General features: G+C 44.8%; 1 protein-coding gene and 1 pseudogene across 3 annotated transcripts; both read right to left on the bottom strand.

Annotated features, from left to right (window-relative positions):
- Positions 1 to 2099: 2099 nt before the first annotated feature.
- LOC124005034 (multiple epidermal growth factor-like domains protein 8) lies at positions 2100 to 34088 on the bottom strand. Of its 3 annotated transcripts, XM_046313887.1 has the most exons (43): positions 33592 to 34088; positions 32259 to 32510; positions 31907 to 32070; positions 31463 to 31672; positions 30913 to 31093; positions 30399 to 30487; positions 29225 to 29438; positions 25591 to 25774; positions 25178 to 25323; positions 24841 to 24951; positions 24592 to 24752; positions 24087 to 24188; positions 23795 to 23942; positions 22984 to 23147; positions 21754 to 21957; positions 21426 to 21626; positions 21024 to 21269; positions 20791 to 20909; positions 20540 to 20671; positions 20176 to 20373; positions 19698 to 19937; positions 19347 to 19531; positions 16949 to 17162; positions 16460 to 16703; positions 16210 to 16342; positions 15831 to 16081; positions 15557 to 15667; positions 14322 to 14440; positions 13887 to 14124; positions 13538 to 13709; positions 13096 to 13259; positions 12482 to 12617; positions 12155 to 12386; positions 11848 to 11974; positions 11549 to 11765; positions 11209 to 11423; positions 10867 to 11062; positions 10514 to 10682; positions 9102 to 9294; positions 8724 to 8894; positions 8247 to 8377; positions 4951 to 5083; positions 2100 to 4758 (listed from the first exon to the last, which is right to left on the bottom strand). In XM_046313887.1, the coding sequence occupies exons 2-43, from the start codon at positions 32431 to 32433 to the stop codon at positions 3262 to 3264; spliced, it is 8637 nt and encodes a 2878-aa protein (XP_046169843.1). In that variant the 5' UTR covers positions 32434 to 32510; positions 33592 to 34088; the 3' UTR covers positions 2100 to 3261. The 3 variants fall into 3 exon arrangements, with proteins under 3 accessions (XP_046169843.1, XP_046169841.1, XP_046169842.1); XM_046313885.1 differs by lacking the exons at positions 24841 to 24951; positions 25178 to 25323; positions 25591 to 25774; ... (5 more) ...; positions 32259 to 32510; positions 33592 to 34088 and having other exon boundaries at positions 21426 to 21629; positions 24592 to 24743; XM_046313886.1 differs by lacking the exons at positions 24841 to 24951; positions 25178 to 25323; positions 25591 to 25774; ... (5 more) ...; positions 32259 to 32510; positions 33592 to 34088 and having other exon boundaries at positions 21426 to 21629; positions 24604 to 24743.
- A 4139-nt stretch (positions 34089 to 38227) lies between these two features.
- On the bottom strand, positions 38228 to 43481 carry LOC124006049 (annotated as a pseudogene).
- Positions 43482 to 57355: the final 13874 nt, after the last annotated feature.

The following is a 57355-nucleotide window of genomic DNA, read 5'->3' as shown; positions in this document are numbered from 1 at the left end:
TAAACGCAAAAGTGTTGGTTCTATGTTTCATGAGCTAAAATAATAGATACAATTTTCCATATGTACAAAAAGATTCTCAAAAAAAGGTTGCACAAATTTGTTTTTACATCCCGGTTAGTGAGCATTTCTCCATTGCCAAGATAACCCATCCACCTGACAGGTGTAGCACATCAGGAAGCTGATTAAACAGCATGAATATATTTACATTTTAGTCATTTAGCAGACACTCTTATCCCATAGTTTATTTCTCCGTGGGAATTGAGCCCACAACCCTGGTGTTGAAAGCACCCTGCTCAACCAACTGAGACACACGGACCATACACATCATTACACAGTTGCACCTTGAGCTGGGGACAATAAAAGGCCACTAAAAGGTGTGTCATACAACAATGCCACAGGTGTCTCAAGTTGAGGGAGCCTGCAATTGGCATGCTGACTGCAGGAATGTTCATTTAATCTGCCTCAAACATCCAACCAGTCTCACAACCGCAGACCGTGTGTAACCACACCAGCTGCAGGATTGTCTGAAGCAAGCTACTGGACAGCTGACGAAACTATGGGTTTGTGCAACCAAAGAAATTCTGCAGAAATTGCCAGAAACCGTCTCAGGGAAGTGCATCTGCTTGCTTGTCGTCCTCATCAGGGTCTCGACCTGACCGCATTTGGGCATCGTAACAGACTTCTGTGGGCAAATGCTCACCTTCGATGGCTACTGGCACGCTGGAGAAGTGTGCTTGTGTCAATATGCCCCATGGTGGCGGTGGGGTTATGGTATGGACAGGCATAAACTACAGACAACGAACAGAATTGCATTTTATCAATGGCAATTTGAATGCACAAGGATACCGTGACGAAATCCTGAGGCCCATTGTCGTGCCATTCATCCGCCACCTTCACCTGATGTTTCCGAACAGCCCCACGACGTAAGGATCGGTACACAATTCCTTGAAGCTGAAAATGTCCCAGTTCTTCCATAGCCTGCATATGCACTAGATATTTCACCAATTGAGCATGTTTGGAATGCGCTGGATCGTTGTGTACGACAGGGTGTTCCAGTTCCCGCCAAGATCCAGCAACTTCGCACAGACATTGAAGAGGAGTGGGACAACATTCCACAATCAACAGCCTGATCACCTCTATATGATGTCACACTGCATGATGCAAATGGTGGTCACACCAAATACAGACTGGTTTTCTGATCTACGCCCTTACCTTTTTCTTTTGTATGTATATGTGAACAGACAATTCTGTATTCCCAGTCATGTGAAATTCATAGATTAGGGCCCAATTAATTTATTTCAAATGACTGATTTCCTTAACTCAGTAAAATATTTGAAAATGTGGTATTTTCTTAATGCACACAGCTTTGCATAGTTGTTTAATTGCAGAATTGTTAAATTTCTTAATTTCCTGAACTAGTGTTATCACTTACACACTAACGTTTTAGTCTTAATATGCCGCTTACAATTTTTACAAATCTTCGACAAATAATTATTTGAAAATACATTTTCGGCGATTATTAATTTCGCAAATAGGAGTTTCTTACTGGAGATAAAAACAAGTCAATACTGAATCATTTAAACGTACCAAATCAAACATTAAACTAAGTAAAACAATTCATTTTAACCACTTAAACTAATTTAGACCTGACATGTGGACGCTCTGGCCGAAGAGTAGGGTTGATCCGAGCCTTCTGAACTCACAACGGCAGTCAAACACCCAAGCTAACTGCCTAAAGTTAGCTAGCTTGCTAGTTATTTCCAGACATAAATGAGAGAACACCGCACTCTGACCATTTTACTTGACCTAGCAGAGCTGGTTAGGCGGTTTTCAGGTTATCCAGAGCGTTGGCGACTGTAACTGTGCTGCTGGAAAGCGTTCGTAAATGCATCAGTTATTCTGCACTCTGGCACACACACGCCTATAGTCTTGTTGATAGATCGAATTCCCGATCTGAACAAGGCACTGTTCCTAGGCCGTCATTGCAAATACGAATTTGTTCTTAACTGACTTGCCTAGTTAAATAATAAAAGAGAATATAACTAGTCTCTCAACTGTCGCCTCCCTTCCACTAAAAATAAAACATGCACAAGAAGAGGTGTGTCTTGCACTTTTAATATTGGCACCTACTCACCAGGGCAGTGTTCCCTTAAAAAAAAACAAGAGCAAATTAAAAATGTTTAAAAAAAAGAAGTGTTGAACACGTAAACAAATACAAGACAAGCACAATGTAACCAGTCTAATAATGCTTGTGACCGGACTCAAGCGTAGCTGAAGATAGTGTTACAATTTGCCTTAATTAGGTGCAATGCTACCAAAACAAGAAAGCTGTTATTTTTTATAACAACCAAGTTAAATCCTTCATTTGAAACAAAATCCATTTAAACAGATATGAAATGGTGTCAAAAGTGTTGCTTTGCTTAATATGTTCTCCATAAGCCTCACAATAGGAAACAATACACAACAGGATTGTTAGTTGTAGGCCTGGGAGTTCAAAGGCAGAAGAACCGGAGGCAGATGAGCAGAGAAACAAATAAAACAACCGATAAAGAACTATGTAACAGGTCCTGTGAATGAACATGCACAAATATATACTTAGGGTTATGAGTTAATATCAGACATGTAGCTTAAAAGCCTGCCATATATTAAGTTACAATGAATATTACTCATCATTACTACCATGATATAAAAAACATTGACAACAAGCATCACTTTTGAATTTTTCCTATTATGTCAATTCAATGTTGCACATCCTAGTAGACTGCGCCTTCTGTCTCTTGTTTTTAATGGTAATGGTTTTTAATGGTGTTTGATTGTCACCTTTTGGGGTATAAAGCACATGTTGGTTCCAACGCCAGTAGTTATCATCCCTACATTTATTGGTCATTCCAAAAAACGACAAAAGTCTCTTATTGTCGACTGCACTCATACCTCGATAGCGGACGCAGTCAGGATGCAACTGAATGGTTGAGCTGATATAACTGTGCAGTTGTAGTGCATTTTAGAGATAGCTGGCTTGGTCACGTGAAGCGTTTGAAATATAGCGATAAATAACGGAATAAAAGACAATCAATATTGAAACAGTGTAAATACAGTTCTGATCCTATCAACTTCAACAGGCTCTTATATCATTTTCTCCCGTATGGCCTTTTTCACATTACTCCCCATCTCTCTTCTAACCTCTTTAACATGTTACTACCACCCCACCACATACCCCTCTCTCTCTTACCCACTTTCTTTTTTCCTTTCTCCCCCTCTTCTCTACATAGCCATGGTGGTGAGGTGCTGATGCCCTAGCAGGCCTTTGCGCCCCCCTCCCACCCCGGGGTGTCCCCCTCCATTGCCGTGACCACAGTACTCCTGGAGATTCTGCCGTAGTGTGACCAGTGCGGACCCTAGGCAGGCGCGGTTAGGGGCTAGGATGCCCCCCGGCAGCTGGATGAGGACGGTGGCCACCCCGGCCATGCCGTCGTCCGTGGGCTCCAGGGTGATGGGCCCCACCTTGAAGGTGGAGTAGGAGAAGCCCATGAGCTGGGACAAGAAGGGGTCGGAGCGGCAGAAGTGCTGGTAGCCACTGTGGGAGGACGGGTGGTGGTGGTGCGAGGCCGTGGTGTTGGCGGTGGTGGGGACATAGTGGTGGGTGTTGAGGTAATGCAGGGGCAGGTGTTGCCCACTGTTGCCCCCTCCACCCAGGGTAAGGTGGTGGTGGACGGTGGGGCCGGAGCCTGGCTCGTGTTTGTAGGAGATGGCTCCAGCTCGCCCCCTCTGGCCAACTACAATGCCCCCCAGCTTGCCTGTACGTGCATGGGCCAGGGACACGGCATTGCCCCCCACCCCTCCGCCCCCTGTGGAGGGCAGGAAGATGAGCTGGGGCTCCTCTGGCTCCAAATAAACAGTGAGCTTGGCAAAGGGCCTGGACGCCATCTTGGTCATTTCCTGGATATGACGCCTCTGCTCTCGGCGGAAGTCCATGAACTGCTTGATCTTCCAGAGGAGGACGCAGACAGAGAGGAAGAGGAAGAAGCAGGAGAAGAAAACAGAGAAGAAGACGAACAGGTCGATGTGAGCCTGGTCTTGGCGGAGGAAGAGCAGGCCCTGGGACTCGCCCCGTCTCTCCTCGGCGCCTACCCCGCGCAGGGCGATGTAGAAGCGGCTGGACTTCAGGGAGTGGACCTCATGGGGGAAGGTGATGACCACACGGTCACGGACACCTCGAACAATCAGTACCGTCTGGGGCTTCCACACCGTGATGTAGGAGATGAGCCCCTCAGTCTTGGCCTCCCGTACCTCCCTGTCCGCCCCCTGGGGCTTGGCGTGGAGCTGCAGGGGGGTGTTGGGGAGCATGGGCCCAGCCAGGCTGGATGAGGAGTTGGCATAGACCTTCAAAGGTGATGGAGGCGTCTCCTTATCCCCCCCGCCCGCCCCACCTCGGGCCGCCGACTCATCCTCGATCTTGATGGAGTGGATGCCTGTGTGGCGGTCCACTTCTACGATGAAGGTGTCGTGGGAGTTGGACACGTACACCTCCACCTCCCCGAAGGTCACGTCGATGGTGACCCGGATGTCAACGTTGGTGAACTTTGGCTGGGCAGCGAAGAAGACTGTGCGTCCCTTGGGGAGATTGCGGATGGTGGGGTCGTGGAAGCAGTTTGTCTGAGAGGTGGGGTCGAAGCAGCACTCATTGTCCACATTGAACTGACGGTAGCACTGGCGCCCGTTTACCGGTGTGCCGTTGAAGGAGTCTTTGCACTTGGCGCACTGCATGGAGGATTACAGAGAGGGAGAAGAAACAAGAAATACAAGTGCATGTAAATACTGTGCTTATTGTCTGTATATGGATGTGATCTTTACAACCAGGAATATCAAGGTATCCTTCTTCAGAACTCCCCCTGCTGTATCAGTATACCTGCTTGTAAACTGTGTCTAGTGTCTGCACCATCCTATCCATACCTGTGTTCTGTAGCAGTCCTTCCTGTCGCTCTGCGGGCTGCTGAGGCAGGAAGAGGTCTCTGTGTTGTTCTGACATGGGCAGCCTGTGCCGTCATGTTCATTACACGTGTCCGCATGGCCATTACACTGACACCTGCAGGTGGGAGGAACAAAGAGCATTTCAGTTTTCTGTGGGATTCAGCCCTCCAAAGTGCTTTTTACAGAATCACACCTTCATCAAGAACACTCTTCTGAAGTGCAGTTTGGAAATGGGCGTCGGAAGGAAAATGGCGCCGGAAGAAATGGCAGCAGTTTTACGGGCGCCCAATCAATTGTGCAATTAAGTGTTTCTTTGTGTGTTATGTGTAACTTATTTTGTACATAATGTTTCTGCCACAGTATCTTACGACAAAGACAGGACATACTCCGAACACCTGACAAGGCCAACATCCCAGTTATTGGCAAGAGGAAGAGACGCAGGTACAGAGGACACAGAGCGGGGTGCCTCGTAAGGAAAGCGAGTGGGAAAGCTGCCGTTACCATCAATATTACTCGCCAACGTGCAATCATTGGACAAAAAATTATACGAGGTACGATCACGAATATCCTACCAACGGGACATCAAAAACTATAATATCTTATAGCGGGATATATGCAGCACAGGCAAGATAGAACAGCACACGGGGGGGGTGGGGGGTGCACAAAATCTAAGGAAGTCTTTAGATTTTGCTCCACTGAAGTAGAGTATCTTATGATAAATTGCAGACCACACTATTTGCCAAGAGAGTTTTCAGCTCTACTTTTCGTGGCTGTTTTATTTACCACCACAGACAGATGCTGGCACTAAGACCGCACTCAATGAGCTGTATAAGGAAATAAGCAAAACGGAAACCGCTCACCCAGAGGCGGCGCTCCTAGTGGCCAGCGACTTTAATGCAGGGAAACTTAAATCAGTTCCACCTAATTTCTATCAACATGTTAAATGTGCAACCAGAGAAGAAAAAAAATTCTAGATCACCTGCACTCCACACACAGAGAAGCGTACAAAGCTCTCCATCGCCCTCCATTTGGTAAATCCGACCACAACTCTATCCTCTTGATTGCTGCTTACAAGCAAAAATTAAAAGCAGGAAGCACCACTGACTGTCTATAAAAAAGTGGTCAGATGAAGCAGATGCTAAACTACAGGACTGTTTTGCTATCACAGACTGGAACATGTTCCGGAATTCTTCCAATGGCATTGAGGAGTACACCACAGTCACTGGCTTTATCAATAAGTGCATCAAGGACGTCGTTTCCACAGTGACTGTACGTACATACCCCAACCAGAAGTCATGGATAACAGGCAACATTCGCACTGAGCTAAAGGGTAGAGCTGCCGCTTTCAAGGAGCGGGACTCTAACCCTGAAATCCTGCTATGTCCTCCGACGAACCATCAAACAGGCAAAGCGTCAATACAGGGCTAAGATTGAATCGTACTACACCGGCTCTGACGCTTGTCTTGTGTGGCAGGGCAGGCAAACTATGACAGACTACAAAGGGAAGCACAGCCACGAGCTGCCCAGTGACACGAGCCTACCAGATGAGCTAAATCACTTCTATGTTTGCATTGAGGCAAGCAACACTGAGGCATGCATGACAGCATCAGCTGTTCCGGACGAATGTGTGATCACGCTCTCCGTAGCCGACGTGAGTAAGACCTTTAAACAGGTCAACATACACAAGGCTGCGGGGCCAGACGGATTACCAGGACGTGTGCTCCGGGCATGTGTTGACCAACTGGCAGGTGTCTTCACTGACATTTTCAATATGTCCCTGATTGAGTCTGTAATAACAACATGTTTCAAGCAGACCACCATAGTCCTTGTGCCGAAGAGCACTAAGGTAAAATGCCTAAATGACTACAGACCCGTAGCACTCAAGTCCATAGCATGAAGTGCTTTGAAAGGCTGGAAATGGCTCACATCAACACCATTATCCCAGAAACCCTAGACCCACTCCAATTTCCATACTGCCCAAACAGATGATGCAATCTTTATTTCACTCTACACTGCCTTTTCCAACCTGGACAAAAGGAACAACTATGTGGGAATGCTATTCATTGACTATAGCTCAGCATTCAACACCATAGTGCCCTCAAAGCTCATCACCAAGCTAAGGATCCTGGGACTAAATACCTCCCTCTGCAACTGGATCCTAGACTTCCTGACAGGCCGCCCCCAGGTGGTGAGGGTAGGTAGCAACATATCTGCCATGCTGATCCTCAACACTGGAGCCCCCCAGGGGTGCGTGCTCAGTCCCCTCCTGTACTCCCTGTTCACCCACGACTGTGTGGCCAGGCACGACTCCAACACCATCATTACGTTTGCAGACAACACAACAGCGGTAGGCCTGATCACCGACAAGAGACAGCCTATGAGATCCCTATGAGACAGCCCACTGTACATACTACCTCAATCAGCCCGACTAACCGGTGCCTGTATATAGCCTTGCTGCTACTATAGCTTTGCTACTGTTATTTTTCACTCTTTTTTTTACTGTTGTTTTTATTTCTTCACTTATCGATTGTCCACCTAACACCTTTTTTTTACTTAGAAATTGCATTGTTGTTTAGAGCCTGTAAGTAAGCATTTCACTGTAATACCTGTTGTATTCGGTGCATATGACAAATAAACAGATTTGATTCGGATGGGTGTGAACACCAAAATATGGCTCCATGTCCCTTTCATCCATTAAGCAGTGGTGTAAAGTACTGAAGTACTAAAGTATTTTTTTGTGGTATCTGTATTTTTCTTTACTATTTATATTTATGACAACTTTTACATTCCTAAAAACTTTTACACCTTACATTTTCCCCGACACTCAAAAGTACTCATTACATTTTGAATGCTTAGCAGTACACAAAAATTGTCAAATTTCACACACTAAACAGACAACATCTCTGGTCATCCCTACTGCCTCTGATCGGACAGACTCACTAAACACAAATACTTTTTTAAATGATGTCAGTGTTGAGTGTGAACCTGGCTATCCGTAAATCAAAGAAAAAAAAAAATTGTGCCACCTGGTTTGCTTAATATAAGAAATGTTAACTTATTCATACTTTTGATAATCAAGTATATTTTAGCAACTACATTTACTGTTGATACTTAAGTATAGTAGTATTTTACTGGGCGACTTTCACTTTTACTTGAGTCATTTTCTATTAAAATATCTATACTTTTACTCAAGTATGAGATTTTAGTACTTTTCCCACCACTAATTGCAAGTGAATTAGATGTGGCTAGAGGTTAATTTGAAAGGAATCACTACTCACTTGTCACAGTTCCCCTGCAATAGGAAGTAGCCGCTGAGGCAGCTCTCACACTTGTCCCCCACACTGTTGTTCTGGCAGCTCACACAAACCGCTGAGTCCTCTGTAGGACCCTCCGACACCCACTGAACAATCTGATAAAGGAGAGGGAGTTCAACAAGAAAATTGCAGTTAAATGACATCCAAGGTGGTATACCCGTACCTACACAGTGAGTTTCTAGCTTGCACATAAATCTCTTTAATTACTTGTTATTTTTATTTCTTATCCGTATTTTTTTAAAACTGCATTGTTGGTTAGGGGCTCGTAAGTAAGCATTTCACTGTAAGGTCCAGACCTGTTTTATTCGGCACATGTGACTAATAAAATTTGATATGACCACAAAAGATGTTGTTGATCAGATCCAAAGTAATCCATTAATAAACTCAAAGCAAGTTGGAAAGAACATATAAATGAAGTAAAACAGACAGTGAGTCACTTACTCTGTCTGGGTCCAGAGGGTGGTCTTGGGGGTGGTCTAACGCCCTCTTGTGTTCGTCCCGGGACAGACACACTGCGCTGTTACCCCTGCAGAACTCCCGACAGGGGCGGCACGTCCCCCCGCCCACCGCCAACCCGACATACAGGGGCTTACACTTCTCACAGTGATCACCCTGGAACAGGAGAGAGAGAGCCACAAACATCCGTATATGATACACTGAATGAACTGAGAATCTGACCTGTGATCAGCACCAGTGTGTCACGAGTGTTTTGGCACTCAAGATACACACGGGGCTGTGACATGCATAATCTTACAGTTGATGTGCTGAAATACTGGGTGTGTGTGTATATATGTGCGTGTGTGTGTCAACCCCACTCACCATAGTGTTGTTTTTACACTCCAGACACTTGTCAGGCTCAGACACTCCTTTACAGTTGCTGTGTTTGTTACAACGACACTGAGACGAGCAGTTGTCCCCCACAAAGCCAAAGTGACACTGACACACTCCCGGGGACACACAGGTCCCGTTGACACAGCCCTGAGTACAGACCGGCTCACACTGGCCTGACACACTGCAGAGAAGGAGTAGAGAGAAAGAGGAGAAACTTAAACAGATACTATGTATGTATGTATGTATGTATGTATGTATGTATGTATGTATGTATGTATGTATGTATGTATGTATGTATGTATGTATGTATGTATGTATGTATGTATGTATGTATGTATGTATGTATGTATGTATGTATGTATGTATGTATGTATGTATGTATGTATGTACTGAATTTGTAGCTCTGTTTGTTTCCAAGTTTTAATGTCACATGCACAAGTACAGTGAAATGCCTTTCTTGCAAACTCAAAACCCAACAATGCAATAATCAATGTATTACTAGAAAAAAAATCACGAGAAATAAGAAATATGAAATACAAAGTAAGCAATAAGGATACTATATACAATAAATATTTAGAAAGTCTGTTCCAATACCATATTTACATGTGCAGGTATACTGGAGTGATGGAGGTAGATATGTATAGGGATAAGGTGACTGACTAGGCAAAAGGATATAAGATAAACAGAGTAGCAGCAGCTTGTATGTGAGTGAGTGGGAGGGTGTGTAGAGTCAGTATAAATGTATGTGCATTTTATGTGTGAGTTAGCAGATGATGTGTGTGTGTGTGTGTGTGTGTTGGAGTGACAGTGTGAGTGTGTAGGGCCCTGTGAGTGTGCTTCGAGACAGTGCAAATATTGAAATAGAAGGTCAATAAAGATACAAGACAAACTCAGTCTGTGTAGCTATTCTGTTAGCTAATTATCAGGCTTATTGTTTGGGGATAGAAGCTGTTTAAGAGCCTGTTGGTGTCAGACTTGATGCATCGGTACCACTTGCTGTGCGGAAGCAGAGAGAATAATCTATGGTTGGAGTCTAACAATTTTTCGTGCCTTCCCTCCACACCTCCTGATAAAGATGTCCTGGATGGCAGGGAGCTCGGTCCCAGTGATGTACTGGGCTGTCCGCACAATCCTTTGTAGCGCCATACGATCGAGGTCGGTGCTATTGCCAAACCAAGCAGTGATGCAGCCAGTCAAGATGCTCTTAATGATACAGCTGTAGAACCTTCTCAGGATACTATGTATGTATACCAACTGAATATGTAGCTTTGTTTGCAGGACAGGTGGAGTGATAGTACTGATGATTGTGATGATGATGAGGTTGTGTGTGTATAGCTGTGGAGGTATCCAAGTGCTGCTACTTCTGCCGTTAATGATGATTGTGATGTGTGGCTTCCTACCGGCTGAGAACGTAGCCCTGCTTGCAGGTGCAGTGGTATCCCTGGGTCAGGTCATGGCAGTCCTGGGTGATGTTACAGTGGTGGTGGCCGTTGGCACACTCATCCTCCTCTGGGCAGTGGAGGAAGGACCAGCTGCGGTTTCCCTGGGGACACACTCCCTCACTCACACCTGACACACACACGGGGGAAAGTGAGGAGAAGAGGTAACTTTAAATAGTTGGTTATCGGGAGTAGAGAATATAACACTAAATGTCGGACAATAAAGTTGTATTCTATAAAGCACGGGATGAGGATCTATTATTCTATCCTATAAAAGGATATTCTCAAGATCTACTTCATTCTGTTCCCCTCACCGTCGAGGCCTCCCTGCTGGCAGAGTCCAGCCCCGTTGCCCCCCTGGGCAGCACACCAGCCACACTGGGGCCAGGCGATGCATTGAGAGCACTGGGTGAGCTGAGCGCACTGGGGGGAGCAAGAGTCCCCACCAGACAGCAGACGACCACACTGACCCGCCTCACAGCGCAGAGGCACGAAGGACGGACTCACACACTGGAGGAGAGGGGGAAGGGAAGAGAGGGCAGAAATATAGTCTTGTTCATTTTTTAAAGCTACAATGCAGAAATATATTCTTTGCAAAACATTGACACAGATATGGCCCTACCCCACCACCCACACACAGTCTGTCTCCGTCTTACCTGCTGCAGTGCCATGCTCCACACACAGTGCTGCCAGCCCCCGTCTGAGCCCCGGGAGCCCAGGCAGAGGTTGCAGGTGCTGAGATGGTGGCAGGGGGGCGGGCAGGGCAGAGGAGGGGAGGACTCCACCTGCATGGGGGACACGTTGAGCAAGGCGTAGCTGAAGCACGTCCAGTCGTAGGTGGGGTTCACACTCAGGATGCGCCTGGTCTCGCCTGGAGGAACCGCAACACAACTTGTAAGAGAGTAGTTCTCAGTTATTCCAGCGACAACTTAGTCTAGTGGTCTACCCATAGACTCCTGACCCTAGCAATAGAAGGTGAATGGAGGTGTCTCTCACCGGTGCGTTTGAACTGGCGTGTCCACATGCACTTCCCTGAGGCGGTGCACTTGGGGCAGTCGGAGGCCTCACAGCTGGTCTCAGTACAGTTGCTGGACAGGAAGATCTCTCTCTGGTTGATCCTGCAGTCGTGTTCTGAGGTGCAGCTGACTGTACTGCTGATGCATGCTCCCTCTGGACAGTTGGTGCACCACTTACACTGCAGAGCAGACTGGGACTGACAGAGAGGGGAGGTTAGTGTGTGTGTGTGTGTGTACTGTTTGAGCTGATGTTTGTGTGCATTTGCGTGTGTGTATTACCTGTGAGGGGCTAGAGAAGGTCCTGGGGTGGCGTGCCAGACACTCGCTGCAGGTCTTCAGTCTGCGACACTGGTCTGGTAGACGAGGGGTGGGGGAGCAGGGAGACTGACCAATTGAACAGCCCAGTCTGAGAGACAGGGACAACACACCATAAAGAGGGAGAGAAGGGATAGTTTGTCACTAATTCTGAGATAGGGAAAGAATAAACATGATTACACAACAAGTGACAACACCAAGAAACACCTCCAAAATAAAAGACAGTCACAACTTGGAAACAACATAATTCCCATGATAACCATAGCTTTACCTCTCAGCAGTATCAGAGGCGGCGCAGGTACCCCTGCACCAGACACAGCTGCCTGTGGTGGTGTTGCAGGCCTCGGGCGTGGGCAGCAAGGCACAGGGGTCAGAGGGAATGGTCAGGGTGAGAAGACGCCCCAGGGTGACCCCGTTGAACCCCCCAGAGAGGAACAGCCGCCCACCCCAGCCCACCATGGCCAGAGACACTGAACGGTTAACCGGCTCGCCCACCGCCGAGTCTGAACGAGAGGAAGGATAATCTCCACATCATCATCAAACTGAGCATATACGCAGTGTTTTGGCTAGCCACATGTAGTGTCAGTCACACAGTTACCTGGCTGTATCCAGGTGTTACAGTTGATCTGGTACAGAGACACTGTGTTGCTGTAGTCCTCCACTCCTGTCCTCCCTCCCACAATCACCATGGTGTCTTTTATCAGGGCTGCAGCATGGAAGAAACGGGACAGGGGCTGGGGAGAGAGAGGGAGAAAGTGAGAGAGGGAGAAAGAGAAAGTGAGAGAGGGAGAAAGAGAAAGTGAGAGAGGGAGAAAGAGAAAGTGAGAGAGGGAGAGAGAGAAAGTGAGAGTGAGAGAGGGAGAAAGTGAGAGAGGGAGAAAGAGAAAGTGAGAGAGGGAGAAAGAGAAAGTGAGAGAGGGAGAAAGTGAGAGAGAGGGAGAAGAGGAGAGAAAGTGAGAGAGAGGAGAAGGGAGAGAAAGTGAGAGAGGGAGAAAGAGAAAGTGAGAGAGGGAGAAAGAGAAAGTGAGAGAGGGAGAAAGTGAGAGAGGGAGAAAGTGAGAGAGGGAGAAAGAAAAAAAGAATGTGTTAAGATATAATGACGATGTCATCAATTAAGACCAGCCTGGGAACATGTAAAAGCTGTTTAAATACCGGTTAGTTAGTTGTGAAAGAAGCATGTTCTCGTGGTAAAGCTGCCGTGGTAGTACCTACCTTATTCCCCTGTGAGGGGACCAGTAGGGACCAGGTGAGGTTGGCATAGTAGAGACTGTAGAGCTCTCCTGAGGGCTCCACTGTCTCCACGTGGAAGCGGTAGCCTCCGAACACGTACACGGCGTCTGTCTGCTTGTGGTACACAGCCGAGTGGCCATACAGACCTGAAGAGAGGACAGGACACACAGGAGTCAGTCAAGAGACAACACGGGAGGATTAAGGGTTAATCAACAGACTGGTAAATTTATGCAACATCATAAGGGACAGCAGTTTACAGTTCATGGTGTCAGAAATAACTCTTTGCTCCAACCATAATGGATGCACCTCAATCTTTATATTCTATGCCTACTTAGTGGGAGAGGTTCCACGAAAGCTGAGTAGGGACTTTCCAGATTGGCAGGTACTAAGTGAGTTAATGAGTGCAGGTGGAGGTCCTTCTGACCTGTAGGAGGTGTGCCGGTATGGGGGGCGACGGTCCAGTTGCCAGAGTGGATGTTGAACTCCAGCACGTGATGGTTGAAGCCGTTCTCTGGAGAGTAACCTCCGATGAGCAGCATAGAGGAGTCCCGACGCACCGTTAGAGTATGACCTGCCACCGGTGGCAGCACTGAGCTCTGTGGGGGAAGAGGACACAGACTAATTGGTTACATAGAAGTCTATAGTAAATTGAATCGTGCGGTGTAGGCTGACAGTTAACTACCAATATTTTATGTTTAGTGTTTTTTTGTTCTTATATTTTCCCAAGTAAGGCAAGATGGTGGATAACTAAAACTAAACAAACCAACTCTGACCTTGTGCTGTCTCCACACCAGACTGCTGAGGTTGAGGCTCCACGTGTCCATGGCGACGCCCTTCTGCGTGACACCGCCCACCACCAGCATGAGGTTGTGAGTGGCTCCCTGGGCGTCAGAGAGAGGCTCATGACTGGCCAGGAGGGCAGAGGCGTGGTGGTAGCGGGGGCTGGGGATGGAGCCTTCTTCCACTGAACTGGTCAGCATCTGAGTCCAGCGCCGCTCCAACACAGAGTACCTGAACCCACCAATCAACACAAAGAAATGACATGAACCCACCAATCAACACAGAGAGGGAAGAAAGACAGAGAAACTAACTGATATGAGTTACTTGTCATTTCAAACAATTACAACAACAAAAAAATTGCTGTTTCATAAAAGGCATCTTTAAATGAACGATAATAAAAACACAGCCATTAAAGTCATCCCCCCCACCTGTAGACGTTTCCCAGGATGCCCTCTGAGAGAGAGAGGCCTCCATACATCCAGAGGTTCCCCTGGGGCCCAGACACTAGAGAATGGCCCATCCGGTGGAGAAACCTGTGGGCCTGGTTCTGTGGAGGGAGGGGGAAGTTTAACCTCTTGAGTGTCGGGGGCAGTATTTTGATGTTTGGATGAAAAACATACTCAAATGAAACTGCCTATTTCTCAGGCCCAGAATCTAGAATATGCAAATAATTGTCAGATTAGGATAGAAAACTCTAAAGTTTCCAAAACTGTCAAAATATTGTCTGTGAGTATAACAGAAATGATATTGCAGACGAAAACCTGAGGAAACTCCACCTAGGAAGTGCTGTTTTTCCTGAAATCGCTCTGATCCATTGCATGCCTTCCCTCCATTTAAATGGAAGTCAGCCAGATTCATTTTCCTATGGCTTCCACATGGTGTGAACAGTCTTTAGACATAGTTTCAGGCTTTTATTCAGAAAAATTAGCAAAAAAGATCACATCGCGTCATTGGATGGCTGGGTACCAGCAGAGTTTTGCATGCGTGAGCAGCTTGGAGCAGACATTTTCTCTCTCACTCCTATAGAAAGAGCTACGGTCCGGTTGAAATATGATCGATTATTTATTGTAAAAACAACCTGAGGATTGATTATAAAAAACGTTTGAAATGTTTCTACGAACTTTACAGATACTATTTGGAATTTTCAAATTTTTGCCCCGTCGTGACCGCTCGAGCCTGTGGATTTCTGAACGTAACACGCCAACCAAATGGAGGTATTTCGGATTTTAAAATAATCTTTATGGAACAAAAATAACATGTGTAACTGGAAGTCTCGTGAGTGCAAACACCCGAAAAACAAAGGTAAGCGATTCATTTGATTGCTTTTCTGACTTTCGTGACCAATCTACTTTGGTGCTAGCTGTTTGTAATGTTTTTTCTGCTGAGAGAGATGTCCTAACATAAACGCTTGGATAGCTTTCGCCGAAAAGCTTTTTTGAAATCTGACACGCCAGGTGGATTAACAACAAGCTAAGCTGTGTTTTGCTATATTGCACTTGTGATTTCATGAAAATTTAATATTTTTAGTCATTTAATTTGACGCCATGCAATTCAGAGGATGTTGACGAAAATGATCCCGCTAACAGGATGGGTGCGCCAAGAAGTTAACACTGTGACACTCTGTGGTGGGAGTGTTTTTATATATGTGTGTCCTGGTTCTTACCGCTGTGAGCTGTGTGTCCAGTAGGGTTTCCCAAACTAGGCTGCTGGAGTCCAGAGGGGTGGAGCAGTCAGAGCCGCCCCAACCGTCTGCACATACACACACTCCCAGAGACTAAAACGTACACATAGAGAAAGAAGGTTAACATTAGAGACACAAGAGACTGCAATATATAGGAACAGGATAAACAAAGAGGAAAACATCAAAACACCAACAAAACAACAATGAGCATTCAAACTGTCTTGCAGTAACAGTGCTAGTGTTTAGTCCCTCTCACCAAGTTACAGGAGCCTCGGCCCTCTGCTAGCCCACAGCCCTCAGGACAGAGGGGCCTGTCGCAGTACGGTCCCCCATACCCCTGAGTACACTTGCACAGCCCCTCGCTGCACTGTGCCCCTCCCTGGCATACGGGTGACCCATCCTCCCCCGCCTCAGAAACCTGGCGACAACGCCGCACCCAGAAGGAGGCGTTGAAACCCTGAGGTCGGTCGGACGAGACGTTGGCCTCAAAGTACACAGAGATCACACCTGGGAGAGAAAAACAGAGGGATCAGAGAGGGAATCTTTCAATACTACTCATGATATTTACAGTCAGAAAATAAGTAGGAGAAAAACTTTATTTTAAAACTTTTTTAAAAACGACTAGAAGTTTTAACCTGAAGTGGCCTCCACTGTAATTGGCTGAGTCCGGGTCGTCCCACAGAACGCGCCAATCAGGTTGTGGTCCGAGTGCACCACCCCGTTGCTCAAGAAACGAGGCAGGCCATCAAACACGTAAACGTAGGAGCTCTGTGTGCGAGAGACAGAAAATACATCTCAGGCCATGGGAATGCTGGTGGCTCTGTTCACTACAGCACAATAAACATCAGTCTGTGTTGTAGGAGTTAGTGTGTACTTAGTACTCACAGTGCACTGTGTGTAGGAGTCTGGGTGCAGGGTGAGAGCCACAGGAGGGCACAGCTTGCCCGGCACACAGGGGACCAGGTTCTCAGAGACAGACAGGACCCACAGACAGTGGGAGAGTCCCCCCTTCCCCCCGACGCCCCCTCGCCACCCCAGGGAGGACGAGATGGGGAGTTCAGAGAGGGGTGACTGGTGGGACAGGATCACAGAGCGCCCCTGACACTGACGGAAACAGGTGCCATTATTCCTGAGGAAGAGAGAGTTGTATAAGTGATATGCATTAAGTGAGAGAAATTCAAACATTCAAATGTATAGTGAAGCAGGTTCTTAATTACAGAGCACATAGCAACTAGTTGCTGATGCACAGTACACATACTGTTCTATAAAACAGATCAATTACAGAATGCCTATTATTTTCCCCTTGTAATGCTGCAAAACGAATTTCCTCACTGGGGATAATAAATCCATCCATCCATTGTCTGTCCCCCTCACCTGGGGTCTCCGTAATATCCAGGCAAGCAGGATTCACAGTGTGGTCCCTGGGTGTGGTGTGTGCAGTAGCATTGGCCTGTCTGATTGTGGCAGAAGCCCAGGAGGGGGCCTCCATGGCCGTTACACTGGCAGGGCACACAGCCCCCGCCCCCGGCCAGCGCAGAACCAAAACTCCCTGGTCGACAGTGCTCACACTGGAGACCCATTGTCCAATCTGAGGAGAAGGGAGAACGGAGAGCACATTAACTAATTAGAGAAAGTTATAACTTTTGAAATTAATAAACTACAGTCGTGGCCAAAAGTTTTGAGAATGTGAAAATTTAAATGTGTCAAAGTATGCTGCTTCAGTTTGTATGATGGCAATTGGCATATACCTCAGAATGTTATGAAGAGTGATCAGAGGAATTGTAATTAACTGCAAAGTCCCTCTTTGCCATGCAAATGAACTGAATCCCCCAAAAACATTTCCACTGCATTTCAGCCCTGCCACAAAAGGACCAGCTGACATCATGTCAGTGATTCTCTTGTTAACACAGGTGTGAGTGTTGACGAGGACAAGGCTGGAGATCACTCTGTCATGCTGATTGAGTTCGAATAACAGACTGGAAGCTTCAAAAGGAGGGTGGTACTTGGAATCATTGTTCTTCCTCTGCCAACCATGGTTACCTGCAAGGAAACACGTGCTGTCATCATTGCTTTGCACAAAAAGGGCTTCACAGGCAAGGATATTGCTGCCAGTAAGATTGCACCTAAATCAACCATTTATCAGATCACCAAGAACTTCAAGGAGAGCGGTTCAATTGTTGTGACGAAGGCTTCAGGGCGCCCAAGAAAGTCCAGCAAGCGCCAGGACCGTCTCCTAAAGTTGATTCAGCTGGGCACCACCAGTACAGAGCTTGCTCAGGAACGGCAGCAGGCAGAAGACTTTTGGAGCCACTTCTCTTCAGGAAAAACATCAGGGACAGACTTATATTCTGCAAAGGTATAGGGATTGGACTGCTGAGGGCTGGGGTGAAGTCATTTTCTCTGATGAATCCCCTTTCTTATCGTTTGGGGCATCCAGAAAAAAAGCTTGTCCGGAGAAGACAAGGTGAGCGCTACCATCAGTCCTGTGTCATGCCAACAGTAAAGCATCCTGAGACAATTCATGTGTGGGGTTGCTTCTCAGCCAAGGGAGTGGGCTCACTCACAATTTTGCCTAAAAACACAGCCATGAATAAAGAATGGTACCAAAACATCCTCCGAGAGCAATTTCACCCAACCATCCAAGAACAGTGTGGAGATGAACAATTTCCTTTTTCCAGCATGATGGAGCACCTTGCCATAGGGCAAAATGATAACCATGTGGCTCGGGGAACAAAACATTGATATTTTGGGTCCATGGCCACGAAACCCCCCAGACCTTATTCCCATTGAGAACTTGTGGTCAATCCTCAAGGGGCGGATGGACAAACAAAAACCCACAAATTCTGACAAACTCTAAGCATTGATTATGCAAGAATGGGCTGCCATCAGTCAGGATGTGGCCCAGAAGTTAATTGACAGCATGCCAGGGCGGATTGTAGAGGTCTTGGAAAAGAAGAGTCAACACTGCAAATATTGACTCTGCAACAACTTCATGTAATTGTCAATAAAAGCCTTTGACACTTATGAAATGCTTGTAATTATACTTCAGTATTTCATAGTAACATCTGATCAAAATATCTAAAGACACTGAAGCGGCAAACTTTGTGGAAATTAATATTTGTGTCATTCTCTGTTATGAATTTGATGTATAATGACTAAATGATGTATACATTTAAAGTAATGATAGGACTATATCTAAACAAATTCTACCCTGTCTCTGTATAATGATGAAGAATGTTTGTTCATAAAAAACGAGGGACTGTTAGCAGGCAAGGAACTGTGGCAGACAACTTGTGACCACCGTGAAACTTATAACAGGGAAGGAAGTCTCCCCACCTAGGGAGGGGAGAAACCTTGGGCTTGCAGTAGATTGTGTAACATGATTCCAAGCAGGAAGTGATAAGCTATGTATGCGTAGGAGAAGACTTGTAAACTATATTGTCATTGTCTGAGAGGAGGGACATTTATGACGAAAAGGGAGATATATAAACCAATGTACATGATGATTGGTAGAGCTCTCGTAAATAAACGTAAATAAACGTTGCTGACTATTGTAGACTGGCCTCTGTCTGTTTCATTTCAACAAGAATCTTACAAATTCTTGGTAGCAGACCGAGTAGTTTAATTGAAATTCAGTTTATGAATATTGAGAACATAATTCTCTTAACATTCTCAAAACGTTTGGCCACAACTGTATATTTTGTTTTTCTGGTCATCTTGGGGTGTTGCTGTAATTTTTCCTTTTTTGGGCTGATATTTAAGTTTGTCTCACCCTGGCAGTGGTCACAGATGCCTGGGGCGGTGATACAGGTGCTGTGGAAGTTACAGCCACAGTCCACGTCACACTCCACCCCGCTCAGCACCAGTGTGGCTGGGTCAGATGTCCAGCCCAGGGAACACTCACACTCGAACCGCGGGCTGCCGCTGCACTGGCCCTCACGACACTCATTATAACAACTGGAGCAGAAAGAGAGAGGTCGGCTTTAGGAGAATAGAGTTATCCAGAGAACGAGACATAAAAGCTAGTGGAAGGGAAAAGGGCTTGTCATGATAAGGGAGGATGAGAGGGAGGGAAAAAGAAAGAGCGACAGGGAGTGAAATGGGGAGAGAGAGAGAGGCTCACGTCTGGTTGCAGTGCAGGGTGCCGTCCCCGGTGTAGCCCCTCTCACAGTGGCACTCAAAGGAGGTGGGGGTGTTGACACAGGTGGCGAAGGGATGGCAGCTGTGGAGGCCCAGCCTGCATTCCTCCACATCGGGACAGCTGGGGTAGGACCAGACTGGGTCCCTCTCCCCGTCCTCCATGTGCTCCAGCTCCATCTCCATCTCCATGGGCCGTGGAGGGGCCAAGGTCTGGGGCTCAGGACTAGAGGGGGAGGAGGAATAACAAGGTTCAGCATTATATCCTAATGCAGACAGGTGGTCTGGTATTGACATAGTAACTTCACAGGCATGTCCAGTGTACGTAGGCATTAGTTACACTGGACCTGCTCAGATAATGATTTTCTCCATCACCACAGCCCGTTTTGTGGGCTTGTCCTCAGTTGAAGTCAAACCTGGGTAAGTAAGCATTTTGAAGTGTGGTAGTTTGCTGGTCATCATACCTGGTAGCCCGTACTTCATCGACAGCCACACTGCAGTTATACACAGAGGGGTCGTCCATCCCTCCCCAGTCTCCTCGTAGACATCTGCCGATGGTGGGGTTGTTGTAGTCTCCACACCAGCCGCACTGAAACGTCTGGAGACAGTCTGTACAGGTGACCAGAGCTGAGCACTGCTTACACTGGGGCACAGAGTGAACACTGGAGTGGGGGAGAGAGGGATGGAGGGAGGATTGGGGGAAGGAGGGAGAGAGAGAGAGAAAAGGTTATTGAACGTTGTTGGTACATAATAGATTGTAAATAGGAAAGAGAAATAAGATGAAACTGCTGACTACAGGAGTTCAGCTCATTGGTTCTAATGGTTTACCTGTCATACCAGTCCCTGCACTCTCCGTAGGGATACTTGGTGAGGTAGGCAGCGAAGTAGAAGCAGGCCTGGGCCGACTCACACCACGCACACTGACTGGAGTTAGACAGACACTCTCCACACGTCCTCCTCCTGTTTACAGAGGTGAGGAAGGGGGAGAGAGAGAGAGAGAGGTGGAGAGAGTTACATAACCTAGAAGTAATTGCCCCAAGAAACATTATATTACGATGAGCCTCACAGTGGGTACTCACTGGTTGCAGACTTTAGGGCACCCCTCTGGGTCGCGAATGGATCCTTCCAGTCTTCCCCGTCGGCTGCATTGGTAGTCACCCTTCTTGCTGGAGTTGATCTGCCACTCACAGTAGTGGTCCTGTCGGCCAAAGATCATAAGAGTCAAAGGTCTATAAGATCTATAAGGGGAGTATAAAACATATAAAATGTTTTATGAAGCTAATGGCAGTGAGGTGATCTGTATGTTAAATACCTGAGTGCAGGCGGAGCAGTCCCTGTACTCCTCACAGAGGGTGCATTGTGGCGGGGCCAGCAGCAGGTGGCGTTCCCCTCCCCCCTGGTCCTCCGGGCAGGGCTCCAGGTCAGGCAGTGCACGGAACAGACAGCGGCCCAGAGATGGGCACCAGCCACAGGACTGGTCTGACAGACATGCCAAGCAAGACTGGTACCCCGAGCAAGAGCCAGAACGGTATGGCTCCAAGAACAGGAAGGAAATCTCCTACAGAGAGAAAGAAAGGAGATCAACAAAAAAAAAGAGATCGAGAGACAGTGGGAGAAACAAACATATTCAATATTGATGTTAAGGGTATTGAGCCTCAGTATTACTGTGAAAACCTTTTGTTTATAAAATGTGTAATTGTCAGCTGGTACTCACACTTCCGCCGGGCAGAGCGGTTCTGTTCCAGGTCAGGGCCATCTCACTGGTCTGTCCAGAGCCTGAGTTGTTGAGGTATCCCTCGGCCTGGACCAGGTAGCGGTTCCCCCGGGTCAGGTTGGGAAACAGACGACCAATGTCAGGACGGGACAGCAGCTTTGTCTCCTTCTCCTGGTGAGCTGCCCAGCGACCTACCACTTCCTTCTGAGTGGAGGAGGAAGAGGGATTGAGAGAGTTCAGTAAAACAAATTACAGGCTGGATCTACTCGTATCTCTCAAAAAATGTGTAATGTAAGCGACCATCTCCCGCTCTTTCTCCCTCGCTCACCAGTTGCAGGGAGTTGGGTCCAGCAGCCATGCGGGCCTCAAAGTGTAGCCTCTGTATCCTGGCCCACATGGAAACTGTCTCGGTGGGAGGGGGTGCAGGTGGAGGGGCACCCCACAGAGGGTGGATGAAACCCCGGAACTGCAGGGTGACATCCATCTCTGTGGTGGGGCTGAGGATGATGGAGGTGCTGCGCAGGATGGACACCTGAAGGAGTGGAGGTTCAAGAGGGATTGGATGGAGGTGTTACAACAGACAGCAAGGTACAACATGTCAGAAGTCAGCAGCATTACATTCAGTCAGACAAGACGGTGGGCTTCCCAAACTATCTTAAGCAGGGTGGGAGGAGGGCAAGTATTTAGAGGGGCTTTAGAGACACAGTATAGCTAGAAGTAGAGGTAAGGTGCTAGTGTCCTTGCAAAAGAAAGTGGGGTACGCCATACCGGTAAAACACGGGCCTATCATAATAATTCAAACAAAATGTCAAGAAAACTGTAGGCTACTACTCCATTATTGTTCATTACCGCATGTCAGAGGCATGAAACATTTGCGAATGGACTTGAAAATAAATTGGTGGTATTAGCCTACACTCCAAAATGTGATGTGGTTCGATGAGAACACTGACATTTTGACAAGCCAGCGTTAAGTGGCCGACACCAGGACGCGAGGACAGCAGGGGACGCATAAATTATTGCCTAATGATAATCGCCAAATGTCATTACACTTTTTGGTGTTTTGTGTAAAAGATGTCGCTTTCCATTCACCACTGCTTGGAGGCTGGAACTATGTTGAGAGTGGATGAATGTGCCTGGATAACCTAGTAAAAGGATCCCTTTGAAGTGATTGTTTGACAAATCAGATGAAAACATCATGACTGGTTGTGTTTGTGAGGGAATCGAACCCACGAGCCACACAGGACCACAATACTTGGCGGTAGGGTTGTCACGAGTAGTACCAGTATACTGATACTCAGAGGTATTGTGGCATGACACAAAACATGGAGCGGAGTAAATGTTCTGAGGAAACAGTCCTAATGTTGGAAACAAGCAGTCTGATGTCACCCAGAATTCAGTTTATTTTCCAAGCTATAACATACAATCTACATACAGTAGGTTTTTTAAAAGACCAAAGAGTTAGGTCTGCTTTGTGTTTTCCTTTTTGCCATGGAAAATCAGTTATAGTAGTATTGCGATGTTGGCAACGTGACAACCCTACTAGGCGGGGCCTCTGTACCTTGTCAGGCTGGGAGTCATTGCGGGGGTGCTGGAAGGTGAGCAGGTGCAGTCCCGGGACATAGTTCTCAGTGCGACAGGAAAGGAGTGAGGTGAGGAAACGGGTACGCTCCCCCCACCAGCCATACGCCCCTGAGATCTGGTCCACACGGCAAGCACTTTGATCTGCAATACCGAGAGGGAGGGGGAGCTCATCAAACAACACACACAGTACCAGACCTTAATCTTACAATACTTATCATTTTTATTTAACTAGGCAAGTCAGTTAAGAACAAATTCTTATTTACAATGACGGCCTACCAGAAGGCAAATTGCCTCCTGCGGGGACAGGGACTAGGATTAAAAATAAATAACAAATATAGGACAAAAGACACCACAACACTACATAAAGAGAGACCTAAAACGACAACATAGCATGGCAGCAACACATAAACACAGCATGGTAGCAACACAACATGACAATATGGCAGCAGCACAAAACATGGTACAAACATTATTGGGCAAGAAGGTAGAGGCAGCAATACATCACACGAAGCAGCCACAACTGTAAGTAAGAACGTCCATGATTGATTCTTTGAATGACGAGAAGGAGATTAAACGCAGCGAACTGAAAAGAGGAGCGACCCAGGGATGTGTGTGCTTTGGGGACCTTTAACAGAATGTGACTGGCAGATGGGTGTTGTATGTGGAGGATGAGGGCTGCAGTAGATATCTAGCGGGGAGCCCCAATTCATGGTCCCTCATGTCTTTTTTCTCCTATGCATTCTAGCTTTTGATATTTGTAATTCCCCTCCTCCCTCTGTGCATCTCACCTGACACAGGTAGGCAGGACTCGTTCTGGACACACCAGCCGAAGTCACCGGGGGCACGGGGCAGGGAACCTGGAGTCCCACTGAACACCAGGCAGGACTGGCAGTCAGACAGAAAGCGGGCCAGGCCCAGGCACCCTGTGCTGCCACACTGGGGAGAGACAGTTGAACATTGTTTTTATCCATGGTCAAGTTAGATTGTTAGAAGGTGGATGGGGAGGACAGATTGAGGAGGTTTGGGTTGAAGATGGAGAAAAAGGGATGGAAAAAGCAGAGTGTTGGATAGGTGTGTTACCGGGTTGGTGGGTTGGTACTCCCGACAGCGGCCCTCACACCAGCTGCATTCTGGGTTCTTCAGACACATGCTCTCGTCTGGTGCCTCGGCACACACAGCGTCCTGACACACACAGAAACGGACAGTCAAACAAAGATACACACACCACAGCAGAGCTCTCCAACCATGTTCCCGGAGAGCTACTGTCCAGTAGGTTTTTGCTCCAACCCTAATACTAATAATTTGCTGGTTGATAAGATGAATCAGGTTAGTTACAACTGGGGTTGGTGTGAAAACCTACAGGAGGGTAGCTCTCCAGGAACAGGGTTGGAGAGCCCTGCACCACACTATACTGTGAACTACCACAAAATTGTGCACAAGAAATACAATGTCCTGCGTTCAATCCCCAAAAAACATTATCACTGAAAAACTTTATGCTTCAGGAGATGAGAGAATTGCAGTTTCAACCCTGTCCACCATGTAATAATATTCCTTAATAAACTCTCCATCCCTCCCCCTTCCTTACTTCTTGACTCACCCGGTCTCCTGGGTCGCTGCTCACGAACAGTGGAACTTTGTATGCCACCAGGTCTCCACGGGCAATACCACTGTAACCCCCGGCAACCAGCAGCACCCTGCCCTCCATCACAGCAGCTACATGGGAGTACCGCCCCTCACAGCCTCCTCCTGTACAAAAAGAGAGATGATTCAACATAAAGCAACATGAATATGTCTGTGTATGAGCGAGTGAGAATGTGTGTGTGTAGGGACTCACTGTGTTGGAGGCTCGACCCAGCTGACACCCACTGGTGACACCCCAGGTGGTAGAAGAAGATTTCCTCATCATAACACTTCTCCTCCTGGTAGTGGATGTGCACATTTCCCCCTGAGAGAGAGTGAGTGAGTGAGTGAGTGAGTGAGTGAGTGAGTGAGTGAGTGAGAGAGAGAGAAAGAGAGAGAGAAAGAGAGAGAGAATAGGGAGAATAAGAGCAATATTAGAGGGAAAAGGGGCTGGACAGCAAACAATTGTATGAATCCATTCAAGAGGTCTCCATCCCTATCCTATATTCTCTGTGATCACAATCTCCATCTCTACCATACGTCCCCCTCACCATAGACCACCATGTAGTTTCCGATGACGGTGGCTGAGTGGAAGGCTCTCTCCCTGGGGCCTGTGGCTGGGAAACGGGAACGGAAAGAGGTCCAGAACCTCCGGTCCACGTGGAATACATCTGTGGAGTTCACACGTACACTGAACCTGAGGGGGAGAGAGAGGCAGGAAGGAGGCAGATTATTTGATACAATAGAAACAGTCCAACGTTAACACAGACACCTGCTGAGACACATAGATACCAACACTACTGGGAATCCCACGGACACTGACACTTGGAGAAGCCAAGAACCTGTTCTTGCATTACCAAATAGCATCAAACACACACGACACAGTGTACCCCCAGTGTGTACTTCAACTTTGATAATAAACACACATCACCATCAGCCCCACAATCCCCTCCTCCAACTGTACCTGGCAGTGGTAGGCCTGTGGCCCCCGTAGACCAGCAGGGCCCGGGACGGGGGGTGGAACACCATGGAGTGGCCTGCTGTGGCAGGGGGCTTCCCCCCAGTGGCCTGCACCGCTTCCCACACCCCAGACCCCCGCAGACCAAACCGATACAGAGATGACGAGAACATATCCTCTTCCGTACGACCTGCAGAGGGGAGAGGAGAGAAAGATTACAAGAGCACGTATTCACAACGGATAGGCACAATCTTAGGATAGAGTGAAGTATTGAGACAGTGACACATTTGTTGTTGTTTGGCAGCAGTACTCCAGCACTTTGGATTTCAAATGATACAATGGGCTACGAGGTTAAAGTACAGACTGACAGCTTTAATGAGGGTATTTTAATCCATATTGGGTGAACTGTTTAGATTGAATTATGTACAAAAAGTGCTGTTCTATTTTGTACATAATTCCATTGTGTGTATTAAAGACGTCAAAAGTTTAGTATATGGTCCAATATTCCTAGTACACATGGATTACATCGAGCTTGTGGCTTTATAAACTGGTTGGATGCATTTGCTGTTTGTGTCGGTTTTGTTTCAGATTGTGCGTCCAAATTAAATTAATGGTAAATAATGTAGTGTCATTTTGGAGTTACCTTTATTGTAAATAAGAATATAATGTTTCTTAAAAAAACTTCTACATGAACGTGGATGCTACCATGATAACTCAGTCCTGAATGAATCGCAAATAATGTGGTGTTTTATTTGGATCCCCATTAGCTGTTGCAAAAGCAGGATCTACTCTTCCGGGCGTCAACACAAAACACGACATACAGTGCATTCGGAAAGTATTCAGACCCCTTGACTTTTTCCTAATTTTGTTCCGTTACAACCTTATTCTAAAACGGATTAAATAGTCCCCCCCCCCCTCATCAATCTACACACAATACCCCATAATGAAAAAACCAAAACAGGTTTTTATAAAGGTTTGCAAATGTATAAATAAATAAAAAACCTTTCCTCAGTACTTTGTTGAAACACCGTTGGCAGGGATTACAGTCTTGAGTCTTATTGGGTATGACGCTACAAGCTTGCCACACCTGTATTTGGGGAGTTTCTCTCATTCTTCTCTGCAGATCTTCTCACGCTCTGTCAGGTTGAATGGGGAGCATCACTGCACAGCTATTTTCAGGTCTGTCCAGAGATTTTTGATTGGGTTCAAGTCCAGCCTCTGGCTGGACCACTCAAGGACATTCAGAGACTTGTTCCGAAGCCACTCCTGTGTTACCTTGGCTGCGTGCTTAGGGTCGTTGTCCTGCTGGAAGGTGAACCTTTGCCCCAGTCTGAGGTCCTGAGCGCTCTGGAGCAGGTTTTCATCCAGGATCTCTTTGTACTTTTCTCTGTTCATCTTTCCCTCGATCCTGACTATTCTCCCAGTCACTGCCACTGAAAAACATCCCCACAGAATGATGCTGCCACCACCATGCTTCACCATTGGGATGGTGCCAGGTTTCTTCCAGACGTGACACTTGACATTCAGGCCAGAGAATCTTGCTTCTCATGGTCTGAGAGTCTTTAGGTGCCTAGGCAAACTCCAAGCGGGCTGTCATGTGCCTTTAACTGAGGAATGTATTTTCTCCACAGAGGAACTCGGGAGCTCTGTCAGAGTGACCATCGGGTTCTTGGTCACTTCCCTGACCAAGGCCCTTCTCCCCCGATTGCTCAGGTTGGCCAGCTCTAGGAAGAGTCTTGGTGATGCCCAACTTCTTCCATTTAAGAATGATGGAGGCCACTGTGTTCTTGGGTATCTTCAATGCGTGATCCTGGACAACACCCTGTCGTTCTCAACTAACATCAAGACGGTGGCCCGTTCCTGTAGGTTCATGCTCTACAACATCCGCAGAGTACGACCCTGTCTCACACAGGAAGCGGCGCAGGTCCTAATCCAGGCACTTGTCATCTCCCGTCACTTGCCATCTCCCGTCCCTGCCTGTGCCATTAAACCCCTACAACTCATCCAGAACGCCGCAGCCCGTCTGGTGTTCAACCTTCCCAAGTTCTCTCACGTCACCCCGCTCCTCCGCTCTCTCCACTGGCTTCCAGTTGAAGCTCGCATCCGCTACAAGACCATGGTGCTTGCCTACGGAGCTGTGAGGGGAACGGCACCTCAGTACCTCCAGGCTCTGATCAGGCCCTACACCCAAACAAGGGCACTGCGTTCATCCACCTCTGGCCTGCTCGCCTCCCTACCACTGAGGAAGTACAGTTCCCGCTCAGCCTAGTCAAAACTGTTCGCTGCTCTGGCCCCCCAATGGTGGAACAAACTCCCTCACGACGCCAGGACAGCGGAGTCAATCACCACCTTCCGGAGACACCTGAAACCCCACCTCTTTAAGGAATACCTAGGATAGGATAAGTAATCCTTCTCACCCCCCTTTAAGATTTAGATGCACTATTGTAAAGTGACTGTTCCACTGGATGTCATAAGGTGAATGCACCAATTTGTAAGTCGCTCTGGATAAGAGCGTCTGCTAAATGACTTAAATGTAAATGTATGTAATGTTTACATTTTTTGCTACCCTTCCCCAGATCTGTGCCTCGGCACAATCCTGTCTTGGAGCTCTACGGACAATTCCTTCGACCTCGTGGCTTGGTTTTTGCTCTGACATGGACTGTCAAATATGGGACCTTATATAGACAGAAAATACATGTTTTTTATTTTAACTAGGCAAGACATATTAAAACAAACTCTTATTTACAATGACGGCCTACACCAGCCAAACCTGGACAACGCTGGGCCAATTGTGCGCCGCCCTATGGGACACCCAAACGCGGCCGGTTGTGTTACAGCCTGGATTCGAACCAGGGTGTCTGTAGTGACGCCTCTAGCACTGAGATGTAGTGCCTTAGACCGCCACGCCACTCGGGAGCCCGAATCATGTCCAATCAATTGAATGTACCACAGGTGGACTCCAATCAAGTTGTACAAACATCAAGGATGATCAATGAAAACAGGATGCAGCTGAGCTCAATTTAGAGTCTAATAGCAAAAGGTCTGAATACTTATGTAAAGTTGTAAAGTGTTTTTAATAGATTAGCAAAAAATTCTCAAAACCTGTTTTCACTTTATCATTACGGGGTGTGTAGATTGATGAGGAACATTATTTATTGAATCAATTTTACAATAAGGCTGTAACATAACAAAATGTGGAAAAAGTCAAGGGATCTGAATACTTTTCTGAATACTGTATATTATCTCTCTGATTACAATGAAGAGCAAGACGTGGCACTCTGTTCTGGGCCAGCTGCAGTTTAACTAGGTCTTTCTTTGCAGCACTTGACCACATGACTGGACAATAATTAAGAGAAGACAAAACTAGAGCCTGCACGACTTGCTTTTTGGAATCTGAAATCTAACAGTACAGCGTAAAATAGAAAGTTAGACACAAATATCATAACCCCAAGACATGCTAACATCTTACCATTACAATAACAGGGGAGGTTAGCATTTACTCTAACTTTCTCACTCATCATTATTCACGATTAATTCAGGATTTTCCATAATCATGGTAGCATCCACATTAATGGAGAAGTGTTTAGAAACATATTCTACAAATTCAGTGAACAACATTGTATTTCAATAAGTTATTTACCTCCAAATATGTAGAGATAGTCGTCCACTACAGCTGCTGCATGGTTGGCCACCCTCGGTGCCCCGGGCGAATGGGATTGGCCGAGCTGCTGCCAGTCATCATGGATTGGGCGGTACATCCAGACGTCACTGGCTAAAGCGCCGCTCGCGAGCTCTCCTCCGAAGATAACCATGTTCCCCTTCCACTCTACTGCCGTGTGGGAGTGACGAGCCGCCTGACAGAGGGAGAGGGGAAAGAAAGAAGGGCGAGAGGAAGAGGGTGGTGATGAGAAGAGAGATGGCAGTTGGGATAGGGTGAGCAGGAGGAAGGGAAGGATGAGCGGAAGTGGGAACAAGAAAAAAGGGAGGGGTGAAAGTGAAGCAGTAAGATAGGGAGTGTTGTTAACTCATTTCTACAGGAGAGGGAGAGAAAGAGAGATTTTTAGGAGCATTGGTTTAGTCCAATGAGTCCCATTGCATCGCCGATGCATTTTGAAATGACCCCTTTTAGTCTGTGTGATTAATAGGGGCGAAGCTAGAGTGGTATTTGTGAGACAAGGTGTAACCCGAAGGGGCCTGGGGCCGGGTCTTTTATACAAAAAACCCTGTAGAGTCCGAATGGTTTGGGCTACAAATTATTAAAAGATGAGAGTCACATGAACAAGCACATGTAACATGTTTTGCTCTATTACGCTCACAAGCTACAAGAGAGTTGTTAAAACAGAAGGGGTTATTCAACATAGAAGATCATAGTGAATCCCAGGACATAGTGTCTATAATACTGTAATAAGTTCACATACTGTAGTTGCTGTCACAAACTCCAAACAGTTGTCACTGACAATTTCTGTACTTACAGCATTCATATAAATTCATTTATCAGGTTTTTGCTTTGGCTGACCTTATTTGTTTATGGACATTTGTCAATAAAACACATGAAAGTAACTGTTTATGTCAAATTGTTTTGTGTTCAACTTGTAGCCCTGGTTGTCTTGAAAAGAAAATGGTAAAACACTTTATTGTGAGGCTAAATAGAAGGGCTGGACATGTAGTTTCATGAAAGTCAGATAAATGAAAAGCCGATTTTTGCTGGGATCTTGAATAAAATATCAAAGCATAAGATAAACACAGGAAAGAATAACTAAAGAGAACAGTCTTTGACATATTTTATTAAGATGACATTTCTGGCATGCACTTACTGGGGAGTGTCCATAAGATCTGTTCTCCCATTGGTTCAAGCTGAAGTTGTATTTAACCAGGTCCCCCAAAGCTCGGTTCAAGTCAAACCCTGAAATATCAAACAGCCCCAACCATACAGAACCAGTTAACCAATTACATCATGACATACATTGAATGCCACAATGATTACTATGCAGAGCCAGTTGTCTAACAGCAATAATGTCAAGGTCTTCTGTGAAGCCATGTGCTCGACTCATCTAAACTGGGATAATGTTAACCAAGCCCACCAATACTCCTGACTGGGTCGATATCGGGTCTAGTTAGACAATGAATCAGAGCATAAAGTGAAAACAAAACAATCCTAACACTGACTTGCAACACCCTGCTAACTAACAACCCTAACTAACAACACCTGAATTAGAATGGTATACATTATTGGTATACCATGGGCATATATAATACTTGTTTTATGTCAAATGGGATACACCACTATATAAAAAAATAAACAAACAGTTGTTCAGTGTTCCATCTCACCTCCAAACAGGTACATGGCTCCAGTGGAGGACAGGTAGACCCCAGCAGAACCGGTCCGGGGTGGCATGTAGGGGTCGGCCCCACTCACCTGCCACCACTGCCCTGCCCCACTGTCATCACGGAGACCCAGCTGACAGCTCTGGCCCAGGAAGTCTGAGCTGCAGAGACAACGCTCTCCTCTCTGAGAGGAAGAGAAAGGAGAAAGAGAGAAGGAGAAAGTTTGAGAGAAATCAGCAATCAACGATATTACAACATGTGAAGGAAAGGAAGGTCATTTATGTTCCTTATTTATGTTCCTGCACTGGTTTCCCCTTATGTGATTGAACTCAAACGTATACCCTGCTTAATAATTAACTTCTTAGGCAGTCTTGTACATAGGTTCCCTCAACTAGCCGTCTCCAGCATCTCAGTTGGCTGTCCACTTTCAATCCAGGACTAACTCATCCAACCTTTGTTTTATTGCACTGTAATAAACCAATACGTTGTCTGTATGTTGCCTAAAGACTGCAGTTTCCAATATGGATAATAAAGTCTCCCTTCCCCTTCTTACCTTGTCACAGGTGCCATGCAGGATGCAGGCCTGGGGACATAAAGGGGTGCTGCAGTCGGCTCCTCCCCAGCCCAGATGGCACTGGCACAGGGACGAGGCCGTGTCACAGCGCCCGTGACCTCCGCAGGCCCCAGGGCACACAGAGAATGAGTAGGTGGCATTGAAGCCCAGGAGGTTGTAGTTGGCATCACTGAAGAGGTGGAGCAGCATCTGGAGGGAGGAGAGAAAGGATGTGAAGGGGGCAATGGACAACATTCAGCCCATCGAGTCAGAAAAGTCAAATTTGTGCTGAAATCAAATTGAGGCCATGGAAACCCGTCAATAAATCCATCCATTTAATGCTGGTATTAAGTTTCCCCACCCAAATGCCCAGCAGTCTGAGGTTGATATCTGACATCTCAGAACATGTCTAGTTCCGCCTTCCATAGATAATGATGCGGTTACCTTGCCAGACTTGGCTTCTATGGGCTGCGGCAGGGTGTTGCCACTCAGACTGGCCAGTAGAGGGTTCTGGTAGGAGTCTCCGTCGTAGACGAACAGGTAATCATACGTGCATTCGGTCTCCATGAAGGTAAAGTTTAGGACGATACGGTAATTGCTGCTGGGGGCTTGGAGAGAATACAGGTAAGAAACATCAGTCTGATATAATTTAGAGTACACTTGATTTGCTCGACACAGGATTTTCCTTGGCATATTTTGAGACCCATGTATTCACATCAAACTGACAATCAACTAAGACAACTAATCTATCAACACACACTGTCCTCACAGCACTTCCTACCACTGTCTCACTCACCTTTGACGAGCCACTCGCAGTTCCCGTTTACAGAGTAGTTCCCTGGCCCGTCTGTGACGTACCCTGGGGGGCCCCTGAGCACCTGTCTGTGGCCCTTACAGTCTCCTGCCCAACACCCAGGGGCTACAGCCACCAGCAGCAACCCCAGCAGGGGGACATGGAGGAGGGAGGCCATCCTCTCCCCCACCTGGAATAGATGGAGGAGGTGAAGAAGACGGGGTTGTCCGATTACCTCGCTCACAAGCCGGGAACCTAGAAATGGTTCAAACAAGCAATGCAACTTCAGTGAGATGGACTACATATGCAAAAAAATATTTTACAAAGAAGTTGCGTTTCAATATAGGCAAAACTAGAGCATATTTCATCCTATAAGTCACATCAGTGCTGCATTCTGGTTACAGCAGCATATTTACAGAGTCAAAAATCTAAAACTCCACAAGATAGGCATTTGGCAATAACTTCCAATCAAACTAAATACATACATATTACAGTAACATTCATAAGTAACCAAACAGGGGAAAAAAATATGTGCTGGCAGGAAGAGAACATATTATTTCATTTATGTCGATGGCAGAGTGACAACTTAAGGAATGTGCTTTTCATATGAGCCTAGTGTTATTACTGTTCCAATTATTTCTGTCTCTAAGAAAGGTAAATTAATGATTCACATTTTGTAAAGTCACAATAGTCAGAGCCAGAGGTGATGTTGTAAACTGACAACACTGTAGAAGATTCTGTCAATATGATAGAATCTCATTCATTTGAATTTCAGACATGTACAAATAGTTTCTAGTTACAATTCTCAAAACATTAAGACGTTTTCAATATAGATATTCAGAGCTAATCATTATCGCTGTTGTTCTGTCTATGGTTGCTGCTCGGTTTCTGGTTTACTGATTAGCAAACATCTCAATTGAACCACGTTTAGCAAATCATTTTAAAGAAAAATAAACGTATATAACTTATAGCGAAATGCCAGGAAACCGTGAGCGAGTAGTTGGCTAACGTTACTAGTAGCTAGCCAGTATCAAAACAATGCTAACTTTCCGCAGACAAATCATAACTAGCTAGCTAACGTTAACGGTTATTGTTAAGGCTAGCTAACGTAATATCATTAGTTGGCTAACGTAGACATAATAGCTAAATACAAAAGTTGTATGTTGCTAGTATCTAGTTAGTTATAACCAGCTAGCAAGCGAGTATTGAACGTTAACAGCAAATTCCGCTACGCTAAAGGTAGCTATCTTGAAAGAGATAACGTTACCTAGTTAAACAAATACCACACTAGCAGAGGACCGTTAGCTTAGCCTTCCCATGCATTCGTAATACTCACCAGATCCCGTGTCTCCGTCCCTATGATATTCTACATTGTCAGTGAGTTATGAGCGACACAACGCAAAACTGATTGTGAGATAGCTAACGTTAGCCAGCAGTGGCTACCAGAGTGTCGCCGGACTCCAGCACTGGACTCCAGTCCTCGCCGTCCTGACCACCCTCCGCAGGGGCTCGCGCTTACTGGACTGCTGCTACAGTTAGCGAGCAAGCTATTTCCAGATGCAAAAGCGCAGCCATCTATTCAATGATGTTTAGCTAAATCATAATACTAATGAAATATATCTGTCGCAGCTTCAGACACATCTTCATAAATTTGCCTTAGCACACTAGCCAGCGTGAAATGTTACTTAATGTTTGTTGTTTTTGTACATGGCAGCCTCCCACACAAAATGCTCCTCTTCTTTCTCTAACGGTTTATGGCAGACTTCCTCTGTACAGGGTATTGAAACAAAAAATATTTCATTGAATTCACTGCTTCTTATTTTTTAAGGTTTTATTGCAGACCACACCTATTAGTGTATTGCCGCCACCTAGTGTATGGGGTGTTGGAACAAAACACATTCCATTGCGGGAAAATGGGAGTGGGGACCGATATCATGCAAAATACCAAAAAAACATCCCAGTCACAGATTTCCTCTCTTTGCGCTGTGCAGTCGATAACCAATGCAATAAACGCTACAAAGTCCACCTTCTTAAAAAACCTCTACGGATCAGTGTCCGCCCAGCGGGACGGTTGAGCCAACTAGGCTAATGTGATTGGCATGAGGTTGTAAGAAACAAAAACAATTCCCAGGACATAGACATATCTGATATGGACAGAACGTTTAAAATCTTCTATTTTTTATTATTAATTTTACCCCTTTTTTCCTCCCCAATTTCGTGGTATCCAATTGTTGTAATGTCTACTTTGTCTACACACTCATCTCATATGTATATACTGTACTCGATACCATCTACTGTATGCTGCTCTGTACCATCACTCATTCATATATCCTTATGTACATATTCCTTATCCCCTTACACTGTGTATAAGACAGTAGTTTTGGAATTGTTAGTTAGATTACTTGTTGGTTATCACTGCATTGTCGGAACTAGAAGCACAAGCATTTCGCTACACTCGCATTAACATCTGCTAACCATGTGTATGTGACAAATAAAATTTGATTTGATTTGATTTGTAGTAGCTACTATCTTGTCTCATCGCTACAAATCCCGTACGGGCTCGGGAGAGACGAAGGTTGAAAGTCACGCGTCCTCCGATACACAACCCAACCGTATTGCTTCTTAACACAGCGCTCATCCAACCCGGAAGCCAGCTGCACCAATGTGTCGGAGGGTACACAGTGCACCTGGCAACCTTGGTTACCACGCTGCTTGATTCGGTTGTGGTGGGTGATCCTATAACGAAGTTCGTCTTTCTCTGACGAGGAGTATGACAGATCGGACCAATGTGCAGCGTGGTAAGTGTTCGTCATTTTTTATGAAAAGACACTGAACACGAAAATACAAAATAACAACGTGAAAGACATAAACGAAAACGAAACAGTTCTGTATGGTGAAGACACAGAAATCAATCACCCACAACTAAAATGGGGAAAACAGGCTACCTAAGTATGATTCTCAATCAGAGAAAACGATCGACAGCTGCCTCTGATTGAGAACCATACCAGGCCAAACACAGAAATACAACATAGAAAAATAACATAGTCTACCTACCCCAACCAAACTAACACAAAGACAAAATAAAGGAACTAAGGTCAGAACGTGACACATACATACACAGAGTGCATTCGGAATGTGTTCAGACCCCACATTTTGTTTCGTTATAGCCTTATTCTATAATAGATTAGATTTTGGTACCAAAATATTTCTGCAGCATTGAAGGTCCCCAAGAACGCATTGGCCTCTATCATTCTGTTAGGTTCTTATTTTTCAGTAAAAGGCACATGATAGCCTGCTTGAAGTTGGCCAAAAGGCACCTAAAGGACTCTTTAACCATGAGAAACAACATTCTCTGGTCTGATGAAACTAAGATTGAAGTTTTTGGCCTGAATGCCAAGCATCCCATCTGGAGAAAACCTGGCACCATCCCTACGGTGAAGCATGGTGGTGGCAGCATCATTCTAAGAGGATGTTTTTCAGCAGAAGGGACTGGGCGACTACTCAGGTACTACTCAGATCCTTCATGAAAACCTGCTCCAGAGCACTCAGGACCTCAGACTGGGGTTGAAGGTTCACTTTCCAACAGCACACAACCAAGACAACGCAGGAGTGGCTTCGGGACAAGTCTCAATGTCCTTGAGTGGCCCAGCCAGAGCCCGGACTTGAACCCGATCGAACATCTCTGGAGAGACCTGAACATAGCTGTGCAGCGACGGCTCCCCATCCCACCTGCCAGAGCTTGGGAGGATCTGCAGAGAAGAATGGGAGAAACTCCCCAAATACAAGCTTGTAGCGTCATACGAAAGGAGACTCGAGGCTGAAATCGCTGCCAAAGGTGCTTCAACAAAGTACTGACTAAAGGGTCTGAATACTTATGTAAATGTCATAGTTTTTTATTTTTAATACATTTTTCAAAAATTTCCACAGACCTGTTTTTTTTTGTCATTATGGGGTATTGTGTGTAGATTGGGGGGGGTGATTTAATCAAGTTTGGAATAAGGCTGTAACGTAACTAATTGTGGAAAAAGGGGTCTGGATACTTTCCAAATGCACTGTATATTATTATACACTGCTCAAAAAAATAAAGGGATCACTAAAATAACACATCCTAGATCTGAATGAATGAAATATTCTTATTAAATACTTTTTTCTTTACATAGTTGAATGTGCTGACAACAAAATCACACAAAAATTATCAATGGCAATCAAATTTATCAACCCATGGAGGTCTGGATTTAGAGTCACACTCAAAATTAAAGTGGAAAACCACACTACAGGCTGATCCAACTTTGATGTAATGTCCTTAAAACAAGTCAAAATGAGGCTCAGTAGTGCGTGTGGCCTCCACGTGCCTGTATGACCTCCCTACAACGCCTGGGCATACTCCTGATGAGGTGGTGGATGGTCTCCTGAGGGATCTCCTCCCAGACCTGAACTAAAGCATCCACCAACTCCTGGACAGTCTGTGGTGCAATGTGGCGTTGGTGGATAGAGCGAGACATGATGTCCCAGATGTGCTCAATTGGATTCAGGTCTGGGGAACGGGCGGGCCAGTCCATAGCATCAATGCCTCTAGCAGGAACTGCTGACACTCTCCAGCCACATGAGGTCTAGCATTGTCTTGCATTAGGAGGAACCCAGGGCCAACCGCACCAGCATATGGTCTCACAAGGGGTCTGAGGATCTCATCTCGCTACCAAATGGCAGTCAGGCTACCTCTGGCGAGCACATTGAGAGCTGTGCGGCCCCCAAAGAAATGCCACCCCACACCATGACTGACCCACCGCCAAACCGGTCATGCTGGAGGATGGTGCAGGCAGCAGAACGTTCTCCACGGCGTCTCCAGACTCTGTCACATGTGCTCAGTGTGAACCTGCTTTCATCTGTGAAGAGCACAGGGCGCCAGTGGCGAATTTGCCAATCTTGGTGTTCTCTGGCAAATGCCAAACATCCTGCACGGTGTTGGGCTGTAAGCACAACCCCCACCTGTGGACGTCGGGCCCTCATACCACCCTCATGGAGTCTGTTTCTGACCGTTTGAGCAGACACATGCACATTTGTGGCCTGCTGGAGGTAATTTTGTAGGGCTCTGGCAGTGCTCCTTCTGCTCCTCCTTGCACAAACGCGGAGGTAGCGGTCCTGCTGCTGGGTTGTTGCCCTCCTATGGCCTCCTCCACGTCTCCTGATGTACTGGCCTGTCTCCTGGTAGCGCCTCCATGCTCTGGACACTACGCTGACAGACACAGCAAACCTTCTTGCCACAGCTCGCATTGATGTGCCATCCTGGATGAGCTGCACTACCTGACCACTTGTGTGGGTTGTAGACTCTGTCTCATGCTACCACTGGAGTGAAAGCACAGCCAGCATTCAAAAGTGACCAAAACATCAGCCAGGAAGAAAAGGAACTGAGAAGTGGCCTGTGGTCACCACCTGCAGAACCACTCCTTTATTGGTGGTGTCTTGCTAATTGCCTATTATTTCCACCTAGTGTCTATTCCATTTGTACAACAGCATGTGACATTTATTGTCAATCAGTGTTGCTTCCTAAGTGGACAATTTGATTTCACAGAAGTGTGATTGACTTGGAGTTGCATTGTGTTGTTTAAGTGTACCCTTTATTTTTTTTGAGCAGTGTATATATTTTTCACACACACTACATTGACACTCCCACACATTCACTACATATGCACACACACAGACCGACAACACACACACTTTTACATGAATTTACTGTTGCTGCTCTGTTCTTTATTTTACTCTTATTATCTATCCTGATGCCCAGTCACTTTACCCTGCCTTCATGTACATATCGACCTCAAATACTTCGTACCCGTGCACATTGATCTGCTACTCTGTATATATTTATTCCTTGTTTAACCATTTGATTTGGATTTTTAAACTCTGCATTGTTGGGTAGGGCTGGTAAGCAAGCATTTCACAGTAAAGTATACACCAGTTGTATTCGGCGCATGTGACATAACATTTGATTATTTTATTTCACATAATTCCATACCGATACATAATTAAATCAGCAAAACTATCAATAAATCTCAGAACGCAGCAAAATTTGACAGAAATACGTTCTTACCCCCGGATCACCTCTAGTCCTAGGAAATATTTATGTATAAATCGCTCAGCAATGTAAACATACCAGTTAAAGAAAATCAGTGTCAAAAAAATCCCTCATGTAATAAATGCCTGCATACTGTACATCCTATGGAAAGCGTATGAAAACTGCTATGGCACATTTTCAAAGATGATTGTGACCATACAAAAAGCCTTGATCCAAACCTCAACGCAAACCTATAGCCACAGTAAAACTACTAGAATACAACCACACCAGCCTGACAGCTGAAACAGTGGAACGCCCCATCTATTCAAGTGCACATATTAGGCTACCTTCTGACCATAACATGTGCCTTCTATCCAAGCGAGTACTACTACTGCCCATCGGCTATTGAACCAGACACTTAGCAAGCTGTAGTGACTGTCACACTACCCTGTCACGTAGTATGAATGGTCACCTTGGCCGGTTTAACCTCCATCGGGGTGGTGTGGAGCCCAGGACCAAATATGGGGAACACTCTCTCTGTAAACTTGTGTTTGAAAGTGCACAAGTGCTTCCCACCGTTGCCTGTGTCCCAAAATGACACCTCCCCCTTATCCATGTTTAGATTTACCCGGATCCTCTCTGGCCGACTCTCCACGACCAGCACTGTGCGTTCGCCAGTCAGGGCATTGTACACCCCTTTGCTCAGACTGATGGTCCACACGCCCCTGTCTGTGGACACGGTGAACTTCTCTTGCGAGCCACAGACTCCTTACAGATTCCCAGGATCCACTTCGGGTTGTCTCCCACATGGACCTCCCAGCGGTGCTTGCCGGAGAGGAAGCCCTCAGCTCCAAGGACAAAGACACAGGGGTCGAAGCGCTCAGGGTTGTCCGGGAGAGACTGGCGCTCTGGGCTTTCCCGTACGCTGGCCAGGTCTGGGGACATGAAAAGCCAGGGAGAGGCCGTGTTAGGGTCCATCACCACTGGGACTGGAGAGAGAGAAGGAGACGTGTTACAAAAAATTATGATTGAAGCGTAACTGTTGCTCAAAGTGTTTCCTCCATTCAAAACATTGACCCCTTATACGTTATATAGCCATCCACACCCATTTTATTGTGTGTCACAATTTATGTAGCAAGTTAGAACCCTAACCCTTCAGTACATGTACTCACTGCATGTGACGTGAGCCTGCATGCTCTTCCAAATGCTGTAGCCCAGAGAGCCCACGTGTTTGGCCATGTTCAGGAGAGCATCTGAGGGATTCTGGGGGTCTTCACGAGGCCACTGGGTTCTGTGAAAACATGACATCATAGAAGGTGACCATGATATTAGAGGGAGGGTACCCGAACTGTTGGGCAACTGATAGGATGTTACTGTACTTACCTTTTCTTTAAGGCTTGGAAGTTCTGAAAAACAACACAATTGAACCCATTAGTTCATTGTGAATAAGATCGACAAATGCATGCATTCAAAAAGGTCTCACTGTCATGCATAGTGACAATGTACAGTTAGGATGAGAGAGGGCGACCCCCCCCATGAGGGAGAACCCTCCTGCTTACCTGCAAGAAGGTTAAATCCTCCGCCCCCATCTCCCTCTTTACTGTTTGGACCAGCTTAGTGAGGGCAGCGATGTCACTGGTCAAGGAGCTGATCCTTTCCTCCATACCGGATCTCTTGTCCTCCTCCTCGTCTGCCAGGGCCTTCAGCCTGGCAGCCTCCTCTACACACAGCACCTGACGGAGCCTCTCAAACTCTGCCTTGATCTGCTTCTCTGCCTGCTCGGCCTGGCTCTGGGTACGAGAGAGGTTGGAGGAAGAGTGACATTTTGTAATGATACTGACATACCTCTCGTCATTCATATCTCACACAACATTACTCATCTATAGGCTGGAATTAGTTTCCTCTGGAGGCTTTCCTTGTCAGGACTCCAGGCCCTAGGTTTGACCTAAAGTCAACTATTTTATTATTTCCAATTATTTCTGGTGGCTCAAGGAATATCAGTCTGTCCCTACTCATAACCAGTTAAACAGGTTGGTTCACATATCTCATTACAGAACAATGATGAACATCAAACTGTTGGGCTCTGGATAGGCTACACACATCTGGATAGAACTAGTGAGGGCATCAAAGAGCTCTAACAAATCCCATTATCTTACACAAAACAGTCACCACGATCTGTCCACATGACATTCGTCATGGTCATTGATATGCCCTACAGTGTAGATGTAGGCAGGTCAAGCAGATACAGTATTATAGTACCTTCATGAAATCAACTGTGTTAGAGTATTTCTTTTTCATTCTCTTGAAGGTCTCCACTTTCTCCTCCAATATGTTGACTTTAATGGTCAGTTCTTCCTGCAATAGAACACATAAAAGGCAATTAATATGCATAATAGTGATCTAGTGACTACCAGATAAAACATTTAAAAACATACAGCAACTTATTTGCAGTATTGTTTCAGGTCCTAAGCTATTGGGTGATGACTAAGGGCAATAAAGTGCAATAAAGCCTTGTTCACACTGCAGGCCTTAATGCTCAAATCTGTTTAGGAATACTGACTGTCCAAACAGCAAGTTACAAATGACCAAATCATGTGTGTTCAGACAGCAGTCATTAGCTGACTAGCTGACTATGCTAGTTGTCATAGTAATGGTGGGTGTGTCCACAATGGTGATGGCTGATTGGTGGTGGTGCTCGTGGTTCCTTTCACTCAGATGTTATGTAGCAAGCTAAGGTATTGTTGTAAGCACTAACTTGGTGAGGGAGAGCAATGGTGGAACCAGAAGCAATGCTTGATTCTGTTGGTGCGAGTGAAGATAGATGAAATGATTGGAATACTGAAATATCTAAGAACGGAGCTGAAAAAAGGGCAAAAGTTTTAAAATCAAGATAAACCTCGGTATGATACTGCCTCACTTGTTGTTGGACTGTGATTCATGAGCAAGGATGTTTTTTGGGGGAAACCGTTTGTGGTCACAAAGATGGCAAAGGATGCATTGGAAGAAGTGGAGTCAGTCAGAGTGACCAGGAGTGGTATGATGTTGATTTCATGTGTGTCAAAAGAACAAAAGGATAATGCACAAATTATCGACACATTTAGTGGAATGCTAGGATTATCGGAGTAAGTCACCAATAAAAGGTGTCATATCTGGCGTCTCTATGGATATTGAGGCGTCATGGTTTAAGATTAACATGCCAGGAACAGTTGATTCACGTCGCTTAACCCGCACAGTGAATGGAAAGGAGTAAAGCATTTGGGTTATTGATGTTCGATGAAGAATTTCTCCCAACCCATGTAAAGCTGGGATATATGAGATATGTGGTGCGAGTTTATGTACAAAAGCAACTTCAATGTCTTAAAATGTAAAAAGTTTGGCCATGTGTCAAGTGTTTGCAAACAGAATATCATTGTTGAAGAGTCTGAGGATGCACAATGTTGCCATTGTGATGGGAATCACATTCCAGAGTTCCCCCGAGTGCCCTGTTAGGATGGAGGAGGTTGAAGAAGAAAGGATCAGGGTTGTTGAGAAGGTCTCTTATGCAGTCAGTGAAAATTGTTGACGCAGCGAGTAGAGACGATGAAGCTATGGCGGTGTATGCCCAACAGTCTGGATGTCAGTCAGTTGAAAGATCCTGAAACACTAATCGTGGAGAATGTTTATTTTTTCGCAGGTGATTAATTGTACAGGACAAAGAAAAAAAAGGAAAAAAAGAAACTGGAAATCATTGTGAAAGCAGCTAAGGTTCTTAGAACTCCAGGATTTCACATCTGAAACATTCCAGGGAATGTCTGAAATTCTTCACACTCTCAGGCCCCAGAACCGGTGTAGGGATCTGAGTACATTTGACTAAGTGAAGGAGTCCATTGACTTTTTTAAAATTTTTAGAATAATATGAGTGTTTAATTTTGTATTATTATTATTATTAACGTTCTTTTATTTCAGTTCTACCCCACCCAGTAGGTGGTGACAATACACCTTTTGGATGTAGTCCACCAAAAACATCTTGAAGAAAAAGGCCTGCCATGGACGTTTAGTTGCTTTGAATGTTCAAAATCAGTGTAAGAACACTTAAAGCCTCAAAGTATAACATGATCCAACTTTTTGGCTAGCCACAGCAGTTCAGACAAGTCGCAAGGCCAGAAATCAGATTTGTATATCTGACTTCAAACCACCTATAAAGTGCAAAAGCGGTGAGGGAGGAGTGCCCTTCTCAACTGAACAGTAATCTGCAGCGCTTGGTCATGTCAACAAGCCAGCATGGTGCATCGTTCAGAAACATACAGTTTTAATTGGGAAGGCAGAAAAATGTTTTTTTTTTTTTTAATTAAAAGCAATCACTTTGCATGTCAAAACACTGCATTATATTAATACTCCGCATGCTTAACCTGCCACTTTTTTTTTAGCCGATTTCGCCGTCGGTAAAAGCGGGGAAACCGGTTCCAGAACGAATGCAACCACTTTTCACCAGAACAAACTCCTCTCACCTGGGAAACCCGGCCCAGATAATATAATCTCCTCAATCTCACCTGACACAACCGCGTCCCCTCGTTGAGCGGCAGCAGCTCGTGAGCCCGATGTAGAGGGACACAGTCGACGCACACGGGCTCCTCGTCCTTTACGCAGTAAAGTTGAAACGCCAAACGATGCAGGTTACAAAGAGGCACGTTATTGATTGCGTTCGGTCCCCGCCAACGCTTCTCCTTCTGAAACGACTGTCGCATCCATCAGCGCCCGGTTGGATATTGGTTGCTCTCCGTCACAGCTCTTCCTGCACACGGGACAGTTCTGCCCCGGCCCCTTCCAGCATTTCTCCAAACAGTCCTTGCAGAAGCTGTGGCTGCAAGAAAGAAGAACGGGCCCCCGGTAGAGATCTTTACAGACTGGACAGGTCAGGTCCTCCTGAAGGAGGGATGGAACCTCTGACATCTCCTCATCCCAACCACATTCAGCCATGGTGTCGCTGTCGAAACTGCAGGCCCCTTCAGAAAACGCGTCGCTTTCGAATCTGCAGCCCCCTTCAGATAACGCGTCGCTGTCGAATCTGCAGGCCCCTTCAGATAACGCGTCGCTGTCGAATCTGCAGGCCCCTTCAGAAAACGCGTCAAGTGTTTAATTTCGCTTTCTTCAAAATTCTCCTTTTTATACGCTGACAGTTGTCCAGAGACACTCTTCCTTTCTGGTTGACGGTTTACCTGTATTCTTTCTAGATTTGTTGACCCCAACACAAAACTTTAGTTTGTAAACAGGTCAGATGTGCTTTTGTAGAGCCATTGACTGCAGTTTCGATTGTAACCTGCCTTCCTTCCTCAATTAAGTGGGCGTGTGTGTATGGCGCGCAACCTTCTGAGGTTAACGGCGGTTGGTATCAATTGTTGCATTACCGCAACCTACCAGACTGGAGTACAATTCCCTTATACTTTGCTTGAAAAAATGTAATTAATAAATACCCTACCACACGACACTCACTAATATGGCACACAACCAATGATGTTCTACTAAAGATAGACCACATCCTGCCGTTTCCAATGGGAGGCAAGTGAGCCGAGTATGTCGAGATGGGTTTTTCAAAGTCGCGTTTATTGGTCTGTCAGATGGCTTAATAACGTCAATAAAATAGATCGTCATCATATTTAAATTAAGTTTAAAATGAGATGCAGACGTTGGACTGGAGGTGATTTGGAGACTTAAAGCTTGTTTTAATGTAGCGAACGTTAAGTAAAGATTCGTTGTTGAGACTTTTATAACGGCACCGAGATAGAAAAGTAAGTTATAAATATATAGTTTAATGTTATACATATAAAATGGATATTAAAACGTTTTGTAGTGGGCATTAACTGTTTGGCTAGCTATTTTCCGTTAAAACATGCTGAGGAACAGTAACGGTAAGTGTAGAAAAGGCCCATGGAGTTGGTGGAATACTCCTTTAATTCATTGCCATTTACTCAGCTGGGCCAGGGGCGCTTTAATTAGGTCAGGTGGAAATGTCCGACAGATCTCAACTCCATAAAAGGAGGAAATTGCCATCGCCTGATCTCGCTGCTTTCTCTTCCTTAACTCCATCTCATCCAGAAGTTCTGTGCGTCCATGAATCCACGTAAGTCCACCGACTCTGTTACCTTTCATGTTACCTTTCTGAATTATCAGTGGCGATCGGGAGAGTGGGCCATTCAGTTACTGTTAATAGTTATTACCGCAGAGCGCGGCTTGGAGCGCAGCTTCAAACATATTGTGTAATGTGAATTGTCAATGATCACGGCCCTACGGATCCTCATAAGCCAATTATGCAATCGATATGGTTCATGTGTATTGAAATTAATTATTTGTACACATGAAGACAATTGAAAGCGTGAAATGAGAAACGTCATTGTTTGCTAACTGATTGACTTTGATCATGGGGATTATAGATTGTATAACCATTCACTGTTTGTATTCTTTCATGATTTATGATAAATAGTTATGAGCCTAAATGACTCACGGATGATTACTATTGACTTCTTAATGAACTGGACTGTTGAATTCCTTAACTTATGTTAATGACTATGATTTGATCTTTGATTATGAATTTGATTGTATACATGTTATTTGTTTCCTTTGTGATGCAGCACAGACTACTCAGTAAATATACCACTTTATGGTTAAAGGAATTCCTGCCTCAGTCTCATACATTCCTCTGACACGTGACCACCTGTTCACCTTCACTGTCAGTCATCCTACCTGTCCAGCAACCCACACAGATTCCACTAATCTTTCAGTAAGTTATCTAAATCAATAACGTTAAATTAGCTGGGCTCCGCACATGCAAGAAACTGATGACTCGTTAACAGTTGTCATTTTGCGAATCAATACTGGAGACTATTGGTAAAATATAATTGAGGGAGGTTATTAATAGCTAACCGGTTACATATAACATGGGCAAGAGAGAAATAACATTACTAGCTAGCGCGATATATACACTATTATATATTTCTCAACTAACACTGTAGCGCCATAAATCCGATTATGCACGTGTCAGAAATAGAGTATTGTGGGATTCTGTGTTTTACATTATAGCCATTATGATTAAATATTATCTGATGTTGGCTGTGTGAAGTATATGCCTTTGTGCACTTTGAGCATCATCATGAGATTAAACAACTGCTTGCTACATCTACTTGCCTGTTTGTGTGTGTGTGACAAGAACTGAGCAACATGCTGAGACTGCTGCATGTTGCAAAACTGTAGATAACAGCCCAGCAGATGCTTTGTCCTTGTGTTTGTATGTGACCATATTGAGCACATGGTGTGACTTGCTGTATCTTACAAAGTTGTGGTTAATTAGGTATAGGGAGGGGTGGTCATCACAAGGTTTACTGAGATGGAAAAATACTGAACAACACAATACCAGGAACTGAGCAACTGTTATAACTAGGGGTGATACCAGAACAGTGAGAATCTATACATCGACAGAGGGTGGACTCCAAGAAGCGCCAAGAGGCGGGGACCAGCCTGAGCGCCTGCGATAGGCTGAGCAAGTCTAAACTACGCTCAGCCTCTACTGTGATAGGCCAACAGACGGGTTGGAACTATGTCTATCACAGTATATGAACAGCTGTTTTCTTACGTCCTGTCAGTTCCCTGTTCTGCCCTGCGTGGTATTAAGTGAGCCTGTATATAGGAAAGTTGCATTTGCCATTTATTGCTTAGCTAATAAAAGTACAATCAGTGACTCAGTGTTTTAACTTGTTCTGATACCAGATTCGAATTGACGCAACCCTAACAGTAACTAGCTAGTTTAGCTAGCTAATCGTTTCAGGACCGCACATCAGAGAGAACAGGACGTTATTTGTTTACTCCAGTTAGGCTGGACACATTACATTTTTAACGCGTTTTTCGGATAAGTAGTTCATTGCATCCGCCGTAGAGCCCAGTTTCATAATATTACCATCTGTCTCAACTACTTGCGGTAGTTTTGTAGTATTTTTTTTTTTTACCCTGCCAGCTCCTATTAGTTCTATTGAGCACCAACTCGCCTTCCGAAAGTTTTATTCCCTGTCTATTGTTACACGTCACAATGCCTGCTTCGCTATTGTTGGCAATCAGACATGACCACAGTAAATACATAGGTTTACCTCAAGTAAATGTATTATTAACAATAAGCTAACTGTTCTCCTGGGTACACGTTGTTTAGACCTTGTCCTATTTGCAAGATGTTGCCGATCTAAACAGCCGTAAAACATTTTTTAATTAAGAAATTACTTCATTTAAAAAAGTAACTTTTGTTTCTAAATAGCTGCTGAGTATTTTGATATGCGTCAGTCTGTTAGTGGGCATCGAATGGAGCGAATGCTGCGCAGGTTCAGAATTGCAAAATCGAATGGATAGGTCTACTCTAGCCCATTGATTTGTAGATCTGACGCAGTTTCCCACCTCAGATTATGAGCCTAGCAAGTGTCACTAATGAGTTATGTAGTACCCACAGAAGGCTAGAGGGCTATACATTTATACAGTTTTTTTGCCTTAAAAACCCTAACCCTCCAAGGTATAACCTATTTTAGCCTTAACCCTAACCTTCATTCTTAGGTAGGGTAGCCTAGAACACTTTTAAACGATTTTGTAATAATGTTAGTAAATACCATTATAGTACTAAGTAGCGTTTTGATACTTTTTAAAATCCAAACCTATGCAAACATTTAGCTATTTTTTGTTATTTGTTGAGGATATATGTTTTTGCAATGCAGAACACTTGATAAACAAGCCACATTTTATTTTTCAAATGTGGTTTGAACTGGGTGTGACCTAGTAACCTATATGTGAAAGTCCAGCAATTGGCGGGGATAGGTGGTGCAGGTTTGAGACTGATCTCAGGAATTAATAGGAAAAATACAATTTTATTTCTCAGCTGTTTCACTAATGCCTTTATGTGAATTAAGAACGTTTAATTGCTAAATATTTCCAATAGATGGCAGCATAAGACCACGAAGCATCAATTATAGGCTATAGCAGCAATATGATTGGCATGAAATGGCATGAAACCAAAGACTATATGTCCAATAATTTTCTAAAACGCTCACTCGTTACTTTACAGTTAGCTATTTATCACGTATTAGGCCTGTGTTGCTTTGGGAGAGCAAATAAATCGTGACTAGACAGGTGCGCTAAACCTCAAACCTAGTAGACATGCATTATAAAAAGCTAGTGTTTAGCAAATGTACCTCCACATGCCCCTCGCGAGTAGGCAGAGTGCTCGCTGCCGCTGACAGCACGAGCTTTTGGCGGGTCTTGTTGAGTTTGCTACTTTTGCGAGAAGGCAGAGCGGGTCGATGCTGGTTGACGAATTTGACAATGAATGTACTAGGAAAATACGTTTTTGTTGACCAGAGGTGACTGAATTAATGTTCAGGTGTATTGATAATCGTTATAGTAATGAAGTATAATTTCAAAACATGATCATAAAACAGGTAAAAATAAACATGAATCATTATATTACCCCACAGTAATCTGGGGAGTGGTGTTTTTTAATTAATTTTTATTAACATGAATATGCTAAACATAACAGCCAGAGGGATTCCACAAAGAAATGAGAGAAAATACAACTAATCCACATGACATCAATTCAAATACAGATATGTAGCGGATACATTTTTAAAAACATTTTGGTTTGTTTAAGTTTTAATGACTAAATACATTTCCAAATCGGATTTTAAAAAATTAAGAAAAGGGGCTTTTCCTTCATACATTTTGATTTGTGTATGAATTTCTTTATTTATGACATACTCACGTTCAATTGTGGAACCAGTGTAGTAAAATAATATGTCAAACCTAGAAATGTCAATGGTTGTATGCAATATGAGGCCAAGATATAGTTTTACATCAGTCCAGAACACTTCACTATATAAACAATGACAGAATAAGTGTTCAATAGATTCAGTTTCTAGTTCACAAAAACTGCATTCATTGGTAACATCAGGTATATATTTAGAAATCAAGCTATTACACAAATAGAATCTATGGATAATCTTAAAGGAGATCTCCTTTACTTTATTGGTCACCATAAATTTGTGTGGAGTGAGCCAAGCACGGCGCCAGTTTACATCAAACGATGAAACCCAACAAAATATTGCAGGGGGAATAGGGCTCCGGGCAGCCGAGCGGAAATGGAGGAAAACTCGCCTCCCTGCGGACCTGGCATCCTTTCACTCCCTCCTCTCTACATTTTCCTCCTCTGTCTCTGCTGCTAAAGCCATTTTCTACCACTCTAAATTCCAAGCATCTGCCTCTAACCCTAGGAAGCTCTTTGCCACCTTCTCCTCCCTCCTGAATCCCCCCCCCTCCTCCCTCTCTGCAGATGACTTCGTCAACCATTTTGAAAAGAAGGTCGACGACATCCGATCCTCGTTTGCTAAGTCAAACCGCACCGCTGGTTCTGCTCACACTGCCCTACCCTTGCTCTGACCTCTTTCTCCCCTCTCTCTCCAGCTGAAATCTCGCGTCTTGTGATGGCCGGCCGCCCAACAACCTGCCCGCTTGACCCTATCCCCTCCTCTCTTCTCCAGACCATTTCCATAGACCTTCTCCCTTACCTCACCTCGCTCATCAACTCATCCCTGACCGCTGGCTACGTCCCTTCCGTCTTCAAGAGAGCGAGAGTTGCACCCCTTCTGAAAAAACCTACACTCGATCCCTCCGATGTCAACAACTACAGACCAGTATCCCTTCTTTCTTTTCTCTCCAACTCTTGAACGTGCCGTCCTTGGCCAGCTCTCCCGCTATCTCTCTCTGAATGACCTTCTTGATCCAAATCAGTCAGGTTTCAAGACTAGTCATTCAACTGAGACTGCTCTTCTCTGTATCACGGAGGTGCTCCGCACTGCTAAAGCTAACTCTCTCTCCTCTGCTCTCATCCTTCTAGACCTATCGGCTGCCTTCGATACTGTGAACCATCAGATCCTCCTCTCCACCCTCTCCGAGTTGGGCATCTCCGGCGCGGCCCACGCTTGGATTGCGTCCTACCTGACAGGTCGCTCCTACCAGGTGGCGTGGCGAGAATCTGTCTCCTCACCACGCGCTCTCACCACTGGTGTCCCCCAGGGCTCTGTTCTAGGCCCTCTCCTATTCTCGCTATACACCAAGTCACTTGGCTCTGTCATAACCTCACATGGTCTCTCCTATCATTGCTATGCAGACGACACACAATTAATCTTCTCCTTTCCCCCTTCTGATGACCAGGTGGCGAATCGCATCTCTGCATGTCTGGCAGACATATCAGTGTGGATGACGGATCACCACCTCAAGCTGAACCTCGGCAAGACGGAGCTGCTCTTCCTCCCGGGGAAGGACTGCCCGTTCCATGATCTCGCCATCACGGTTGACAACTCCATTGTGTCCTCCTCCCAGAGCGCTAAGAACCTTGGCGTGATCCTGGACAACACCCTGTCGTTCTCAACTAACATCAAGGCGACGGCCCGTTCCTGTAGGTTCATGCTCTACAACATCCGCAGAGTACGATCCTGCCTCACACAGGAAGCGGCGCAGGTCCTAATCCAGGCACTTGTCATCTCCCGTCTGGATTACTGCAACTCGCTGTTGGCTGGGCTCCCTGCCTGTGCCATTAAACCCCTACAACTCATCCAGAACGCCGCAGCCCGTCTGGTGTTCAACCTTCCCAAGTTCTCTCACGTCACCCCGCTCCTCCGCTCTCTCCACTGGCTTCCAGTTGAAGCTCGCATCCGCTACAAGACCATGGTGCTTGACTACGCTGTGAGGGGAACGGCACCTCAGTACCTCCAGGCTCTGATCAGGCCCTACACCCAAACAAGGGCACTGCGTTCATCCACCTCTGGCCTGCTCGCCTCCCTACCACTGAGGAAGTACAGTTCCCGCTCAGCCCAGTCAAAACTGTTCGCTGCTCTGGCCCCCCAATGGTGGAACAAACTCCCTCACGACGCCAGGACAGCGGAGTCAATCACCACCTTTCGGAGACACCTGAAACCCCACCTCTTTAAGGAATACCTAGGATAGGATAAATAATCCTTCTCACCCCTTCCCCCTTTAAGATTTAGATGCACTATTGTAAAGTGACTGTTCTACTGGATGTCATAAGGTGAATGCACCAATTTGTAAGTCGCTCTGGATAAGAGCGTCTGCTAAATGACGTAAATGTAAATGAATATGCTTCCTGTAGAAAATATCCCTTGATAAACGATTGTTGAATTTCATATCTAGTAGACCTATGCCATTCACCTGGATATTGCTTACAATCGGAGATATTCCAAAATATGCATTATTCTGAAGTAAAGTTTATATCCCACTAGGTATAGCTTTAATAAGTGCCGGTGCCAAGCTGATGTTCTGGATTTTTTTTTGTCATTTTGTCCATCATAGTTGAAGTGTACCTATGATGAAAATTACAGGCCCCTCTCATCTTTTTAAGTGGGAGAACTTGCACAATTGGTGGCTGACTAAATACTTTTTTGCCCCACTGTGTGTGTGTGTGTGTGTGTGTGTGTGTGTGTGTGTGTGTGTGTATATATATACACATACACACACATACACACACACACACATACACACACACACATACATACACACATACACACATACAGCTTATGGGTCGTACACATACATACACACACTAGAGCATGGCGCTTGTAGCACCAGGGTAGTGGGTTATCCCGGGTACGTAGAATGTATGCACACGTGACTTTCATCTAAATGGCATATATTATTAAATTATTATATATTTTAGCCAAATGTACTTTACACATTTCATCACAAAAAATTATATTTTTGCAAAAGAATATATATATTTATTAAAACGGCATTAGCACCTACCCGTCCAGAAGTGTGCAATGAAGTCATTGCTCGTTGTCTTCAAATCAGTTCACTTCGGTCAATACTCCCCGCAAAAAAAACAATCAAGTTTGGCTGTGTTGCAAACATCCAGAGGTTTGCACTGAAACCAACTATGACTAGATCAACGATTGTTTAGTGTGTAATTAAGTCGAATGCTCCGTAAAAAGTTGATAAGAGATAGAATTCACGACACAAACGGTTTACAAAATGTTTCGTTTTAGGCTATAAAAATTGATTTTATCAAAGAAAATGGCACTTCATTTGAACACTGGGACCCTCAGGAAGAGAAATAAGAGCAAGATATCAGAATGTAAGTCATACTGTCATGACGGAAAAGTTTTTTTGTTGTTGATCGCTCTTCTCAAACAAAAGCATGGTATTTGTTCTCTGTAATAGCTATTTTAAATCGGAAAACGTAGTTTGATTACCAAGATTCTAATCTTTTGAAGGATGTAAGACACTTGCATTTTGAAGAATGTTTAATGTTACGACATTGTATTTTTAGATGTCACTCTAAAATGTCCCCCGATGTTGATCCCTGTACGGGGATCGCAGCCATAAGAGGCTGCGATCCTCCAGACGAGCTTCAATGCCATACAACTCTCCCTCCGGACTCCAATTGCTCTTAAACGCAAATAAAACTAAATGCATGCTATTCAACCGATCATTGCCCGCACCTGCCCGCCCATCCAGCATCATTACTCTGGACAGCTCTGACTTAGAATATGTGAATAACTACAAGTACCTAGGTGTCTGGCTAGACTGTAAACTCTCCTTCCAGACTCACATTAAGCATCTCCAATCAAAAATTAAATCTAGAATCGGCTTCCTATTTTGCAACAAAGCTTCCTTCACTCATGCTGCCAAACACCCTCGTAAAACTGACCATAAAATAGCATCCAACATTCTACTCAGCAAACTGGTTGCAGTCTATCACAGTGCCATTCGTTTTGTCACCAAAGCCCCATATACTACCCACCACTGCGACCTGTACGCTCTCGTTGGCTGGCCCTCGCTTTCATACTTGTCACCAAACTCACTGGCTACAGGTTATCTTCAAGTCTCTGCTAGGTAAAGCCCCGCCCTATCTCAGCTCGCTGGTCACCATAGCAGCATCCACTCGTAGCACACGCTCCAGCAGGTATATCACACTGGTCACCCCCAAAGCCAATTCCTCCTTTGGTCGCCTTTCCTTCCAGTTCTCTGCTGCCACTGACTGGAACGAACTGCAAAAATCACTGAAGCTGGAGATTCCCATCTCCCTCACTAGCTATAAGAACCTGCTGTCAGAGCAGCTCACAGATCACTGCACCTGTTCGTAGCCCAACTGTATACAGCCCATCTATCTACCTCATTCCCATACTGTATTTATTTATTTTTCTCCTTTTGCACCACAGTATCTCTACTTGCACATCCATCTATTGCACATCTACCATTCCAGTTTTTAATTGCCACATTGTAATTACTTCACCACCATGGCCTATTTATTGCCTTAACTCCCTTATTTGACCTTATTTGCACTCACTGTATATATACTTTGTTTTCTCTTTTTTCTACTGTATTTATTGACTGTATGTTTTGTTCATTCCATGTGTAACTCTGTGTTGTTGTATGTGTCTAACTGCTGTGCTTTATCTTGGCCAGGTCGCAGTTGCAAATGAGAACTTGTTCTCAACTAGCCTACCTGGTTAAATAAAGGTGAAATAAAAAAATAAAAAATAATAAATGAAGATATATTCAGGTCAGTCTGGCTACAGTAAAACAAGTGATTTTAAGGATGCAAATGAAACGTTTTCATAATGTTCAAGACTTACGGCATGGGAAAGTTCTGCAGGAGAACCAGGCGCCACCATCGCCTAATTTGCTGCATGTTTTCCTTTGAAAAAGAAAATCACACAATCGGATGGGTATCACATAAAACATTATATCCACTAGTGATGAGAATTTCATACATACTTCAGTAAAATCACACTGTGCTTCCATTGCAATTTACAGAGTGTACTGTAAGTTAAGAAATAGTAGGTTGTTAAGTTTGATAGTTATGTTAACAACAATAATGATAATAGTAAATAATAATAATAATACCCACCCCAGGAATATATTTCAGGAAGTAGAAGACATCCCCCCCAAGTAGTCACAGCATGTCACATCAACATCCAGCTCTGCAGGAGTTTGAACCATAAATAGTGTATGTAGTGTAAAAACTGTAGGAAATAGGTCCCAAAAAGTGTCAAGAATTATAAAGAAGAAAAAGTATGAGCATTAACAACAGTGTGCTTTGCATGCTGCAAACACAGAAATAATAATAACCTGTTATATGTTATAACAGAAAATAGCACTAATATCACATACTGAATAGCATCTTACCATCACAACAAACACCCCACAGTTGTTTGAGAAACCTTGCTTTGGTAGATCCTGTGGTGTGAGCAAGGTTCAATTTTCAATAAAGGAATGACAATCAAAGGGTACAGTTCAGTGGAATAATTTAAAGGAATATCTAACCTGAACACCATCCACACCAAAAGTTCTCCAATGTCCAGGGCACAAGATCTGAGCAATGTTTCTGTGAACACAGTGTATGTGAAAGTAAAGAAAAAGTACAATTCAACAGCTTTTAATACCCCAGGCTGCATAACAGTTTTCAACACAGTTGGAACTGAAGTAGTCCAAGTATTTTTCACAACATGGGGGATGCTGGATCAAAAAAATGTATTTTTGACTGCAACCACACCATTTCTCACATCAATGCACTCACATACCAAAAATCTTTCCTTGGACACTGTTTCAAAGCAATGTGTATGCTTTCTTCGTAAATGTGTTTTGAAGTTTTTCTTATTTAACTTCAGTTTGCAGTGTGGGCAAGTTACAACGACTTTTCTTGACTTGCTATATATTTTGGGGTTTAGGTGATTTCATTATTGTATATATTATGTGTAGGCTGTGTAGACTCGCTATGTGTAACTTACAGGCTGACTACAATGCTCGCGTTGCAAAATACATTTAAATATCTATATTATTTAATTATTACACCCACACTTCTTGGCGCGCCAACGAGCATCTGCGTTGCCAAGGGCTAAAATAGAAATCCGTTCTATTTGTGAAGCAGATTGCCCATCTCCTTATTGGTTTATAGAAGCAGGTACCCATGTGCCATCTCCTCATTGGTTATACCCACATGCTACTGAAATACGAATGTAGTCAGTGGCGGTAATGCACCTAATTTATGAAAGCTGCCAATCTCAATGTAAAGTCAAGAGAAGAAAAAGCCTAGAAGGAGGAAAGATGACTAGCAACGATTTGGTTGACCGTTTTATGTGTGGATTCATTGTCGGAGTAGAGGACCTTGTGCATTTCAGGTAAAATAACAACTCAATTTTTATATACCAGGACAAATTAGTTAGCAACCCCACGCTAGCTAAATAGGACAAATTAGCTAGTAAGTGCAAGCTAGCTAGCTAAATTGCCAAAAATGTTTCATGCTTTTCTACCTGTCCCCAAATGAATGTATCTGATTCAGAGTTTGTTTTGATATTTTAATCTGCGTGTCGTGATCGCGTTTGGTGGGGGGACAAAATAAATGTATGCACGATGGCGTACTCGTAAACCTACTCTTACTGCTCATGTAGGCAAATTTGTCCAAATAAGATTCCCTCATTGTGAGCAATTATTAATTAATTTGGGGTGGCCTAGTAGCCTAGTGGTTAGAGTGTTGGACTAGTAACCGGAAGGTTGCAAGTTCAAACCCCTGAGCTGACAATGTACAAATCTGTCGTTCTGCCCCTGAACAGGCATTTAACCCAATGTTTCTAGGCTGTCATTGAAAATAAGAATTTGTTCTTCACTGACTTGCCTAGTTAAATAATGGTAAATAAAATAAAAGGTGCTAATTAACGCTATGCTAATATCAGTGTAGTAGTTGGCCATATTAAAAATATACCATTGCACTGGTAGGTATACAAGAATATTACTAAGTACATTATGCATAATTACAATCTCACTTACTTCCACGATTTATCATTTTATCCATGTTGATTAGGTTCGATTAAGATTCGCTTTAGTTGACGTTGATACCGACAGTTACCTCAACTTGGGTGACCTTGACGGAGAGGGGAAGGTTTCAGGTTAAACGAGTTTGACTCCGTCCACATTGAGCCCGGCCCTGAACTGCACACTGCAGCTTCTCATTCATGCAGCAAGAGCTCTGATAGGTTGGAGGACATCCTCTGTTAGTTGTCATGATTAGTGTGTAAGTCTATGGAAGACGGAAGCTAGCTGTCCTCCGGCTACACGATGGTGCTACCCTAAAGAGTGGTGTTGAGGATACTGTAGACCTTCATTGCAAAACATTGTTTTAATAAATTATTTGGTGACATGTGAATATATTTAGTATAGTTTTATCTAAAAATGACAACTTTTGAAATGTTTTATTTGTATAAAATTCCCTGAGGAGGATGGTCCTCCCCTTTCTCCTCTGAGGAGCCCCCACTGGTACCCATACCAAACATAACATGGAGTGTCTCGGAATTACATACAGAATAAATCAAAATGCTCTGAGACGAGGTTGAATGACCTGGGAATTTGTTTTCACCTGCCAGGTTGTTTCAAAGTAGAGATAAAGTATCCTACAGATTAAGAGAATAAGGAAAGGAATAAATCCTACATTTTTATACATTGTCCACAGATGGCGAGATTGGCCTTTTTTTGTAAGTGCTTATTGAATGTTTCCTGATACTGGCTACATTAATGCAGATAAATTAACCTTGAAATGTTGTATAGCCAAAAATATCTAGAGACGTAACAAGATATTTGCATATAATTTATTTATTGATATATCAAAAGTACATTTCCCCCAATGTTTTATTCTACTTCCTAAGATTTCTACAACATAGAAATACATGTATACAATCCTATGTACATACAGTGCCTTGCGAAAGTATTCGGCCCCCTTGAACTTTGCGACCTTTTGCCACATTTCAGGCTTCAAACATAAAGATATAAAACTGTATTTTTTTGCGAAGAAACAGCGTGCACAATTATTCAGCCCCTTTACTTTCAGTGCAGCAAACTCTCTCCAGAAGTTCAGTAAGGATCTCTGAATGATCCAATGTTGACCTAAATGACTAATGATGATAAATACAATCCACCTGTGTGTAATCAAGTCTCCGTATAAATGCACCTGCACTGTGATAGTCTCAGAGGTCCGTTAAAAGCGCAGAGAGCATCATGAAGAACAAGGAACACACCAGGCAGGTCCGAGATACTGTTGTGAAGAAGTTTAAAGCCGGATTTGGATACAAAAAGATTTCCCAAGCTTTAAACATCCCAAGGAGCACTGTGCAAGCGATAATATTGAAATGGAAGGAGTATCAGACCACTGCAAATCTACCAAGACCTGGCCGTCCCTCTAAACTTTCAGCTCATACAAGGAGAAGACTGATCAGAAATGCAGCCAAGAGGCCCATGATCACTCTGGATGAACTGCAGAGATCTACAGCTGAGGTGGGAGACTCTGTCCATAGGACAACAATCAGTCGTATATTGCACAAATCTGACCTTTATGGAAGAGTGGCAAGAAGAAAGCCATTTCTTAAAGATATCCATAAAAAGTGTCGTTTAAAGTTTGCCACAAGCCACCTGGGAGACACACCAAACATGTGGAAGAAGGTACTCTGGTCAGATGAAACCAAAATTGAACTTTTTGGCAACAATGCAAAACGTTATGTTTGGCGTAAAAGCAACACAGCTCATCACCCTGAACACACCATCCCCACTGTCAAACATGGTGGTGGCAGCATCATGGTTTGGGCCTGCTTTTCTTCAGCAGGGACAGGGAAGATGGTTAAAATTGATGGGAAGATGGATGGAGCGAAATACAGGACCATTCTGGAAGAAAACCTGATGGAGTCTGCAAAAGACCTGAGACTGGGATGGAGATTTGTCTTCCAACAAGACAATGATCCAAAACAACAGCAAAATCTACAATGGAATGGTTCAAAAATAAACATATCCAGGTGTTAGAATGGCCGAGTCAAAGTCCAGACCTGAATCCAATCGAGAATCTGTGGAAACTGAAAACTGCTGTTCACAAATGCTCTCCATCCAACCTCACTGAGCTCGAGCTGTTTTGCAAGGAGGAATGGGAAAAAATTTCAGTCTCTCGATGTGCAAAACTGATAGAGACATACCCCAAGCGACTTACAGCTGTAATCGC

The sequence above is a fragment of the Oncorhynchus gorbuscha genome, linkage group LG19 (assembly GCF_021184085.1).
Source record: "Oncorhynchus gorbuscha isolate QuinsamMale2020 ecotype Even-year linkage group LG19, OgorEven_v1.0, whole genome shotgun sequence".
Lineage (NCBI taxonomy): Eukaryota > Metazoa > Chordata > Actinopteri > Salmoniformes > Salmonidae > Oncorhynchus > Oncorhynchus gorbuscha.
This window is presented reverse-complemented; position numbering and strand designations above follow the sequence as displayed.

What these genes read in the sequence shown, in the direction of transcription:
- LOC124005034 (XM_046313887.1), bottom strand. Translation starts at nt 32,433, where the DNA reads ATGGCCTCCCTCCTCCATGTCCCCCTGCTGGGGTTGCTGCTGGTGGCT. An exon ending in ATCCTGGGAAACGTCTACAG is followed by an intron (nt 14,125 to 14,321) that starts GTGGGGGGGATG and finishes TGGTGGGTTCAG; the next exon opens with GTACTCTGTGTTGGAGCGGC. An exon ending in TACCGGCACACCTCCTACAG is followed by an intron (nt 13,260 to 13,537) that starts GTCAGAAGGACC and finishes TCCTCTCTTCAG; the next exon opens with GTCTGTATGGCCACTCGGCT.